Source organism: Falco rusticolus, chromosome 2 (genome assembly GCF_015220075.1).
Source record: "Falco rusticolus isolate bFalRus1 chromosome 2, bFalRus1.pri, whole genome shotgun sequence".
Classification (NCBI taxonomy): Eukaryota; Metazoa; Chordata; class Aves; order Falconiformes; family Falconidae; genus Falco; species Falco rusticolus.
The window spans coordinates 45,559,056-45,620,003 of record NC_051188.1 but is presented as its reverse complement, the minus strand read 5'-3'; the positions used below and the strand labels follow the sequence as shown (position 1 = coordinate 45,620,003).

The 60,948-nt window shown below is 44.5% G+C and overlaps 4 protein-coding genes across 7 annotated transcripts; 2 read left to right on the top strand and 2 right to left on the bottom strand.

Moving 5' to 3' along the window:
- The first annotated feature begins 467 nt into the window (after nt 1-467).
- Nucleotides 468-21,494, top strand: FBXL3 (F-box and leucine rich repeat protein 3). Of its 3 annotated transcripts, XM_037378399.1 has the most exons (6): nt 468-678; nt 899-1,126; nt 4,876-5,239; nt 7,616-7,738; nt 11,048-11,219; nt 19,077-21,494. In XM_037378399.1, exons 3-6 carry the CDS (start codon nt 4,877-4,879, stop codon nt 19,718-19,720), a joined length of 1,302 nt encoding a protein of 433 aa, XP_037234296.1. In that variant the 5' UTR covers nt 468-678; nt 899-1,126; nt 4,876; the 3' UTR covers nt 19,721-21,494. The 3 variants fall into 3 exon arrangements, with proteins under 3 accessions (XP_037234296.1, XP_037234295.1, XP_037234297.1); XM_037378398.1 differs by lacking the exon at nt 899-1,126 and having other exon boundaries at nt 469-678; XM_037378400.1 differs by lacking the exons at nt 468-678; nt 899-1,126 and adding an exon at nt 1,156-1,365.
- A 3,382-nt stretch (nt 21,495-24,876) lies between these two features.
- On the bottom strand, nt 24,877-34,566 carry CLN5 (CLN5 intracellular trafficking protein). Its single transcript, XM_037378401.1, has 4 exons — nt 34,415-34,566; nt 32,307-32,472; nt 30,949-31,174; nt 24,877-28,383 (listed from the first exon to the last, which is right to left on the bottom strand). Exons 1-4 carry the CDS (start codon nt 34,516-34,518, stop codon nt 27,872-27,874), a joined length of 1,008 nt encoding a protein of 335 aa, XP_037234298.1. The 5' UTR covers nt 34,519-34,566; the 3' UTR covers nt 24,877-27,871.
- Nucleotides 34,567-37,594: 3,028 nt separating this feature from the next.
- Nucleotides 37,595-46,333, top strand: LOC119143784 (glutamine amidotransferase-like class 1 domain-containing protein 3A, mitochondrial). 2 transcript variants are annotated; one of them, XM_037378402.1, is made up of 6 exons: nt 37,595-37,650; nt 38,940-38,951; nt 39,558-39,681; nt 42,438-42,609; nt 44,521-44,725; nt 46,039-46,333. In XM_037378402.1, exons 1-6 carry the CDS (start codon nt 37,595-37,597, stop codon nt 46,229-46,231), a joined length of 762 nt encoding a protein of 253 aa, XP_037234299.1. In that variant the 3' UTR covers nt 46,232-46,333. The 2 variants fall into 2 exon arrangements, with proteins under 2 accessions (XP_037234299.1, XP_037234300.1); XM_037378403.1 differs by lacking the exons at nt 37,595-37,650; nt 38,940-38,951; nt 39,558-39,681 and adding an exon at nt 40,931-41,120.
- Nucleotides 46,334-46,440: 107 nt separating this feature from the next.
- Nucleotides 46,441-54,880, bottom strand: ACOD1 (aconitate decarboxylase 1). The gene is made up of 5 exons (XM_037378397.1): nt 54,810-54,880; nt 53,032-53,193; nt 51,861-51,950; nt 49,806-50,011; nt 46,441-48,968 (listed from the first exon to the last, which is right to left on the bottom strand). Exons 1-5 carry the CDS (start codon nt 54,819-54,821, stop codon nt 48,014-48,016), a joined length of 1,425 nt encoding a protein of 474 aa, XP_037234294.1. The 5' UTR covers nt 54,822-54,880; the 3' UTR covers nt 46,441-48,013.
- Between the last annotated feature and the right edge of the window lie 6,068 nt (nt 54,881-60,948).

The following is a 60,948-nucleotide window of genomic DNA, read 5'->3' as shown; positions in this document are numbered from 1 at the left end:
CTAGCAATATCCCAAGCACTTCGTTCCCAGTGCCTGCTGGGCCCACCAAGCATTGATTGTCTGCCTTCTCCATTACATTCACTCCTCAGGCTAGCCTGGCACAGGGCTTTCAAACTACTGAGGAAACCGGCTCTGTCAGCGATGAGGACCCAGCTCCTCTGTGCCAGTATCACCCCGGTGTCTCGTCGAGACCCCACTCCTCCACTTCCCGGCCGCCCCGCACCTGAGGGGGAGGCCTGCCCGCAGCCCGGGCCCTGCCGCCCCGCCGCGCAGCAGCCAGCCGCCGCGGCGGCCCGGTGAGGCGCCGCAAATCGAGCCAGGAGGCAGCGGGGAGGCGGGACGAGGGCGGCAGGGCGAGCCAGCTGTCCCCGCGGCCGCTGCTCCCGGCGGGACCGGGCGGCACAGGCGGCGGCAGGGCGGCCATGACGGCGGGCAGCTCCGCGCGCGCGGGGGGGCGAGGGGGGGGGACGCACCACCCCGCATCCCGCCCGCCGCCATTTTGCCTGGTGTGCGTCGCTTCCGCTGCTGGGAAGTAAACAGGGAGGGAGGGAGCGACGCGGGCTGGACGGGACGGAAGCGCTGGGGTCGGCTTCGGTGGAGGGAGCTGATGTGGCCAGAGCGGAGGCGCCAGTGCGGCCCGAGTCCCGGTTAATGCGGAGCGCAGCAGGGAGCCGCCAGGTGAAGGGCTGGAAGGGGGGGGCGGCGGCGCAGCAGGACCTTCCCCAGGCCCGCGGCCGCGCTGCCGTGCGGGGCGGAGAGCGGGGTCCGAGCAGTGGGGGCGGCGGGGCTCGGGGCCCTGCCCGGCAGCGGGGCGCCGCGCTGAGCTGGAGGAGCCGACCCTGAGGTGAAGCTTCTCCGGGAGCAGCGGGACTTAAAACCTGTCCCTCCGTGTTTATAGGGTGTCGCTGCGTCGCAGCCGCCTGGTACAAACGGTAGTAAATGGGAAACCCCTCGTCGTTCTCGGCAGAACTCGCGGTTCGGGGCGATTAGGGGTTCGGTTCATGTCTGGGCGCCCCCCATTAGCGCGTTCCTTTCTGGAAGAGCCTTACTGGAGGTGTCAGACAGCGAGCGCCCTGAGGCTTCTCCATGGGAAAGCGTTATCAGCAGCCGCGAACGGTTGTTAGGGGTTTGTTTGTTTGGGTTTGGTCTTTTTTTTTTTTTTTTTTTTTTTTAAACTGCCATTGTGTTCTGTCTGCAACCTTACTCGGCAACAAAAACAACGCTGAGCATGTGCTTTGCTTCTCCTCCCACTTTGTGACTGAACTGTGTGATTTATGGTTGAACATGACCATACTGCCTGCGAGGTAGCGTGGGCTGCGCCCAGCTGCGGAGTTCAGAACACAGATTCAGAAAGAAGTTGTTATAGTAGGTTGAGTAGTTTACTTGGAAAATCTTTAGGAGTCAGGCATCCTGATTTCACGCGTCTTTCTGTCCTGGTAGACCTGGGTATTTTCCTTGGGGGTTTGTGGTTTTTTTTTTGTTTGCTGGGGTTTTTTCTCCCCTTCCTGTCACGATCTTAGATTTTAAAGGAAAGTTGGTTATAGCAGCAATTTGGAAAACCGACCAGTGATAAGTGTGTCCTGAGTATGTCAGGGAGAGTTAAAAGCAAGATTAATGGTTCAGGCATTGTAAGAAGTGATAAGCAATCGTTGTTTGAAAAATAGGCTGTGCCTATGCAGTAATATGCTAGAATAGAATTTTGCATCGTCTTCCTCATTGAGAAGTTATTTCTGTTGGCCTTGGATTTAAAATGGTTAGATCTTCAGACTATCAGATACATAAAACAAAGTGAACTGCCTTAATTGCATTTGCCTGTTTCTGTGTGAAATTTGCAGAAAGATTTACTCTCCTCAGTGGCTTTTTTTTTTTATAAATAATTTGTACATGACTTTGCAAACTTTTGTAGGCAAATCTGCATTCTTTCAATTTGTGGAGTTTTTTTATTGTTAAGCATGTTAAGGGGTTGAAATCAGTTATGTTTTTAAAAAGGTATTCCAGTACTTCAGATTCTGAAAGAGATGAAAAAAACCAAATGAACAAATTACTTAGAAATTAGATTACAAATAGTCATTGAAATCTTAAAAAACATTATTTAGTCTTGAGCTTAGACTTACCACCCCCCCACCCCCCCCCCCAGCTCTTTGGAAGAAGTTCCACAAGGAGATATTTTTGAAAACTTATGTTTACTCTCTCCTTTCCATTACAGGAGCATTTGAGATGTCAGTAAACAAAAAGCTGTCTGGAAATGTCTTTTCCCATCCCCTACTTTTCAAGCCATGGCACTTAAAACACATAACATCTTACTTTCAAGAAAGACTGTCAGCTGAAATTCATCCTCAGTATAGTTTTAGTGATGGCCGTATTGTCTTTTTTTCATTGGCTCTAAATGGCTATAAAAACTTGGGATAGTACCACACAACTTCAAGAGTGGCTTTTGATCCGTAACCAGCACATATTAACTACTCAGAACTCACCAAAGTTAGCTCACAGGTGCATCTTTTAAGTTGGCTGTTGATGACCTGGGCCGCTTTTGTCAGCCGTATCTCAGAGATTCTTCCAGCTGAAGAATTCATACAGTTTTGACAGTGGCAGCTCACTTCTTTTCTTAAAAAAAGTAAAAACGTGTTTGATCTAGTGCCTGTGTCTATGAAAAGAGCGGTTGTAGTAAGTGTGCTGTATATATGTGCATCAGCTCTACTGTCCATGCACAGTAGCCCCTATAATGCAATGAGAAAATCCAGAACTTGACTCCCTAATACCATGATAAAAGTAGCCTACCTAACTAGAAATTCATGCACATATATTATCTTATTAACAAAAGATGAGGCAGGATCTCTGTAAAGGAAGGCTTGAAGAGTCAAGTCTAACAGTTACCTTATGTAGTTTTTTACAGCTTAACAAGAGATGGCTTTGGAAAGACTTAAAGACATCAAACTCGCTATCCCAAATTTGGCAAGTGAACAGCTTGCGTATGCTGGTTGCTCACTATAACCTCATTGTTTGGAATATCTGTTTGGCCTAAAGTTTAAAGGAATGTTTCATTTCAGACTAGCTTATTAGAAGTAATATTCTTGGACTATGCTTTTTATCTCAAACACAAACATGACCGGTTTACAGTGGATTTGAAAACTAATCCTTTATTAGTTTTAAATTTAATTATTCAGTTTTCATGGTTGCAAAATCCAGTTCCTTCATCTTTTTGTTAGTTGCAGATGGTTCTAAGTCATTATTCAGTTTTCTTGCTTCTCTTCTGTACCAGTGAAGTTAGTGGCTCAGCCACAGAACTCTCTCTTGAATAGAAAGCTCGTTTCAGCACAGGAGTCATGTTTTGCATAGTCTCATAATCATGAGCTGTGAGTCACAGTAAGTAGTTCTCACCAAGCAAGTAGCGATTTTTACCCAGTAGCGTTTTGCTTTCAACGCGTGATAGCTTGCTTTTGTCATGTGAATAGGCAGGATTAAAGCCTTTTAAAGATAGTTAAGGACATGCTGGCTTTGAGAAAATAATCTGTGACGCATTGAATGATAAACAGTATAATTTTTCACTTGTATATCTAGTGTATTACACTTTTTTTAAAAACCAAGACTTGTACTTAGTTGCAGTACATAGCAGAGTAAGTTCATTGTCCTGGTCCCAGGTGAACGGGGTATATGATAATCTTACATGTGTAATTGTACTTGAATGTTAAACCAGAATGATTTCACTGTGTATGAAGTCCATGTTTATCTTCTAGAAATCAGGGGGGCTGGGGGGGTGCTTATACCACCCCTGGATTCTCTTAGCTTTTTACAGATTAGAATTCAGTGTATTGTACTCCAGTGTGAGATCTCGTTCAGAACCCTTTAGGACATGGTGTGCATGCCATTGAGGCTTTTAGAAATAAATGATTGGTTGCTAAATTCAGTTGTAAGCTGGCATGTACAAAAGACCACGCTTTGATCAAAATCCAGTACTAGATTTATTTCAGATGTATGTAGTGGTGGAGTTTTTTTCCTCTTTAATAATGTGATACAAGATAGAACTTGTGTAAGTGAGACCGCTATGGAAGAAGTATATGCTACTGAGAATGAGATAACCTTTTGCCTCATCTCTGCTGAATTTAGTATGATTTTGAAGAAAGTTTGCTGACTCTTCTGTAAACTTTTTTTGTGGCTTGAAACTTCCAGACTCACTGGAAACCTTTCATAATCCCTATTTACTAGTTAGTTGGAGGAACAAAAGCACACCAGTGCTTTTAATGAAATATGTTTTTAAGAATAGTGATTTAAAATAGATGCATTTTGAAGTAACCTTTTTTTAAAAAATACATACATTTAGAAAAATACAGGTTCTTCCTGTCTGGGTATAAAAATTAATTGGACAGATAGAACATCTGCGAGATGCAATGCCTGCAAACATACATACCTCATTGTTTAGTTTCTTGCTTGACTTTTGCCTTCCACAGTTTCAAGTGTTGTTTTTGGTAAATAGGACTGGGACAGCAATATGCTGTCAGTGGTCACAGAATTGTTTAGAAGAGCATCTTCCCATTAGTAGGAAAGTAGATTGTTACTCAACAAAATAGTAAAACAAATTAGGTTCAAAGTGTTTTCAAACACCAAATTGAAATGCTGAAAGGGGAGTGACTGTTATGAATGAATCAGCACTGTTAATTGTTAAGTAATATTAAAGATATCTCTTTAGAGGGTAATGGTATTTTTAGACTACCGCTTCAAATTCATTGGGCTTTTTCTTTCCCTGAAAAAAACCCTCTGTAAAAGTGTGACTACAGAAAACATGCTTTTTTACCTCCATAGTTTCCTATTAATACTGTTCTTCTCAGCTCTGTTATATTTACACAATATATGGAAAACATTTTTGTATTGTTTTTATAGAATGAAACGAGGAAGGAAAACTAATGAGGCAAACAACAGTTCATCTGAAGAGACAACTGAGAAAGAATCCAAGAGACACAAGGTTATCGATGAGAAGACCATAGTTGTGCAGAGTCCTGACTGGGCGAACCTGCTTCAAGACATTATCCTGCAGGTGTTTCAGTACTTGCCCCTTCTGGATCGTGCTCATGCGTCCCAGGTCTGCCGAAGCTGGAACCAAGTGTTTCATATGCCTGATCTCTGGAGGTGTTTTGAGTTTGAACTGAATCAGCCAGCTACATCTTACTTGAGGGCTACACATCCTGAACTAATCAAGCAAATAATAAAGAGGCATTCCAATCACCTGCAGTATGTAAGCTTCAAGGTAGTGTATTTTATAGGCTTTTAAAAGTATTTTTATAAAAATAAAAGCAGTTGTTAAACTTGGTTATTTTTTCTTTACTGCATTTTATTTGGAATATTTTAAGGAAATAGCTCTGGTACTCTTGAGACAGTTTTGATGGTTCATCTATATAAATATAAAAGCATGAAAAGTATGATTTAATTAAAGTTGGTAATAGAAATACTGATGATAAGTGGTAATTGACAACTATGATCAAAACATTTTAGCATGCTGAAAATTAAAGAGTATTACTAAGTGTTAGGAGAGGCTTATGATGATATATTTGTGATTAGGATTGTCAGTTATTTAAAAAGAAATCCGGCAGCTCTCAGTGTCGTAGGCCTTGTTTTCAGGCCTAGTTTACTGAAGAAATGGGTTCTCTAAATGGGTATATAGATATGGAGGTTACCTCCCATTGCATTTGTTTTTGTGAATATGTTTTCAGGACAAGAACTTGGAATAACAGTCCTGAACATACCGTTTCATTGCCTTAATTCCATTAGGTGGAGATTTTTTTGTTTGGTGTAGGTTTTTGGTTTTTTCTCTTTTCTTGTAGCATTTTAGCTGTCTAAAATTAAGCCTCAGTGAACTGGCAGAACGACTTCAGCTCTGATACTACTGTATGTGTGGGTACCTGCTTCAGAATTAAGTTTGATCAGGATGCATACATTGAGTGTTTCTCCAGTTCACATCCTGTACGGACTTGGATCTAATATTCATCGTTAGAAAACATGTAGTGCACAGAGAGTGACTTCAGTACTACTATTAAGCAGCTATCAATTTTAGTACTAAATTGTATGGGATTGTCTGTGTAATGGCATCTACTCAGCACAGCTGCATTTCAGTCAGCTGAAAAAGTATGTGGGTTTTGCAAAGGATGGTATATCTACTGATTGTGCTTGGCTAAGAAATACCATCTGGTGAGAACTGGCTTTGTTAACATCATGGAATTACTTTCAGCAGATGAAAACCTTTAACATTGGTTTACGTATCACTGTGTTTTAGAAGAGTGCTGTGAAACAGTCACAGCTGCATATGCATCAGCTATGTTACCAGTTTGGAAAGAAAATTACTCCTACAGCAAGGTGGACACGCTAGTTGTTTGTTTCTGAGATCTGGCAGTTTTAATGTAGGGAATCATCAGCATGTGGGTAGCTGCAGACCTCTGCCTGATCACATGTATTGCTACAGCTTGGTGCAGTATCAGATACAAACTGTTACCACAAGGTCTGCAGGGTTTATCAGTGTCCAAATAAAGGAAATTTATAGCAGTATTGAGATGGCCTTCCACTGTCTGTCTCCCCTCTACATTGCTTTGCATCAAGTCATTTTGAAGGATTTCAGATGCTCTTCGCTGGTGGGGTGATACCCACATTGTTCCTTGAACTGTCCCTTTGGTGTTGCAGCATGAAGAATAGATTGCAGGAAATAGTAAGGAGCAAGGATAATCACAAGGAAGTGGCTGTAACATTGACTGTTGCTCTGTCAAGGCTGAAAACTTGGGGTTTTTCTTTTGTAGGCAAAGAAAGATTGGATTGTCGGAAATAAGGTTTTTCAGCTTGTGTTCAAGCAGAAAATGAAGATTTGTTGGACTTGGATCAGTTGGTGGGAAGGTTGCATATCTTATGGTAGACTTAAAATTGGTCTTCTGATCAAGCTTTTTGCTGTTCTGTAGATTTGCAAAGCTGTCATGCCTACTGTAATAGATAGAGAATAATAACAGAACAATAAGAAATCATTCAGAAAACACATCTGACCGTTGAAGGAAATCCACTGAAGGCACATTAAGTGATTTGGTTGTGTAACAAGCAGGCTAATTAAGATATTTTTTTGTTCCCAGTGTATCTGTTGCATATCTGTTGTGGTATTAATGATGAAGGCCTAGTTATTTAGGTTCGTATCACAATGGACTTAACCATCCAGCAGCTCTGTGTTATGAGCTGAGTCACTGTAGGAGGAAGCAGCTTTCTCAGACAGTAAAATGTTTATAGAATTCATGCGTTTTTATAAGGAGGAATGTAAAGAGGAAGTGGGGTAGGCTCCAGACCCAAATGAACCTCTGCTTCCTAGTATTTGATGTGGATTGAGTATCTGGGAACAAACTGTTTAGGTGACCCCTCACTGTGCTAGATTTTATCAAAGTGTTTAGGAGAATGGTAAATTTCTAGTAAATTGTCTCGGATTTTTGGCATGTACTTTTTTTGGGGGAAAAAAGAATTACATTGATGGATTCCCAGTGAGGAATTTCAGAAGGTAAAGTGAAAAAAATGTTAAAAGTACATCTACTCTGCTTCGCTCTTTTGTAAAGACTATGTGTGATGCAGTGTATTTTGGACAATAAATCTGTTTTGTTTTAAGGTGGACAGTAGCAAGGAATCTGCAGAAGCAGCTTGTGATATTTTATCACAGCTGGTGAATTGCTCTCTGAAAACACTTGGGCTAATTTCAACTGCCCGGCCAAGCTTCATGGATTTACCAAAGGTATTTAAATATGTATATTTTTCTATAGCAAAGTATTGCAGTGTTTCATAGTGTATTTCTGTTAACTTTATGAAAAGTTTTGTTGGAAGAATATGGATCTTTGGTAAAGATAACTGTTTTTGCTGGGCTCTATTAAAGGGAGGAACTGAGATGATGTACTAAAATGGTTAACTTATTCTCTGCACCATGTGAGAAGTTAGTCCTGACCTTGTTCTTCCAAGTCCTCCTGTCTACTGACCTCAATGTGGTACTGAGCAGCATGATGCAAGTCAGGAGGCTAGATAATTCCTGTCTGTGTCATTGTACCGTGGGTGATGTTTAGGGGGCTATTACAATTGAATGAGTGGGAGGGTTTAATCCATGTGAACTTGCTGTAGGGGTTGTATTATCAATGAGCACTCTTCAGAAAGCAATATGATCGTGATTTTCAATAATTCATGCCACACAGTCAAGTGTCAGATTCTTAGGCAGCGTGCACTGTATTTCTGAAACTTTGTCAGATTTTTACATTGCATGCTTACCAAAATTTACATTTTGTTAGAAGGCATCTGATCTGGAAGACAGTAGATCTCTTATGTGTGCTTCTAAACAGGAATTCCTGCTAGTGAGGTAGAAGTGTATTATTGCTGAGGAGCAAGAGAGTTTTGGGGTAACTTGGACTGTTTTATGGCAGTGACATCTCGAATGTCTCACAGCCTCAATTCTTGTATCTGGTCCTTCACATACATGTGGACTGGATTCAACTAGACTATTAGCTGGATCTCAGTGATGTCATTGCTGATGATGGCAACAAGGACACAGAAGAAATAGGGACAGCCCGAGGAGAGGAAGCAGGCTATAGGTTTAAGCAAGGTTAGCTACAGAAGGATTATCAATTACTATCCTTAGCAGTGATCACAGATGCATCATGTAGTTCTCTTGAATATGTATTTTTAATCCTTAATATTCAAAGAGGCTTTCCAGATCTTTAACTAGTTTCTGCATGTTTTTTCCTTTTTTGATGTGCTTTGAGATGTGACTATAAGAAAATCTGAATGTAGTTAAAACAATCCACAGACTCAGTGTGTTAGAAATACTTTGTCCTTTCAGCTCTTGTATATTATTTCTTAGTGAGAAAGCTAAAACAGCACTCGGGACTAGTTTTCACTGGAGGGGTATGTTATGGTCCTGTTCAGCTTCCTGAGTAGTTATTTGCATGGCCTTACTCAGCTTCAAGGCTTCTAAAATCCAGGCTTTCTCTTTTTTTTTTTTTTTTTTTTTTTTTTTTTTGTTCCCAATAGGTTCACATGTGGCCTTTAAAAATATATATTCTAAATGAGCCAAAATCAACTCTAGGCATAATTTGCCTTTTGATGTTTACCACTCCATTAATACTGTCACTGGCATATAGGACCGGCAATGTTTTTCAAATTTTCTTGGACCACTAATGAAACTAAAGAATTGAATTGGACAATGAATAAGCTCTTGTGGGAAGCCATTAGTAACAGGGCCATTGATGAGAAGCAGGCAAAGATAAATGGATCTGAAAAATGTTTAACACTACACTTTTTTTAATTATTTTTTTTATCATTCTGTATGGGAATTCTGAACTACTTTGTGCTATCTTCATCGGTGCCCTTCTGATTTCAACATGACAAATATTTGTAAATAGCACTTAGCTTTGTGTTGCCTAGTCTTTTGCTAAGCACATTCTACATAATCTTTTAAAGAGTCATACTGTAGGCTACATATGTGGCAATATGGAAAAGGCATTAAGTCACCAGCTTTTACATTTTGGGATGTTGCCTGTCTTTGGTAGCTCTTCAAACTGTGATTTCAAATTACGTGGTTTTGTAAACATGGTTAACTTTCTTTGCCTTTCTATTTAACAGCCTTCTTAGCAAAGGGAATTACATTCTAAATATAGAGAATAAAAACACAGTACTAACTTTTAGAATGCAGAATGGAAATATTAAAGCACCTTTTCTTCTGTACATAACATATATAATCAGCATGTTGTCAGTATAGTTGGGAGTGGTCCCTAAAGCCAAAATGCCTAATGATTCTGATTTGAACTTTTTGTTCCCATTTGCGTGAGCTGACTTTAATATTTTCACATCAACATAAACTGTCAATTCCTCTTCTAAATCTAATTGTGAGTGAGTTTTAGCGAAAACCACAAACAGTACATAAGAATGAGCAAATATCTGTATTCAGGATTCTACATGTGAATGTGGCTCAGAGTGGAACAGTATTGAAATCAAAGTAGCAGGTAGTTTTGTGGGGTATGTAATGTAGTGCATGGAGGAAGTACTTTTTTTAAAGTCTTCTATTCAGTCAGTCTTGGAAGAAATTATTACTCACTTCCTTCATACCACTGGTGATTTCTACAAGCAGTGCTGTATCTGCTCCCCAGTCTGCATTTCTCAAGTTAACATCTTGGGCTCTATCTTTGGTGTAAGTTTCAGTGGTTACATAAAAATGCTGAGGAGCAACCTTGAGCACTGGACCTGCATTATCTATGCTGCTTAATCAGTAACTAATTGATCACCTGCTCCTTGGCTCTGTTTGGACTGCTCCAGTTAGTTATCAGAGATAAATGCACTCAAACCCTAAATACTCTTTGTGGATGGTAGGCAGGCAGTGGTATCACTTGGCTTTGGGCACATTTTAACAGGATGGAGTTGCCACTCTTGGTTGTGTTTGCATCTCACCGATACAGCACAACTCACTATGTGGGAATTCCTGTTCAAGAAGATGCTTCTTTTAGAGCAGGGGTCCTCAAACTACGGCCTGCGGGCCGGATACAGCCCCCCAGGGTCCTCAATCCGGCCCCCGGTATTTACAGAACGACCCTGCCCCACCCCCACCCCACCCCCGGTGGGGGGGGGCGGGGGGGGGGGGAAACCAAGCAGCCACAGATGACTGCCACTTAATCCACGTGCCGGCCCCCTGTTTAAAAAGTTTGAGGACCCCTGTTTTAGAGTGTGACTTGCAAATAATCCTCAAAATTAGGGCTTCTAGGCTTTCTCTTTGCTTGCGGTCTTCCTACAGATTTAAGTTGGGATTGTCTCGGGTCAGGTTCTTGATTTATGTTTAATGTTAGACATTCTGATTTGCCAAATGCATAAATTGATAGCAAAAAATGATTATACTTCCTCTACTCAAAAATATGCCAATTTTTAGTATTTTTAATTATGCAGTATTAAAAGTATCAAAAGATTGCTCTTTCAGCAAATGCTGTCAATAAGTGAAAGAATACTAGGACTGTTGTAGAAGCATTGAGATTTTTATTTCAGATACTATTGTTTCTCTTTTTTTTTTTTCCAGTCTCACTTTATTTCTGCACTGACAGTGGTTTTTGTAAACTCCAAATCACTCTCTTCACTTAAGATTGATGATACACCAGTAGATGATCCATCTCTTAAAGTGCTAGTGGCTAACAACAGCGACACGCTCAAACTGTTGAAAATGAGCAGTTGTCCTCATGTTTCTCCAGCAGGTAAGCTCATGTGTTTTGGGGGTTTTGTTTTGTGGTTTTGTTGTGTTTTCAGTGTATACATTTGTCATGGTTTAACCCCAGCTGGCAACTAAGTACCACACAGCCGCTCACTCACATTCTCCCCCTCTGCCCCCAGCAGGATGGAGAGGAGAATCAGGGGGGAAAAAGGTAAAACGCATGGGTTGAGATAAAGACAATTTAATAGAACAAAAGCCACCACATGCAAGCAGAGCAAAACAAAGAATTCGTTCATCACTTCCCATCAGCAGGCAGGTGTTCAGCCATCTCCAGGAAAGCAGGGCTCCAGCATGTATAACTGGGAACGTGCCCCCCTTCTTTCACCAGCTTTATATACTGATCATGGTGTTCATGATATATGAAATATCCCTTTGGCTAGTTCAGGCCAGCTGTCCTGGTTATGCTCCCTCCCAGCTTCCTGTGCACTTGCTCACTGGGGGAGCTTAAAGTCCTTGAGTTAGAGTAAGCACTACTTAGCAGCAACTAAAACATCAGTGTGGTATCAACGTTATTCTCATACCAAATCCAAAACACAGCATTGTACCAGCTAGTGAGGAGAAAATTAACTCTACCCCAGCCAGAACTGGGACAGCATTAAATTCTGTCTGAAACCAGTAAAGACCTGAAAAAACAGGGGTGGGGTGAGAGCGACAATGAATGTATCTACAGCAGCTGTCACTGAATAAAATACTAACTCAACTGGTTGCCAATCCATCCATCCTACTACTGGCAGAGTGACTGCTGAGCTAATAATAGAATAGTGCATGTCTGTTCAGGACAAATATCCAACCTCTTCTAGAACTTTATCAAACTTCATAGCGCACTACTTCTAAAATGACTATTTAAGTATTCCAGTATAATTAGACTTTTTGGAACATGAGTTTCTTTTCTGATGTTCATTATGTATAGGTTTTGAGTGTTGCAAAGTCATGGATTATGAAAGTAGTTCTGAAAGAAAGCAGTTTTATCTTTTGCTGGAGAATAAATGTAGACAGCGTCAGCAAAGGGGAGATGAGACTGAGCTGTGCAGGACTTCCAGCATTACCAAATGGTGGAACTTCATTACCAACTTCATTAACACTAAGCGTGTTTGTAGCAAGAATGAAAACAGCTTGTATCAGAATGAAATCACTGAAGATTGTTGGAGTTCATAGGATTAATGTTTGTGGAAGAATTATACACAAGAAGTTTAAGATTGATTCACAGCCCATCAACACTTACGGTTTTTCACTGAGAAATGGAAGATGAATTGTAAATGAGATGCTGGCAACATAGTTCAGTTCTTCTGAGGATGAGTAGAAACTACTGTAGTTTTTTCATGCAATTATATCGCAAGTGTAAATATTGGGTATATTATATGTAAAATTCACCAGCAGGACTTTGGTATGTGGGGAAAATCGTACTGTGGCAGAGAGCGTGTTACTGTAGTGATAAAAAACAAAACACAAACTTAATACCTTTTGCAGTCGCAGCTCTCAGACAAAACCTTGTGTTTGGTTTTATATAAGGAAGTCCTGCAAGTGCAGGTTTGTTTTGTAGCAGATTTGTCTAGCAAAGTGTTCAGCATGTGAACTGGAATGTTACTTCCTTCAAAGCTTTGTAAGCCCTTTGTAAAGGGGGTTGCTTAAATGGGCTTGAGTGACTGGTTTTCCTGACTTAAAATCTTGTTTGAGAATCGTTGTGTCTGAGTACAGGAGCCATAATGTGTCTGTTGAGAGGAAGAGGCTCCAGCAGGAGTGTAGCTGGGCAGAGAGAGTAATTTCCTTGGACTTGGATCCAAGTGTAAACTGTCAGCTCTAGCAGACTTTGCTGGCTTGTGGCTAGTCCTTGCCAGAAGGTTTTATGGAACATCATACACTTGATAATTTGGGAGGGGGCATCAGTTTACAAAGTTCTTTGACTGGTGTATACTGGTTGATGTATCTTGTACAATGTTTTTAATCGAAGGAACAATGGGTAGGAAATGGTAACACCTGTTTAAGGAACAAGAAGCCCAACTGCTATCGTCCTTCATGGAGTGGAGGTGAATAGAATGGGAGCAGATGCATTAGTGAAAAAAACAGAAGAGTGCTAAGTAAATGGCAAGAGAATTTGATTGCTTAATTTGGGTAGGAATGTACCCTGAGACAGAGAAAAAAGTGGATGTATTGGGTTTGTGTGACAAAGGTTTGGTAGTCGGGCCAGGGCTACAGAGGTCGCTTCTGTGAGAATCTGCTAGAAGCTTCTCCTGTGTCTGATGGAGCCAATGTCAGCTGGCTCCAAGACGGACCTGCTGCTGGGCAATGCCAAGCCCATCAGCAATCGTGGTAGTGCCCCTGGGATAATTTATTGAAGAAGGAGGGGAAAAATCCTGTGCAACAGCAGCTGGACAGAGGAGTGAGACTATGAGAGGCACAGCCCTGCAGACGCCAGGGTCAGTGAAGGAGGGGCAGAAGACGCTCCAGGTTCTGGAGCAGAGATTCCCCTGCAGCCCATGGTGAAGCCCGCGGTGAGCCAGGCTGTGCCCTGCAGCCCGTGGAGGTCAGTGGTGGAGCAGACCCCCACCTGCAGCCCGTGGAGGTCAGTGGTGGAGCAGACCCCCACCTGCAGCCCGTGGAGGTCAGTGGTGGAGCAGATCCCCCACCTGCAGCCCGTGGAGGTCAGTGGTGGAGCAGACCCCCACCTGCAGCCCGTGGAGGTCAGTGGTGGAGCAGACCCCCACCTGCAGCCCGTGGAGGTCAGTGGTGGAGCAGATCCCCCACCTGCAGCCCGTGGAGGTCAGTGGTGGAGCAGATCCCCCACCTGCAGCCCGTGGAGGTCAGTGGTGGAGCAGATCCCCCACCTGCAGCCCGTGGAGGTCAGTGGTGGAGCAGATCCCCCACCTGCAGCCCGTGGAGGTCAGTGGCTGGAGCAGATCCCCCACCTGCAGCCCGTGGAGGTCAGTGGTGGAGCAGATCCCCCACCTGCAGCCCGTGGAGGTCAGTGGTGGAGCAGATCCCCCACCTGCAGCCCGTGGAGGTCAGTGGTGGAGCAGATCCCCCACCTGCAGCCCGTGGAGGTCAGTGGTGGAGCAGATCCCCCACCTGCAGCCCGTGGAGGTCAGTGGTGGAGCAGATCCCCCACCTGCAGCCCGTGGAGGTCAGTGGTGGAGCAGATCCCCCACCTGCAGCCCGTGGAGGTCAGTGGTGGAGCAGATCCCCCACCTGCAGCCCGTGGAGGTCAGTGGCGGAGCAGATCCCCCACCTGCAGCCCGTGGAGGTCAGTGGCGGAGCAGATCCCCCACCTGCAGCCCGTGGAGGTCAGTGGCGGAGCAGATCCCCCACCTGCAGCCCGTGGAGGTCAGTGGCGGAGCAGATCCCCCACCTGCAGCCCGTGGAGGTCAGTGGCGGAGCAGATCCCCCACCTGCAGCCCGTGGAGGTCAGTGGCGGAGCAGATCCCCCACCTGCAGCCCGTGGAGGTCAGTGGCGGAGCAGATCCCCCACCTGCAGCCCGTGGAGGTCAGTGGCGGAGCAGATCCCCCACCTGCAGCCCGTGGAGGTCAGTGGCGGAGCAGATCCCCCACCTGCAGCCCGTGGAGGTCAGTGGCGGAGCAGATCCCCCACCTGCAGCCCGTGGAGGTCAGTGGCGGAGCAGATCCCCCACCTGCAGCCCGTGGAGGTCAGTGGCGGAGCAGATCCCCCACCTGCAGCCCGTGGAGGTCAGTGGCGGAGCAGATCCCCCACCTGCAGCCCGTGGAGGTCAGTGGCGGAGCAGATCCCCCACCTGCAGCCCGTGGAGGTCAGTGGCGGAGCAGATCCCCCACCTGCAGCCCGTGGAGGTCAGTGGCGGAGCAGATCCCCCACCTGCAGCCCGTGGAGGTCAGTGGCGGAGCAGATCCCCCACCTGCAGCCCGTGGAGGTCAGTGGCGGAGCAGATCCCCCACCTGCAGCCCGTGGAGGTCAGTGGCGGAGCAGATCCCCCACCTGCAGCCCGTGGAGGTCAGTGGCGGAGCAGATCCCCCACCTGCAGCCCGTGGAGGTCAGTGGCGGAGCAGATCCCCCACCTGCAGCCCGTGGAGGTCAGTGGCGGAGCAGATCCCCCACCTGCAGCCCGTGGAGGTCAGTGGCGGAGCAGATCCCCCACCTGCAGCCCGTGGAGGTCAGTGGCGGAGCAGATCCCCCACCTGCAGCCCGTGGAGGTCAGTGGCGGAGCAGATCCCCCACCTGCAGCCCGTGGAGGTCAGTGGCGGAGCAGATCCCCCACCTGCAGCCCGTGGAGGTCAGTGGCGGAGCAGATCCCCCACCTGCAGCCCGTGGAGGTCAGTGGCGGAGCAGATCCCCCACCTGCAGCCCGTGGAGGACCCCACACCACAGCAGGTGGATGCACCCAAAGGGGGCTGTGACCAGTGGGCAGCCCGCGCTGGAGCAGGCTCCTGGCAGGACCCGTGGCTCCCTGGAGAGAGGAGCCCAGGCTGGAGCAGGTTTGCTGGCCGGGCTTGTGACCCCGCGGGGGACCCACGCTGGAGCAGCCTGTGCCTGAAGGGCTGCACCCCGGGGAAGGGACCCACGCTGGGGCAGGGTGGGAAGGACTGCAGCCCCTGGGAAGGGCTCGTGTGGGAGAAGTTCATGGAGGGCTGTCTGCCGGGGGGGACCCCAGGCTGGAGCCGGAGCAGAGTGTGAGGAGCCTCCTGCTGAGGGGGGGGAGCGGCAGAGACAGCGTGTGAGGGACTGACCGCAGCCCCTGGTCCCTGTCCCCCTGTGCCACTCGGGTAGAGAAGGTAGAGAATTTGGGAGTGAAGCTGAGCCTGGGAAGAGGGGAAGGGTGGGGGGAAGGTGTTTTAAAATTTAGTTTTATTTCTCATTATCGTACTCTGATTTGATTGGTAATTAATTAAAATAATTTCCCCAAGTTGAGTCTGTTTTGCCCATGATGGTAATTGGTGAGTGATCTCCCTGCCGTTATCTCAACCCTTCGGTTACAGTTTCTCTCCCCTGCCTGGCTGAGGAGGGGAGTGATGGAGTGGCTTTGGTGGGCACCTGGCCGCCAGCCAGGGTCAACGCACAGCAGTGGAACGAAAGAAATTCACCAATATGTGGATAGTTGGCTTCAAGAGCAGGCAGGCTGCCAAAATAAAGACTCTTGAAGGAGAATGAGATCTTTTTGAGCACTGAGACTTCCCTGCATTTTTTTTTTCTGATGGGAATATTGTAATGAGTAGGCTGCTATAAAAGTGGAAGAACTTTAATTGAACCAAAAGGGCCATGAGTTATGCAAAACTAACTACTTATACCTGCATTTAAAATGGTATAACATGCCTTCAAATTGCAGGAGGTGGGTGTGGGGAGGTAGGGTAGTGCTCATTACCAGATTAGTTCTCAGGAAATGTGTTATTGAAGGACAGAGAAGAGTAATGCAAGTAGTGGAAGAGACAGAGTCCACCACTGCAGGGATAAAGGGAAAAGATTGATGTCAAACTGTGAATTGCTTCCAAAGGATGCTCTGAATAATTCCTAATTTACCGTACAAAGGTAGGAGAGGCATGTTTGAGTTTGGGCTGGACAAACAAAGGCAGCGATGTATTTCTGATCTTGGTGAGCATGTGTGAAGTTTCTTCTGATTGCTCTTTCCCCTCTGAACTTTAACTTGCATTAGAACTGCAGCAGTACCTTGTAAAACAAAATAACGGTTATTTTAAAATCCACATTGATGTGCTGCTGTTTATTACCTGAACTATTAGCTATTGGAACAGAGGGAACTGAAAGCACTTCCATAAAGGCTGTGTTTCTGCTGTGCTTTAGGGGTGGGAGGGTTGCTCCTCTTGGAATGGGGGGTGGGGGAGAAGGGCGGGTGTAGGATGAGTCTGCATCAGCAGTTTAGCAGAGGGGTAATTTTGATGCGGTGCTGTATGATATCAGAACGATGTACTTTTCGGTGACACAAAGGTTTGGGCAGTGCTGAGGGATGTTGTGAACAGCACGGGCTCCAGGCAGCCCCTCCGGTAACGATCTGCACTGCATTCATTGTCAGTTGCTATATGCAGGTTATGTAATTTCATTGACAGTGTGTGATGAGGATGCCCAGGCCCCTAAAAAATTGCAGCCAGCTGAACCCCAGTTCTTCCCTTTTCGCCTCGCACCAGTCAATAATGTACCTTTATAAAGTTAACAAAGACTTCTTGAAGGATGGCAGTTTGGACAACAAGCTGGTTTGGATGCTAAATTTGTAGTGAGTTGTTTTTGGAAACTGGTGATGAGACAGGTGCATGAATCTGAAATATTTCCTGTGTCAACAGACCCAGGTGTTGCGAAGCAGCGTGCCTAAGGCTGCTTAAAGGGAGTGGTCCTAGTAGCCCTTATGGGAGTGTTGCTGTAAGAATAACTGTGCTATGATTTAAGGGCAGGAAATTGTCTCTGGCACGTGTAGAAGGTACACAGAAGTTTGCAGTTGTTCTAATTTTGTACTCCTATCTTAAACCCCAATAAATCTGTATGTTCCCTTCACCTTGGATTCCATCCCTTTGTCCCCCAATGAAATAATGAGTATGCTTACATATATACACTGGTTTTACAGGAAATAGTTACAGTAAGAGTTGGGTTAAAATTATGTTAACGTATATTCTGGGTTTTTTTAATTTTAATCTGTAACTTCTTTATTTAAAATTACAATATTTGATACTGTTAGAAAAGCTGCTGATGCATGTGTCCTTGCAGGTCCTCGGGTGAAAAATACATCTTTTCTTGGTGTAAATATTCATGCAGTATTTTTACAGTAATTTGTTTTCAAGTGTTTTTAGGCTCAGTATAGGCTCCTCTTCTGAGTTTAATAACTGCATCTTAAAACAGCTTATGTCTTTCTGTATTTCTTCCCATTGCTTTAAAGCTATAGTGGACTGAGCTCAGGTTTTTCAGTTCCATATTAAACACTGTTCTCATCTCCTGTGTTAATGGAAGACCATATCCCAAATTTTACGCAGTTTTCTCAGTCACATGAAATGTGGAAGACTCTATTCTTTTTTTTTTTTAATGTTTTTTTTTTTATTGTTTTGTTGGGTTTTTTTAGTACTGTTACCAGTGTGGTACCATTGCTTGTATCTGCAGGTAGGATGAGTGGAAACCTTAAAGACAGAACTGAATTCTTTTTGTTAATGTCTTTGTCTTCCATGAGCAGCAAGTTAAATTGACTCATTAAAAGGAGAGTCTGAAAATCATTGCTATAGCAATTGCTGCTATGAATTTTTAGTGGTTTCCCTCTTTTTTCATTTGCTGTTTCTTTTCCAAATTTAAGTATTTATACTTTGCTAGAAAGAACAAATGCTGACAGCAACAACTTCTGTATTTAATTAAAATCCAGCATTCAATTTACCTTTGCTTTCTGTAGGTGATGAATTTAGTTCATGGTTGCTTTGTTAGCCACAGAGGGAGAGTGCAGTTTTTTCAGAGCAGGCTAGGGACAAACTCATATTGTTATGAGTAAGCTCCTTTTACAAGGATGAAGTTGAGTATATGTTGGTCTTACAACAAGGCAGAATGGTCAGAGTATGCTATTTATATACTGATCACATGAGAATCAACTCCCACAGGGAAGTATACAATGCAACATGTTAACTTCTTTAAGTTTCCCTAGCAAAATAGCGATATAGTCACACAGTGTATGTGTATCTTACTGTGTGGGTACAAGGAAGTCACAAGATCATCCTAATATGGAAGAGATTCGTGCTCTGGTTGTCCAGTATGATTTTGTTTCGATGTTAGGTCTTGGTTGCATGTTGAAATACCTGGTCTTTGCACGCTCTTGACATGCATCAACAAATTCACACTTAGGTTTCTCGTTATTAGTGTATTTATCTGTGTAACCCCTTTCATAATGTTCTCTTTTCCCAGGTATCCTCTGTGTGGCTGACCAGTGTCACGGCTTACGCGAGCTGGCGCTGAACTACCACCTGCTGAGCGATGAGCTTCTGCTTGCTTTGTCTTCTGAAAAACATGTCAGGTTAGAACACTTGCGCATTGATGTTGTCAGTGAAAATCCAGGACAGACTCAGTTCCACACGATTCAAAAGAGCAGCTGGGACGCTTTCATCAAGCATTCTCCTAAAGTAAATTTAGTCATGTACTTTTTCTTGTACGAAGAAGAGTTTGACCCGTTCTTTCGTTACGAAATACCCGTCACTCACCTTTACTTTGGAAGATCGGTAAGCAAAGACGTACTTGGCCGCGTTGGGATGACGTGTCCTCGGTTAGTTGAACTGGTTGTGTGCGCCAATGGATTACGGCCACTGGATGAGGAGCTGATCCGTATTGCAGAACGTTGCAAGTATCTGTCCGCCGTTGGCCTAGGAGAATGTGAAGTCTCTTGCAGTGCCTTTGTTGAGTTTGTGAAGATGTGTGGTGGTCGTCTCTCCCAGCTTTCTATTATGGAGGAAGTTTTGATTCCTGATCAGAAATACAGCTTAGAGCAGATTCATTGGGAAGTTTCAAAGCATCTCGGTAGAGTCTGGTTCCCGGACATGATGCCTACATGGTAAAGTCCTTAAAAGACTTCAAGACGGATGGAATAGCACCTTAAACCCAAGCTTACCATATTGCAATTTACTATATAAGCTTATTTAATACTATAGTTTTTACTGTAAGTTACTTCATTGTTTGATTAGAAAATTAATTTTTAATTCAAAAATTATTTGAAACCCAGATTCAAAAATAGAAATCATGGATAGCTCTAAAACCCATTTTCATCCAAACAAAAATCTGGTTTAGATTTGTTCTTTTTCATCAACAGTGACCTCAGACTTCTATGGAAATAAAAAGATGTATTTAATATAACTGAAATGTACCTCCAAAATACCAGTTTAATATGCTGTCCTTCTCTGATTCAGATACTAGTATTGAACATGATCAATTTGATCTTAGGAAACAAACGAAACCCCACGGAGATTGCATGCTTCTGTTGCAGACTATAGCATTTCTAAATCCAGTCATTTAGCTGAGTATCTAGTAGGCTGTTAAATGTACATGTTCTTTTTATAAAAGTCATAAAAGGCAAGAGCAATACACAATAATATAGTTTGGACAATTAAAATATTGTTTGCTACCTTATTCAACAGATTATTAGATCCATCTCTAAAATGTATTTAGCATGCAGACAGACAGTAGTGTGAGCTACCAGAAGTGGTGTGTTTTTTTCCCCCCTCTATGCATTTTAATATAGTTTGCTTATGGGGTCTCAGATCTGTGTCTAAACCTGTTTTAAGGTATTTTGTCTAGCTCAGGAAGCGAAAGCATTCTGGGGAAAAAATGTAGATACATTGTATTTAAAAATATTGGAGTTAATGAGCTTTTCTAGCACATTAACTGGTTTTGCAGCATACGGTTAGATGGAATAATGTATAGTTTATAAAATAAACCCTGCAGTGTTAAATGTGATGACATGGATGCCAACGGTGTGAGACAAGGAAGTCAAAATTTGAATGGTGACCAAGAACCTTTTAACAAAACCTTAGACCTTTTGGCTGCTTTCAGTTTGAGAGAAATGACATTGTAACAGTTGCTTAAGCTGTATAAACTAATTGTATACTGTAAATCTGTTTCAGAAACGTTTATGTATAAAGTGAATGTTTGATAGATGATCATTTTGTATACCTTTAATTCAGCTAGTTTGATCATTTCATAGTATTTAAAAACCTAAAGCAGTAGACTTGTGTGAAGTAGAGCAATAGGCAAAAACTTGTTTTGAGTATTTGGTAAATCAGTTTTATTAAAGAAAGTTTTTAGTCTGTAAGTGGCGTAGGCAGCGTGTTGCCTGTGATCTGGATGTGGCTTGTGACTTCATTTCTGACCGCCAACAGTTACGTTCTTTTTTACTTTATTGATTGGTAACACTAAAGTATTGCGTGGCTGCTGAATGCATTTGAAAGGTGATGGTGAGCCATCAGCAAGGCAAAGCTGTGCCAGCGGTGGGCTGTGCTGCACGCAGGGGTGGTGGTTTCTCATTCGAGCTGTACAGCTAGTGCTGGCAATAGATCGTCTTAATTTCTGATTTCAGTGATGTTTATCCAAATGTATAGTTCAAGTGTAATACACTTATGAGCATATTTAAGTTCATAATTATATTTTGAGCAAACAGTGTTCAGAGGACTGGACATCTTTATAGGGGAATTGTATGTTTCTGTAGAGCTTTGATTTAAAGATTGCATTTTATTAAATACATGGGTTTTGTATTAGAATTTATTAAACTAATGTAACACTAATTTGCTTTTATTTGCATAAAAGGTGTCAATATATTTAGTCTGTAAAAGTAAAAAAGCTCAGTGTTTTTTATATTCTGACTCTCAGAATTGCCTGCACGGTAAAGGTTGAGTAACGCTAGTAATCTGGGGAAGAGAACGTTTTCACTAAATGTGTGAAGTAATCTCACTAGTTGGACCTTGACTGCTGGTGTCCTGATGTTGGCAGTGTGTGTTGGTCTCCTGCTTACCGCTGTGGTAGCGGGAGTAACTGAAAGGCAAGATGCAACCTAAATACCAGAGTCCCCTCACTTCCGGAATTGACATCCGTGAAACCCTGTGTTCTGCTTTTCACAGACAAACCTCTGTCAGACCCTGAGGTGGGGGACATGTCGGCAGCTGAAGGCTTTATGCTTAGTTGTAATGAAACTGCTTCCCCAGCCAGGTACGTGGCCAGCCTTTTCTGAGGCAGTCTCTCTGTTTTGTTGTTTAGACTTCAAAAAGGCCTTCATAAATGCAACACAGTATTGTAATGGCTATCAAAATGTTCAGTGATAAGAAAACTGCTTGGAAGCAGTTGTCTCCCCCACTGGAGGTCAGCAGTCTTTATCCATTGAACCAATTACAGCATCCTTTGCTCAAATAATCCAGCTATAGAACAAACTTCCCAAGCAACCCTGGATTCTAAGTAGCCTCAGTAAAAACTACAATGCTCCTTTTTGGCAAGTCTTGTGCAATTCTTATTTTGCCTTTACACGTTTGGAACAAATTACTTCTTTATTATTAATCTGTGACACAAGTGGTAAAAAGTTCACTAGAAACATGAACATGAGTGTTTTATAGCTGTATAAGATAATTTTCCCTGGGTTCACCTTTACTTCTTGCTGTTGTCAGAAGAAAACCCAGCGTTGGCTTGGTTGTCCAGTTTTGGGTAGGAGTTGTTAATGTGTGCAGTCACAAGTCTTACTTCTGAAAACAAGTGCTACATCATTTCGGGTTTTTGATACAAAATTAATCTTGAAAGCTGTTGATGCTAAACAGCTGGGATAATCCTAACCAGTTACACTAGTTTACCATGAGATAATATATCAGAAGTGAAAAGGTGTGTGAATTAAGAGTAGCTGTTTACATTAACTTTGTAGTTTCATGCAATTTACCCGAAGCTAAAAACTTGTGAATTTAAGTGGGATTTCTTAGTCAGAAGCTTTCACTAACACTATGCAAAGATCTAACCGTGTAAGTAAAAATTGCTATACTTATTCCAATTGTTAAAATTTTCATGTGTGCCAAATTACCTTCCTGTGAATTTAAAGCAGGGTTCAGCTGGGCCTCTTTATATTTGGAGTTGGCCTGACTACAGCCTGAACTTTGTTACGTTACTTCAGAGAGATCTGTCTTCATCTCTGGCCAGTCTAGCTGGCTGCACATGCAATGGTAAAAGTGCTGCTGCTGTATCTAAAACTGGAGCACTGATTTAATGAGGAAACTTGTGAAATCTTAAAGGCACTCGGAATTTCAGCATCTGTGTTTAGACGACAAACTGAATTCATTTTCCTAAAATACAGGTGCTGTAGAAACAAGTTCCTTGGAGACACGATCGAAGTCTACTAGTATTAACGCTGGGACAGTGAAACCACAATTAACCTTAGGTGTTCTGTATGTTCATTTTTTGTTAGGTTTTTCTTGTAGAATCACATCCACTGCTGGCTGGTGTCATTCATATGCTTTGAAACAGGCTGCGGGCATGTTTTCTGCTCTGTCTTCCACCTGTGCTTTTGTAAGATAGTGTTTCCTTGCAAAATGCTGAGGAACCGGGACAGCTCTGGACCTTTTAGAGGAATGTATCTGTTCCTTCCAGTCCTGCAGCATGACAGAAAACTCCTAGTTTCCTATTTTAGGATGATCCTGCATGAAGATCAGCTGTCATGGTTACAAGAGTAAGGAGAAAGGCTTGTGATTCTTTGTACTTTGTTGTGTGGATGTAAGATGAAGAACCGTGTAATCCAGATTGAAGTCGAACTGGCAGCCAGGCAGCCTGGATCTCAAAACCTGGTTTAAACATTAGTAAGACAAGAACTTTGGTGCACGCAGCATTATACCAGTTTTGCTGCTTTATCCTCAAAAGGCAAGATTTAAGAGACAGTACCACCCTCAACCATCCCCCAAACAAATGCTTTAGTGTTGGGGGGTGAGGGAAAGGAGGAAAAGGGGTGATTTCCTAATTCTGTAGCAGAAGTCTCTTGACAGTAAGCAAGTAGGTGGCCTGGAAGTCCTGTGGACCTGATGGCTGGATCCTTTCTTTGTTCCCTTGGAGGCTTAGGCACCCAAAAGCTGTTCTCTGCACATGCAACAGCCTTAATGCAGCAGGAAAGAGGCAGGCTTTAGAACAATCGCTTCTCCCATGGACTACAGCATCAAGCACTTCCAAGGGATGCTGACTCAATGGTGGTATGAACCCTCCAAGATAAATTGTTTCAGGAGGCCATGCTTTGCTCTAACTGTTCAAGGCATGGTATCAGCTGAAAAATTCCTTGCAGGCATCTGCTTCGTAACAGTTTTTAATCGCAGAACCCCACAGACTGAGTCTACCATTAATACTGAATTTTAAGTGTGATGTGACATGGGAGAGGATTCTTCTCATTCTGTTAGTTTTCCCTAGACTGAAAATACAATGTTCCCTAGGTGGCTGGTAAGGCCACTATCTAATTTTATGATTTGCAACCAGCAGCTGATGGCAGGGGGGCTGTGGGAAGTCTAAAGCATAGCTCCACCAGTTACGACTCCGTTGTAAGTGGAAGAGCAGAAGCCCACTCTGCTTTTCAAATTATTTCCTAGTTTTGGTGACTTCCAAACCAGAGGAACCTCAAAATTGGTGACACCATCCCAAGTTACAATCCTGAAGGCAGCAGCTCTCCTTTTCCAGAACATTTGTGAGGGGGAAGGCAGAAAGCAGTCATACCAGCTGTGCTGCACAGCCCTTTGGGGAACAGCAGCCACACGCTGTATTGGACCTTCGCGTGTGACAAGCCAGGAACTGCGTCGCTTGAGAACCCTCCTGGAGCGCAGTGCGGGTTAGCCCTCAGCAGCGCAGTGGTATAAAAGTTAAGCAGTTTTGTGCAAGACCCCTGTGCAGACTTGGAAATGTTTGTATTACAGAATGATTGTGTATTATTACCCTTAACGGCAATGTGTAAAAGCAGGCAGTGGAACCAAGCACAGTCTGAAGTGACCGGTAATTCCTCTATTCAAAGCATGAGTAACAGCTCGGTGACACGTTCAGTGGAGCCAGGTAAAAGAGAAAGTCAGAGCGTGTCCTTGAGCCCAGCAGTTAGGACTGTCCCCTGGTTCCTACCACCAGGCAAGTCCTAACACCAGCTGGCTGTGAGTGAAATGCTAGGTGTGATCCTATTATGCCTGGCCCCCAATGTAACTTCTGGCAGGAAGACATCCACCTCAAATGCTTGAGCTAAGTAAAACGATAAATTTTGTTTTCAGACACAAAAAACTACAGATTATCAGGCATACACAAGCTGTTAGATGTCACAAACATTCACTATTTAAGTGACAAAAGTGTAATCCTTATGGTTCTGTTCTGGGCTTGTCTAACAAAAGGAGCCTGCTCATCACCTCGGTATTATTTTGAATCTAAGTCTATATGCCTAACTCAAGGATTCTGGATTCTGCCTACAGGACAGCACTACACTCGATAACTTCCGTCTAAATCCTAGTGAAACTACTTCCAGTGCAATAATGAGTCCACTTCAACAACAGCACCTAACCAGTAGCTTTAAACTGAGGATAGAGTTCAAAACATGAAACAGACTTGCATATACACACATGGCTGCATGAAGGAATGGTCAAACGGTCACCAGTGTGACCTACTACTGAATACTCTCGCAGATTCTGTCTCCAACAGCTGCTTCCTTCTGCTTCTGCCTGGAAGGGATGCAGGATCCTTGGCAAATAACTGTCCAGTTGTCTTTGTCTTTTCTTGTTGCCAGAAATTTACTGTCTTCTGACTTGCAACTAATACATGCTAGGATGTATCTGCTTCTCCTTGAAGCAACCCCCTGTACCATCCAGAGTATTAGGGTTAGAGTAAAACATGCTAAATTAAGCAGATTGTACAGATGATACAGGGAAAGTGAGAAGGGCTGTTAGTTAGGTACAAAAAGCCCAGGATATTATAAACTTGTACTGATGACAGAACCAGGCAGTTACGTTTGACCACAGACATGAAAACCAATTACTACTTTCATACAGACATCCGCTATTTTTGATCGGGTTCTTTAAGGTGTTACCTCTGCAACCAGTCACCCGTGTCAGTTGTTGCATGTCTCTAGATACTACCGGTCCACAAATACCCACCTTTTTGATCGTTACAAGCTGCACAAGGCAGCTTTGACATGTGGGATTCAGCTACTGCGCGTTACAGAATACTTCCAACTATTCGGGGAAGAGTGACTGTGGTGCGTAGGCTCCCTGTGTTCCACATGAAGATGACAAAATACTGTTACAGTGCATGAACAGCCCATCAGGCTGAGCAGAGACCTACCCCACCACTGCATCTGCTTCAGGCTCTGAAAGGTCTCCAGCTGTATCAGTATTACTAGCTTTTCAGCAAATGAGACAGAAGAAGCCTTTGGGGCTTCTACTGGCTTGGTTCCACGATCCTATTTCCCTTTCAGAGCTCTGGACGCTGGTTTTGAGGTTGAGGCTTTTTCCTCAGAAGGTAACGTAGGTTCAACAATGCTGAGGGTTTCGAAGTCATAAAAACACGCATCAACAAGAATGTACCTTCTGTGGACAGGCTTGCTGCACCCCTTTATTTTCTCTGGTGCCTCCTGGATTACCTTCTTGGTGGGTACTCTGAAGAATCCAAAGCTCAGCTGGCTAAAGCAAGGGCTCATAAATTTGGCTGCAAAGATTAAAGGTCTTTCAAGTTGAGGCAGAAGATGAAGTTTCACATCACAGTAGAACTAAGTAGCAGCTCTCATCACCTCATTCCCCTCGCACTAGCTTTCATGCTCATCCCATTACATGAGAATGCAATTCAACTGATCCATTTTAGTGACTTTTAAAAAGGTTAATTTTCTGCCATTCTTATGATTTCAATCAAATCACAGTGCCCTCTCCTCTTTGGCTGCAGCAGGCTATTAACTTGGCTCAAGCCAAATGACACTGCAGTGTGGGGTTCCTGTGTTACTGCTTAGCCATGGTGCAGTGATAACCTCAGGAGCGCAACTCATTCTGCAACTAGTTTAAAAAAAACCAAGCACAACAACAACAAAGTGAGCCGCATACATTTGGAGACGATTATGCTGCTGCAGGTGTATTTTTTGCATATAGGCACCTTGCTGGTCTCCAGAATGCTGGTGTTCCCTTGGCTTTCGTCAGTTGGGTTTAAAAAGAACAGTGTCCAAGCTGCTCTAGGCATAGCCTGTAACAGGACTTGAGCGCATGGCTGCTGGCACAGCACCGTTACTGGAAGCACCACTGCCAGTAAGGGGCTGCAATCACTTTTTACAGCAAATCTGTGACAAAGCGTGAATTTTTAACTGTGACTTTGATATACCCCACAAACTGTCATTGCTTTTTTCATGTTAAGGGTTCTATGCTTTTTAAAAAAACTTAAAATTATATAAACATGACTTCTATGAAACTGACCTAACTAAAGCCTCAAGCAGACTTTAAGGCAGGAGACCACTAGAACACAATTATGCATTCAAGTTGACATCAAAACAGGCTGTTTGCCTTCTATCTGTGCTAGAAAACACACACAAGCCTTAGGAAGAGCCATCTGTATTGTGTTTACAGTGCAGGTGAAGGCTGCAAAGTGGTGAAAAGATACCACCCGTGCTATCTTCTAGTAGATTGACTGCCCCTTCCCACTGTCATGAACCAGAGTACACTTCATAGGTCCCGGTTGTACAGACCAAAGAAATACAAAACCACCAACCTAAGGCACACGTTGAGGGAACTGGGCACATCTAGGCACCCAGGTTTGTTACCTCCAACACACAGATTGGCTGAGCTGGTCAGACCAGAAGGTCCTTGTAATGCTTGTCCCAACCCTGCCGGTGGCCAGGTGCTATCTGCCACCACATGGCCGTGTATGCAGGGAGCACCCGAAACCAGAGCAGGGGGGCTGCCTCCCAGTCACCCTCTGGCACTGTAGAGTTCAGCCAAGCGGCACCACACCAGCCTACTTTCAGGCAGCAGCTACCCATGGTTACACAGAAGCTGGCCAAGCCAGAGATGCTGAAGCATTCATGAATGTGTTACACAGGTAATAAGAAAAAAAGGCATAGTCTTTCATGTGGTCTAGCAAAGCCTTCCCACCACAACACTTTTACAGTCAGCAATGAAACATACACTATAATACCATCACAGTAGCAGTCCAAAATCCTTCAGGATATTCTGACATAAGGGCAAGTTCGGCTCTTCAGTAAGCAACTACACACCAAAGGATGTTTTGCTTCCAACAGGTAAAGGGACCTCTTCATAAATTATTTTGAGATAAGGGAACTTCATAGGTAAAAACCAGTATTCCAAGTTGTAGAAGAGGTAAAACTGATGATTCAAGATGACACGATCGATTATTTTTAAAAGATCCACAAAAAACTCTCCTACTGTCCGATGAGGTTTGAACGGATAGTAGAAGTCTCTTATAGCTGTTGCCAATGTCTCGTTTCCTAGTGGTCCAAAAATAGATGTTTCATTTCCCAAATAAACAGGTTCTCCACTGAATAAAATTATGCTTGTATAGTTTGTTTGTACCTTCTTAAATACAGCTCCTAAGTCAGCTAGCTTCTGGTACGTTCTCAGTATAAATTTTGAGCATTCATAAGATTCAAACCAAACTACTGATTGTTTGTCAGGACTTGCTTGAACTGTCCAGGTCTCATAGTAAATGCCAGTCTCATTGTCGTATTTTACCCATTTTGCCATTTCATTAAACATGGTTCCTGTAAGAAATGAAAGTATTACAGAAACAAGGTAAGAAATACATGACTCAAAATATTTTCCATCTACTTCCAGGTTCTGCAAAAGTTTACCTACAACATTACCTAACCATACTAAGACACAAGGCTTAGGCTGGAGGGAGAAATGATACACTACTGAATAAACATTTATAACTAAGTTACTTAAACTGCAATTCCTTCTCCTGTTGCATTTCCTGCTACTATGCCAGAACATCCAAACATCAAAGAACCACGATGTTCCCCTTTTGTTTTATCCATGTAGACAAACAGGGCAGGTAGTACAACCTACCAGATAGGCTGACAAAGCACTCACTAGTGCAACAGGCATTTCCGCACTTTCTCAAGTTTTAACTAAATTCAGCAAATCAGGGCAGAAGCTGTCATGTCTCTCCACAAAACAAACTTTAGACTGAGACACCCTGCTGTTTTAGCAGCCCCTCAGCCAGCAAAGTTGAACTGAGCCAAATAATATGAGTGGGATGTAAAGACCAGTAAACTTCAAGACCTTGAGGAATACTTTTTTATTTAGAATATGTGTTTGGAGTATTCTGGTGATGGTGATTTCACAATTGGAATGAGGAAGACATCTCTAACTCAGCCCATATCTCTAGTAGCTCCCTATGGGTGATGCATCTGCCTCCCCAAAACAGAGCTAAAGCACAGGGCTAATTTTCTTTCTTTTGTTTTTCCCACAATCCTAGTTAGCATTGCACCTCAGTCTAGCTCCTCCCATCTTTCTTTCCTCAGTCATGGCACAGGGTACAACCATCTGTGACTCAGATCCACCTAGGACCTCACATTCACAGCATGACCAAATTTTGCAGATTCTTCTTGTGTGATATGTCAAAGGGCACAGGCAGACAACAGCTTGCAATTGTGACAGTGTTCTAAGCCATGACCTTCATGACCCCTTCATCTTCTCCAACTCCTACCCAATTATCTTCCTAGTGTGTATTCTGTAAGGCATGTTACTGAAAAGGGTTTATCTCTCCTCACAAGACTGAGATGGACTTAATATAAGTTCTGGACTTAACATCTTAAATTAAACATAGATATTACAGGTTAATGCATGGTTTCACGATAATCTGCCTAGACAATCAAAAATCAGACTTTGGATACTCCTGCCCTAGTTCCACAGAAGCAACACACCCCTTAGTAACATTAACCTGGCCGATGGGCTCTAGAAAAGAGGTTGCTTCACTGTGGTCTCTGACACTGCTGACAAACAGCTTTATAGGATCTCACAAGGGCAAAGTGGGTCCAGCTGTTTCCTATGTTAAAACCTTCTCCTACAAGATGGGATACTTTTTGCCTGCTCTCTGAAAGAACCAAGTTCAGCTCATGATGCTGTCCATCTGTTTGCATCCATTCATCCTATTCCACAGTGACTTTCAGATTCCTAGTCAAATTCAGACAATTCAAAACCCTCAGAGATGCCACCTTCCTTCAAGTTTCATGGAAACAGGAAGCAAGAGAGGCAAGGAAGACTGTAACAACACCTCCACAAAGCTCCTCACCTTTCTTAGGCATCAAATAATCCACACAGGCAGGAAGCATTAAAATTTCCACAACTCCATGAAAATATTGAACTTGGTATTTGTACAAAAGAATCCAATCATATCAGGCATCAAAGACTTCAGTCATAAACAGGAAAGCAGCTCTGCTATTTCATTGCTTAAAGAACAGCCTAGAATTTCATAGCAGCCCTGCACAGATTGTCTAGAGACTGAGTCCAGCAAAGCTGCTAAAGGTAGAAGTGGGCAAACATAAAGCACCACACCACACCAGCTGCAATCTGACTCTCCATTGTGCCTTTTACATTATGCCAGCTTCCAAGAGTAAGGGGGTTTGGTCACACAAAATGCAACTCTCCAAGTCCTCAGCAGACTGTTCATAAGTCATTCACTGTATTTAAATGACCTCTTTATTTTAGCATTTCAGTGTTCAGTGTACACCAGGAAGCTATTCTGGTGATCACCCATGTATTTAGCGGTGTAAATCCTGGTTTTGTTCTACAACATACGAGACAGACCTATTACTGGGGACATCTGCACAGTTTTTATGACACAGCGGGGGAGACGGAAATAGAGATTATTATTTTTATATTTGAGACTATTTCTAAATACGCCTTGTTTGCTCAGCAATTTACACATTTTCGGCAGTTTTTCTATCTCAGCAGTCATCTGCCACTTCACAATAGAAGGTTTTGTTTTGGTGAAGCCATGTCAAAAGAGTGCATAATGGTTCTGTATAAGCTGTTTTGCTATTTTTACACTCAAGAGACTCAAGTGGTTTTGTACAGCAACACCAAATGACTCTCATTTAACAACTCTCCAGTGTGTGTTGATCAAAAGCCAGCAGCCTCATATCACTTTCTGTATTAAAGAGTGTGCAGGGATAGAATTTCAGTTTGAAAGAAATCAGCATCTGCGACTAACATTGCGAATAACCTACAAAACATAAATTAAAAGATTCTGCTTTACATGAAGACAAGGCTGACTCTATATTTCAATGTATTTAGCACTATCCAAAGCATCTGAAATCTACCTGATATTGTGGTCACAAGAACTAACGTTCCGTTTTCCTTCCAGTGTGCATCATCTATTCCCTCATAAAAGCAGGCAGCTCCCTGGTTACACCAGAACGGTGCATCCATGTCAGGCCGGAGATGTGGAAATGTGCAGTTCCCAAGCTGGAAGAGCTCATACCACTCCATTGTGTAGTTTTTGCCCGTTAGAGAGCTCTTGAAACCCACAGCATCATGCATAATTTTCTGGAAAAGAAAAAATAAAAACACCACAAAAAACCTTTACCATAAAAATTACTTCAGTTTGACTTGTACAGAAGATAAGACACTTGGGAGCTGTTGTGTAACAGGGCGAGAAAAAAGGAAGAGGTTTCTGTAACATCTTGGATTCAGCAGCATTGATGGACAACATACTAGATTGTATCACACTTTTATCAGAGTCACACTGTCTCAGTGATTGTCTATCCACCCATTGTAAATTCATTTATTTGGAGACAGGTACTCAGTGGGAGCTCATCACCAAAACTCAAGCTTGCTTAACCTCACAGGGGCATCAAAGAAATAAAGAGCAGAACTGAATTACTGAAAACAGATCTTAGTAATGAAATCCACAAAAGGAATGGAAGTATTTCTTTGGAAAAACTGCATAGCAAATACATAAATTCAACCTTAGTTTAACAACAGAAACAATGATATTTGAAGCTATTTCTAGTTTTCAGTCTATGTGCTTGGTTTTGATGTTCCTATTTCATGTACATTAGTATTTCTTTATTCATTAGGGATCATGCTTTGAAGCTTAATTATGCTGCTACAGTTATAAATATTACTAAAGCTGACAGTCTTTCATGTTTGCATGACTCCATGAATGGAGGCTTATCACAACATTCAAGAAAGCAACCAACTCCCCATCACCCACAGTTCTGACCAGCTAGCTATCCACTCCTGACAGATAACCACGTTCATGAAAATTTATGTGTTTGACAACAGCAGAGTTAATACACTAAGCAAGCATTTCATCTGATAGTAGGAGACAAATAAATATATGTCCTTGATGCAGTCTTAGTGCAGAAAAAAAAGACACCCAAAACATAGTGGTATGTGTGTACAAAACACTCCAATACGCAGCTTCATAAGGGAACACATTCAAACCCACTGACAGTGCTGGTTATGTTCTTTTCTTTAGCTGAGCTAAATTCTGTTACTTTTGTTTGAAACTTACTGCTCTTTGGATATCTTTCCTATAGATAGCCTAGCTTGTGTGCTCCAATACTCCTCCATACAGGCATATCCCAACCTTACAGCACCCATTCTTGACAACTGCTGTTGAATTCAGCTGAATTTGCCAGTATAACTTTGTTAAACAAAAGCATCACCTCACCAAATGTCCTAGCAGGTCCCCGTATTTGAATTCCCATACTGGAGCCTGTAACCGATACACTTCAATGACATCCTCTTCTTTCATAACTGGAATGGCAGCGCCAGTGGGACAGAAGGTGTAACGAGCTTGGCAGTAAGGATCAGTTTTTGGACGGTAATCAAAGCGCCTGCGTTGAGAAAGAGAAGCACTGAGAATTTTAAGTACAGCTTCATGGCTGGAGTAACTGTCTCATGGCTTCCTAAGGGCCTGAGTGGGAGAACTCAAGTGTCCAGCCACCACCAAAGACAGATTGTGTGATCCAGACACTGCAACACTCAGTGTATGTAAGTTCGTAAGGCTGCCAAGGTGCACATTTGTAGAAACAGGACTTAATGACACAAAAATGCAAGTCGTGTTGTACACAGTACTGGGTAGTGAAGGTGCAGAAATGATGCATATTACAAAGGGTCACTTACAGTCACAACATGAGAGACACATAGATGGTGGGTAGAGGACAGTTTGAGATCTGCCTCAAAAACATTCTCCTAGTGGTTTCTCTACACAAGGATTGACTGGTTTGCTCTGGGAAACTATTCCACAGTACAAGCTCCCCAGATGGAGCTATTTTTACTCTAGAACACTGCCAACATCAGGGAAAAAATATGCTGTTCCTCTATGCTACTTTAGATAAAGAGGTCTAAGAACCTAGCTAGGATCACTGTTTCCATTCATCACTCCTATTAAACCTCAAAAACTGATCAGCTTACATATCATACTATATACAAACAGCAAAAGACCTTTCTGACAAGTCTTCCTTTCCCAACTTCCTTCAGACTGACTCACTGTATGTCACTTAAAACAAGGTTCTTATGTTCCTGTTACCAAGACAGCTTGGCTTACACAGCTTGCCCAGAGCACAGCCTCAGAGTCTAACACACTCACTCGTGCAGGGCTACTCAATGGCAAATGTACTCAAGCCATGAGATGACTCAAGGACACATGATTCCCTGAGCCATAGTGAGGCCAGTAGCCCTGATGAGATTTATTTTGCCTGTGGACTTCTCCAGGCTTGCTGGTACTTCAGTATATCTGCCTTTATTTTGCCTGGGGTGGTGTGAAAGAAAAAAAAAAAAACCTAGTATGGCTGGAAAAAGGACACACAGTTATAGAAAACAAAGACTTATGCCAGCCACACATTTAAGTCCAGTTTCTTAATTGCACACCTTTCATTTTCAATTTCCCCTCCCACTGCACCTTGCCTGTGACAAGAAAATAACAAGCACATTAAGAAGCATTAAAATGCCACATTTCCGAGTGTTTCACACTAACAGGCTCCAATTTTGACGAACCTGAGACCCAGCCTTGCAACTACTGAATTTGCTGGAAAATCCAGACGATTCCGGACTGCAAGATCAGCTCCTTCAGGCACCCCCAGATAAAAATCTAACTGCTGGGAATTATGCAACAGGCTCTCTAAACTTCAGGCTTGCACTCGATAGCAGTTAAACACTGCTAACACCTCCCTTGGCAAACAGCAAGCCTGCACAAAATACACGCACAAGCCTAGCCCTTCTCCTGAGGGGGCCCTTCTCCCCAGCACTGCCAAAGCCTGAGCGATTCGCCTCAGGAAAACGTGGCAGCGTCCCCTCCTGCGCCTTCCCCAGCGCCACCAGGCCCTTGGGGCTGAGGCAGCTCCGGAGCAGCAAACGGGATTTATACCAGTTCGTATCACGAACAGAAGTATGAAATTTAGATTTAATAAACTAAAATAAATCCTAGCCCAACTTCCTGATCGCAGCTTTCTGCTAGAACGGGAATTAAAGGCGCACCTTCCAAGCGAGGGCCGTCACTCCCGGGGGCTGCAATCCCACCGCCGGCAGCGCGGGCGCTGCCCTAGGCCCGGCACGCCCGTTCCCCCACACCTGCGAGCGAAGTACACCAAACACCCTACAGCGACAAATACCCCCGTGATGAAAAAGAGAAAACTATGCACAGCCTTTTTAGTCTAAACATTAAACAAACAAAACAAAGGGAAAGGTGGCGGCCCTTGGAAGAGGCGGGCGGTTAGGCGCGGGCGGCCGGGGGGACGTGCCTCCCCCGCCGGCCGGGCCCCCTCCCCGGCCACTCACCTGTAAGGCACCGGCCACCGCCGCTGAGGGGCGCGGAGCCCCTCCGGGAAGCAGGGCCCGCAAGCCGCCGCCAGCAGCAGCAGGAGGAGCGGCCGGCAGCCCATGGCGGCGCGGCCTGCGGGGCTGCGGGAGGCTGGGCGGGAAGGGGCCGCCCCCGCGCCCGCCCACGGGGCCAGGCGAGCTCGGCCGTGGCGCGGCCAGCCCGGGCGGGAGGGCGGCGCTGCGCGGCGGGGCCTGGCCCGGCGCGGGGTGTCTTCCTCCTCCCGAGGAAAAGCGAGCGTGGGGTGACTCATCCCTGAAAAACATCACTGCACTGAACTACGAATTCAGTTTTCTGGCGACCCGGACAGCTGCGCGTTCTTTTAATTTAGCTGAAGCGTTTGTTAGCAGCCCAGTACGTTGTTATGAGCATTGCCTTAGAGCCACCGTAAAACACACAGCAAATGTCTGCCCTTACAACCAGAACCCGCCGAGAGGGATGGCCTGGGTCCCGGGACGGAGAGGTGCGGCCTCGCCCGTGGCAGAAAGGCTTTTGCTGCCATAAACCCCGTAGTCCTGAGCCCCTTTGGGCCGCCCAGAAGTCTTGTCTGAAGCTTTTCAGGGCTTCCAAGCCAAGCTTGTATACCTGCCACCTATTTCAGAATTGAAATTCAGTCTGTAAAAACTTAACGTTATGGGGATTATATAGCAGTTTGTTCTCTTGGTTTTATGGCAACAGCGAGAACTATCTTGCAGATGAACTCTGGCTAAGGGAAACGGTGAGGACCAGTTTGCCAGCATCATCCCTGGAATAAGCACAGCTTTTTCCAGCTCTGCAGAGTTCAAAACCAGCTACACTGGCATCAGAGTCCAGGAGGCTAAGTTTGGTGGTTGGGATCTGCAGTGAAAGCACTGCCGTTTGCTCTTCACTGGGTAAATAATAACTGTGCTGTGGACTTTTGGCTATCAGGAGCCAGAGAAATATCCCTACTCATTGCATACGAGCCCCTAAAGAACAATCAGTTCTCTAGTCAGCACTACATGCTAGGCTGTATTCAAACAAAATTGGAGGTGGAGAACCCTGCATCCTACATAAAAATGCAGGATAGGCTGCTGAATATCAGTTTTGGTAATGGTGGAGGTACTAAAGGTGTTCAGAAAACCATAAGATGGCACAGCTATTAAAATCCTTCATTTCAGCAATATTTCTGTATCTCACTTCATTCCTGCCTGATTCTATACTGCTTATATTTAAAATCCATGCCATTCAGCATTATATATTAATGCATGTATGCATGATCTACGCATACCTATATTCCCATATTTCAATTCAATCTCATCCAGGTTATTTCTGTCTGTTTTAAAGTAAAGCTCTGGTTTTGTTCTTTATAAAACAGCATGTGCTATTACTCATGTGTGTTTCCTAGCTTGAGCGTAGCACAAGATGCCAGCTCTTTCATCTGTTCAAAAAGGTATGTGTTTCTGTGGAATATATCCGTAACTCCTAGTTTCAGAGATTTTGATGTGTAACTCTAGAAGTGCTTTATGAAATAATGGAAGCATAATTTATCCCTGCTATGAAACCAAGATGTAGGGAAGTGAAATGACATAATGAAGGTACTGTAACTGCTCAGTAGCCAAACTGGAAATACACTATGAACTGGTTCTTAGTCCTGGCTCAGTTTACAATTTGGACTATTAAGTCTCATGCAGGCACTGCTGTGGTTGCTGAAGGTGTCAGGTCAAATAACTAAGATGGTAAAGCTATTGATTTTATTTTTTCTTTTTTCATTTTAGTAGCATTTTTATATCTCACTTCATTGCATCCCATACAAAATTTTTGCAGCACAGTACTGGTTTTTTTTTCTTCTCGTAGAATCTAGGTTTTGTTGTGAACCATATTTTAACATGGAAAATTAACAACTAATAGATTTGTGAATAAATGTACTTCAGCTAAAAAGCTCACATCAGCAATTTCTGAGTCAGCGGCTGTCTCGTTTATTATCCAGAAACATGTCAAAGTGCCCTTTATAAACTCACAGAGATGATCTGCGTCTCTGTCCACTAGCAGGCTTAGAGGAAAGATTGAGACTGGCTACAAAGATCAACGTCTGGATTTGACAAGATTCCTGATTTTTTTCTTATTTCCCGGAGTATTTCCTTTTGATTAGTGAAAACCAAATATCTTCCTGAAACAATGAAGAAGACTCTTGGAGATTTCCCATTATAAAACAGTACCTTCTCCACCTCTGCCCTTGAAAGCGACAGGATGGAAGGAACAGAGGGAAAGGGGAAAACCAACCCTGCTGCTGCAGCCCAAAGTTGTATTTTTGAACAGCTACTTTGGGTTTGAACATCTACGTGAGTCATCACACTGTAATAGTCACAGCAAAGATGCTGGCGAACCTGAAGTAACAGCTCCTATCTCACAAAAATGGGCTCCTCTGGATGGTGTTTACATGCTCAGCTGCACATCTGCCAGCCTATATTCTAGCAATATGCCATTCAGTCAGAAAATTACAGTTATATATACGGATCACAGCAAACAAAACTACGCAGCTGGCAGTTTTACTGCTTGCAGCTTGGTGGGGTTTTTTTAATATATATTCACAATGGTGTATGTTAGCAATTGAGTCAGCTGGATGCACACTGAGAAATACAAACGTCACCTGAAGTCATATTGAAGCCAGTCTGAAAGACAGGAGTTCATCAGTCTGAGGTCCACCCTCTCGCCTTTGAGGAGTATGAAAGAAATCTTGAAAAAAGGAGCTATTCACAGGACTCCTCTGCACCTATGCTCTGCTATATAGCCTGAGATGCAACCTGAACTGTGAGTTGGGGTGAAAGCCGTGTCTTTCTCTACAGAAAAGGAGAACGGCTGGGCTTTGTGACTATGTAAGGTAGGGCTAAGGGTTCCCCTCATGTCCTCCTTAACCCTGAGAGCTAGGATGAGGACTGTGCTTCAGGAGAGGTGTGCAGCTCAGTGAGCATTTGGAACTGCAGGGCAGCTTCTGCTTTGTCTAGCAGCTTAGGGGACAAATGAGGGAAATTATTTATTTCCAAGCTGGAATTCCAGAGGGCTCTGCTGAAGCCTGAGAGATAGAATGAGGGCTGGAATAAGGATGCAAATGAAGTTCATCATGAGTTTTGTGCTAGGAGGGACTCTCTGGTATCTGCTGCAGGGTAGAGATCAGTAAATTTATGAGTCAACCAGATGCAGTCTGTGAAATACAAAGAACTATTCAAGTCAAATTTAAGCCAATATGAGAATATGTTGTTAGGCAACTAAGGCCCTTCAGAGCAGGATTTCCACTAGAGAAAATATCTTTCTCAAATCCTGAGCCGCAGGAAAAGGCTTGGGGTCCAGGACAGAGCTGTAATTCAACCCTTTGAAACCTGAAGGGAACAGTACATGCTTTCTCCCCTTCAGGGTGTGTAGCTGGTTGCTCAAAGTCTGACAAGAACTGTTGTGTGGACAGCCAGAAATTGCTTCTGCTCTGCTGAGACACCTCAGCAGGGTCTCCCTACTCCTTTCATGGGGAGCTGCTTTTAAGCTAAGGTTCTTGCCTCCCACCTGAGCTATGCTGCAGCCACGCCTGGGCCCAGACATGTACCCCCATGGGTGCAGACCCTGACTCATGCATCTGACATCCCAGCTTGGCCTTGGATCTGCCTCATCACTATGGACTTGCCTAGTGATTGGACTCTTGGTGGAACTTCATTGCCATCACCAGAGCTGCCCTGCTCACCTTGCTCAGGGAGGGTGGGACTGAGCCTCCACTTGTCCTTTTATCATGCTAGGCTCCCCATGGAGAGCAGCCAGCCCTCACCATGCCCTGGCACCCTAACTCTGATGCTGCCACATTGCATAGCAGTGGATCCTCTTCCCCACTCCCCAGATGTTTATCTGAAGTCAGGCAGCAACTTTTGTCATTTATGCTATCTCTGGGGGTGTCAGGGAGCAGCAGGAGTAGGGCTGCTTTGCAAGAGAGGACAACCCAGGAGCAGAGGTGACCATGGTGCAGGCAAGGGCAGTGACATCAATGACCACACTGCAGTCCTGCAGTTTCTCAATGGGAACAGGTATGTAGTAGTGGCTGGATCCAGCAACAGCCCCAGAAACAGCAAGGTAGAATCAAGCCCAGGGCTACCTATGATGTGTCCAAGTTCCATCCAGGAGGCAGAATACTACCTGTAGCACAGGTTCACGGTCTGTGCAGGAAGACCTGTGTGTCAGGACGACAAGAAACAGGACTGGACATGCACATCTACAGCATATCTCGTACCATCTCCAGACATCCAGGCCTAAGTTTACATGCAGCCCATGGGTTTGTGGCCAGAGGGTGTGCGGGTGGAGGCCACAGCTGAGGCTAGCCTGCGTAATCATAGGGCTACTAGTGCACTCTGGGCCTTCACAGCAGCTTCTTCTCCCATCAGGGTTTGTACTCTCACCTTGCAAAGATCTGGTTTCAGAGGTGTACTGCTTGTGAAATGCTCCTGTTGCTACTTGCTTTTGTGGGCCCAGGCCAGAGAAGAGTCATCACAGGGCTACTTCAGGGTGATGCAGAGCCAGGGCAAGGATGTGCCATGACCTGGGATGAAAATATGGACCTAAGGCAGATACAGAGGGCCATGATAAGATCACAAAGCCAGGAGATGGCATAAGCAAGCTGGAGCTAGACCATGGAACAGAGCCAGGTCAGTTATGGAGGTGTCACAGAGATGTGACATGGGGGAACCTGAAGTGGGATGGGAATTGGAATCCCAATCAAGTCCAAGGTCCATCCAGGAAAAAGGGCTACCTGTAATGTGAGTCTGAGGTCCACCCAAGGGACAGGACCAGAAGCAAGGCTAGAGATGAGGTTACTGACAATTCAGATCCACCCAGGAACAGTACTAGCCAGTAAGTCAGGACAGAAAGAAGCGGGGAATTCTAGCTCTGAAGGTGCTCAGTTCCCTAGCTCTAACATTAACCCTGGCTCTAACACACAGGGGAGTCTGGGACTCTGCTCGTATCTCCAAACATGCACTGAAATGAAGCTCCTTCCAGACAGCAGCATCCTCCTAGCATTCAAGCTTGAGGAGGACTCTAGTGGGATTCTGGAGACTCTCAGGTCCCTGATCCCCAACCCAGCCTTCCCACTCTCCTACATATGCGCCTAAGGAGTCCCATGCCAGTAAGAATGCTGAACTGCCACTCCACTCTCACCAAACATATTTTGTATTTCTCTGGGTTGAGATGGCTCCACTGGAATTTCCCTGGGGTCCTACTCAATCTGGAGAGTAAGGTGAAGATTTGGTGCTGTACAGAGCTCTAACTCAAGCATTTTGAGCACTTGTGGGCATTATGAACTGCAGCTGCACTGCAGTCCAGCTCTTAATCCTGAGAGACAGAGTGCGAGCTGTGGTGGAGTCCGAGCTGTAGCCCTACATTCATTTGGAGCAAAGATTGCCCAGCAGACAGCAGTCTGCCTTTAAGCAGGGAGTTTCCCTATCTTGGCCCTTTCCTGTCCAAGAGTCTCCCTATCCATTATCCCACACAGCCTCCTGACCTCTCAGTATATAGCTGAATGCATTTTGCTACAGAGACTTTGCTTTCATATGCCATTTTTGCGCTTCTCAGCTGATGCACTGTTGGGTCCCCTGCAGAACCCTCATGCTCCAGATTTTTTGAAGACACTCTCATTTTTCTACAAAATCTAGCTTTTCAGCCCTCTGGTCCCGTAAAAGTGTATGTTTTCATTATTAAGCCCAAGTTTCTTCTTGTAAGAGAAGCAGCCCACGAAAAATGAAGGACCGAGAGCTGAGAGGTCTTGCTAAAATTGACTAGAACTGGTCTCTGGCGTGGCATGTGTGTGTAAGAAGGGGACTACAGGTGAATGCTGCCTTGGGCCAAGGAAACTCTTGATTTCCTAGGCCAATGCCTTGATGACTAAGCTGGGAGCAGGTGAAAAGGCAGGCTGGTTTTCCAAAGAAACTGGTTTTCCTGGTAAAACGAAGCTGCTCCCCACAACGCAGTATGAGGTTAAGGGAGCCAAAAGATGTGTGTGGGTCTGTCGAGTAAGGTTATCATGGAAACAAACAGCATCAGGGCCCATCAGTACCGCTGGCCTCTACCCACACTCCACTTCACTTGGCTTTCAAAGTATATTCATTACACCATTATAGTCCTATGTGTAAAACAAAGAACCAGCTGCAGGGGTACACCACTGAGCCTCTGCAAGGCCCTGCTGGTGGCACAGCAGCCCTCAGACAAGCTGCAGGAACGCAATGGGTAGGTAACAGCACTTCGAGGGCCGGGCGAGAAACGAGACCAAAAAGACTCCTGAGCCTGCATCGTTTAAAACTAAAGGCAGGTCTCATGCTTTTTCCCCCCAGATTGCTGCGACGTTTAAAACTCATTCCCACCCACATTTTGTAAGCAGGAGGGAGAGCACCTCGTGAAAAACTGCCCGCGGACGGTGCGGCTGCGGCCCCGCCAGCCCGGGGGCAGGCCGCGGAGCCCGGGCCAGGGCCCAGCGGCGCAGGCGCAGCAGGAGGAAGGAGGAGGAGGGAGGGTGCTGCGGTGCCCGGGTTCGGTGGCGTGAGCAGGCTGCGGCCGGGCCCGGCAGCGGCCGCTATGGGCAAGCGGGTGGCCGTGGTTCTGGCCGGCTGCGGCGTCTTCGATGGCAGCGAGATTCACGAGGCCGCGGCGGCGCTGGTGCACCTCAGCCGCGGCGGCGCGGAGGTAGGGGGCGGCCAGGCGGGGCCCGGCTCCCGGCCCCCCCGCGGCGGCTGTGCGGAGCCGGGTGCGACAGGCTCCCCGGCGGGCGGCCGGGTTCGTCTCCCCATCTCTTTGCGTCCCTCCCCGCCGAGGCCCTGTGCCGAAGCCCGGCGCTGGCCACGGTTTGTGGGACCCGAGCTCCTCCCGCTTCTCACCACTGCACGCCACTAAGTCTGTTCAGCCGTACTCTCCCTCCTTATCTTACCCCCTCCCTTTTCTGTATTTATACCCCTCCCCGAGACGTGAGTGTCCCCGGGCAGGGGCGGCGGGCGGCAGCCGGCCGTGCGGAGCGGCAGGAGGCCCAGCCCGCTGCCCGCCCCCGCCCCAGGCTGCGCCGAGCCGGGGATGGGGCCCGGTTAACGTGCCGGCTCTGCTGTCCAGCCGGTTCTGCGGAAGGCCGGCGCTCGCCCTCGCTCGGGTTCACCTGCTTGTTTTGTGCCAGCTGTTTCTGGGCTTTTTCGGTAACGGGGAGTCCCTGGGAAGCCCGGACCAGGGTGTGGGGTGTGCCTGGGTCGTGCCCGTGGCTGCGGGTGTCTGGGTGTAGCGGCACAGGGGTGTCTGACGGTAACAACGGCACCTCCACATTTAGCACGAAACTGCCCTCTCTAAAGAGAACTAAAGTGGCGAGCGCTGAGAAGCCTGCCAGGCAAACTTTAAAACAGATACGTGAAGACAGCCTTTGCGGTACAGCTTTCACAGAGCTTGCTTGACATTTTAATGCAGCTTTCCCCTATTGTGCCTAATCAAAATATGTTATTCCATGTTTTGCTCTTCCTTCCTGCTACCAGTGTCTTAGGAAAGCGAGTAGCTCTAATGTCTGCACTGGAAATGGCTGTAAGGTTTGCATCTGTATCTTTTAAACTTTTTTTGTAAAACTTTTTTAGCACTCTGGTCCCATAATAGTTAAGAGTAGCCTTTCTTCAGACTCAGCTGTGTGTCCAGTCAGGCTGCTGGTACAAATTACGGTGCTCTGTTTGTCCTTGGGGTTACCTGCAGAGGGAATGCAGGCCATAGCAAAATCGGTAAGCTTAATGCTGGCCAAGAATGCAGTTCTGTCTAAAGGCTGTAGGAATAGGATGGGGAGGATGACTAGATTTACCTGTCCTAATATGCCACCTGTCACTTCAGATATTTAATGTGATAGATCCATCCTGTGGAATCCACTTCTCTTGGATAAGAGACTTCAGGAACAAAACCTGATTTCATTAAATGATCTTTCTTGTGACCAGGCTGCATGAGTTCTGTTTAAACTCACAAAATTGCTTCGTCTCTGTGTTCTAGGTGAAGATATTTGCCCCCAATATTGAGCAAAAGGATGTAGTCAATCACCTGAAAGGAAGTCCAACAGAAGAGAAGAGAAATGTGTTAGTTGAAAGTGCGAGATTGGCAAGAGGAAATATTCAGGATTTGGCTGAACTGAAAGCTAGTGAATTTGATGCAGTCATTTTCCCTGGTAGGTGCTTTTAAAAGAAAATTGTGGGGTTTTTTTCAATTGCAAATAACTGGTTTGCTTCTGCTATTTTTTTATTTTTAAATCGATTTGGAGAATAAATTACATCTTGAATTTGAGATGTATGTGGGTGTTTTCTTTTACTTTCTTTTGAGGATGAGAAGATGTTTTAGGAAGCTCTTATGGGCTGGCAGGTCATCTCAGTTTATTTATTAATTTATAGTTTATTAATTTAAAATGCCAGAGCGTTCTTGTGGTGTCAAATTATACATCACACTATTCCTTCTTTCTAAGGATTGTGAAAACTTCAGTGCCTCTTTGTGGACAAGAACACTGACCAGAGTACAAAAGTAGGGCCCAAACCTGATATGACATGGCAGTGTCTTAGTTTTAGGGCCTCTGAAATTGTTGGCAGTATAGCAGGCTGCCAAATAGATTATATTCGCTGTCAGATGTGAGTACATTTTGTTTTAATTATGTATCTGGTTTGCTGCTGATTAAGTTATACTAAACATGTTTATGGATAATTTTTTATTTATAGACCACAAAATTGCCTTTCAGACAGAGGTAATTGTAATCACTTTAGAAATGAAGAAGCCAAAGCGTTACGAGGCAACTGTGACGCTGAAGATCAGTTTCCAGAGTATTCATAGTACTGCTGAAGACGGCCTTCACGGCTGTGCCCGCTGTTAATTTTGTTACGCTGTCTTTTGTTGTAAGGCCAGCAGAGGGTGGCTGTATAACGTGGAGAAACACTTCCAGCACTAAAACGTGTGGGTGACATCAGAGCTGATCAGGGAGTAGAGCCTAGCAAATATTTTCCACGTTAATTTCATGCTGTTATAACCCAGGCTCAGGGGGGTTGCTGTAATAACTGTTAGAGGGAAATGAAACCTATTAAGTTTGAAAATTAAAATCTTACCTCAGAGATTCCAGATAACACTTGAAAGTGAGCAAAGAGTGAAAGGAAAAATATTAAAAATGCAAAGCTTCTTGATGTTGTTCATTGAAGTACTTGTGGAAATTTCTGTTTGTTTATTGTAGAAAAGTTGATGTTGTGCACATTCCGTAAGGAATCAAGTATAATGGATGGTTACACTAATAACCTTCTTAATTTGACTATTTTGATGGTTATAAATCCAGCAAATGCAGGTGCTGTAAAATATAATATGCTTGTACATTTAAATGAAGATTAAATGCAAGTAAAGGATTGTTATAACTAATTTCTAGGAAGACAAATCCAGCATTATTTTTAATAGGAAATTATGTTACCATTCACGAGTGGTATGTCTCAGAATATCGCATGTTATCATTGCCTTTTTATGTAATATCCATTTTGTTCTTATTGTGTTAAACTTTTGGGGCTTTTTTTTTAAGTCCATAAATCATTTGAGGGGAGGAAAAAAACTCTATTAATTGCTGAAGTATAGAACTAAAACTTGAGAATGAATTACTGTAGAGGGTCAAATCACTGTTTGCATTAGCCTCATGAATTACGCTCTTATACTTTTTGTTATCACTTTTAGTTATCATTGGTCTTTCTTCTTACCTCTCTCTTGCTTATTGAGGGGTGCATATCAGATGGTGCAGCTTTTCCAGTGACTAGCAAATGGATGTGAGGTTTTCTATTTGTCTGTTTGTTGGTTATTGAAGCAAGATTAAGCTTTCTGGCCTGTGTAGCATACGTGGTATAGAAAGTGTGCAGTTGAACTTTTAACGTCGTAAACTCATCATGTTTCACGTGCTGAAAACCGTCAGTATAGCAACTTAACATTCCTACGTCTGCCAAGATTATGTTGTAAAAAAAGGAGAACTTGTGTCTGATATTGAATGTGATGCGTTTTAGTGATGTCTTACATTTGAGCTTTTGGGGTTGTTCTGTTTTTGGTATGGGTTTTTGTTTTTTTTTTTTAGGTGGTTTTGGTGTAGCAAAGAACCTGTGTTCCTGGGCTACAGATGGCAAGAACTGTACTGTCAATGAACATGTAAACTCCACACTCCAAGCTTTCCACAGTGCTAAAAAGCCCATTGGTTTGTGCTGTATATCACCAGTTCTGGCAGCTAAAGTCTTTCCTGGTTGTGAAGTTACAGTCGGCCAAGATAAAAATGTAGATGGAAGGTAAGAAGAAAATGGATGAAGATAATTTATATGGGAATTAGGATTAGGAAATGGCCAGTCTTCTGTGCAAAAGTCTGAGGTCTCTGGTGCCAGTAAACCTTGGGTAACTTATTAGTGACATTTTTCACTTAACGTCAAGTTTTCACTTGCATAATAGTGGTAGGCACAGAGCTCTTAGGGCAGGCAGACAGAATCCATGAGGTCAGGTGACTTATGTGCTAGTACACAGGAACAGTTTATCCCTAAATTCAGAAATATATTGGTCTGTGATATGTTGTATAATACCAACAGACACAGACACAGTACAACTAATAGTCTGAAAATTTTAGATAGCCTTATCTCTTGCCTAAGCCATTGCTCTGAGCCACCAAAGGTGACATGGGTTCCTGCACTGGCTTTATTGTACAGTGTGTGTGCTAATGAGTCACTGGATGTGGCATCTGTCAGCCCTAAAAGTGACAGAACAAAGTGACTTTTACAGAATCACTGCTATGCAAATGCACCGGTGACCAAGGATATAAAGTTATTTTTTCACATTACATTCATGGTAATTAAGTGATAGATTTTAGCTTACACTAAGTGAGATACAGAATTTGCTTACCCAGTGCCTTCGAAGGCCATGGTTCATATTACAAACGTGCAAATGAAGAACAGGCATCTGTCCGGCTGGCATTCAAAAATTTGTGGTAATTTGAGTGGTTGTTTAGCTTGCATCTGTGGGCTTTTGTCAGCTCAGGGTGTTTTAATGAAGTTTTTCTGGTGGTAGTGGTTTGGGGCCAGTTTAGGGGAGGCAGGTGAGAAAAGGGCCTGGCAGAAGTCAGTGCTGCTTCAAGGATTGTACACTCCTGGTAACTCCTGAGTGGAATTTCATAGCAACAGCAGTAGTGAGGGATCGCATTTGTTCCTCCCTTATCCTCAGGAAAAAAAAATAAAAAAATCTCTGCAGAATCCCAGTGGAATTCTGGTGTTGGAAAAGGTCTAACATTTCTGCAAGTTCAGCTGACATATCTCAGACTTCTGAGGATCAGCTATGGCTGCACTTGGTATCATCTTGTAAACTTACTGAAAGGTTAAAACCAGAAATGTACTTTCTGATTTACCGTGGCTTTGCATTTCAGACCTTGTTTTCAAAGAGATCAGATCACTTGTGTCCGTAGGGGATGGGAGAACCTGACAGTGGCAGTCTGACTCCTTTGTCACCTTCAACTAAAGAGTCACTTAAATATTACTATAGTTCTCTCATTCAAGTTATGTTGGCAGAACTTTATGACCGTATCATCTCTTTATGTTAATTACAGTCTTTTTATTTACAGATTTCCTGATGCTGAAACGGCATCTGCTATAGCAGAGCTTGGATGTAAGCACATTTGCAAAAATGTAAATGAATCCCATGTGGATAAAGCCAATAAAATAGTTACTACCTGTGCTTTCATGTGCAAGGCTCCTCTGCATGAAATCTTTGATGGAATTGGAACAATGGTGCAAGAAGTCCTGAAACTTGCCTGACTGGAAGAGTACAGACTTCTATGAGGAAATCAAATTAACTAAGCGTAAGCTTTTAGCTTCCTTTGATTGTATTAATAAAATAATGCAACTGCTAAAATTCACGGTTCTTGGTGTGGTTTTCTGGTTTTGTTTTTTTTTTTTAATCTGTAGTACTTCAAATGGTTATTGCTAAGTTTATCCTATTTATTTCTCTTTTAAAATAGAAAGCATGTGTTGAAGGTTGCTGTGGTGGGCGTGTTCTGCTTTTTTTTTCTCATGAATCTGAATATATTCAGTCTTGATAAAATAGTGCAGCAACGCTCCTTGTCCAATGGGGTTTTATCACATCACTAATGGTTATCAGTAATTCACATTTGGTGTTACCTACCCAGCTATAATTACAGATGAAATAGCTGTAAATGAGTCTGTATACCTTCAGTATAGGTAATTAAATTCTACTTTCTAATCAGAAGGGAAAAAGAAAAGAATGTGGTTATTAGTTGGTTTGTTGTTTGGTTTTTTTTTTTCCTTCCCTTGCAAATCTTTAAGCAAGTGTAACTAATGGACTTCTGAAATTTTTGCAGAGCCCTCTAGGTAAACCAACTTTTTGTAAACCAGGAGTCAGAGGCTTAAGCACAAATGGATACCTTGTATGTGGAAAATACACAGGTTTGCTCTAATAAATAATGTGAGTTTTTAGTAAAATGAATTATCTTTATTTTGTGATCTTTTGCGTATGTAATTTGATGCCCTAAGGGAGGTATGTTTTATGTATGTTAGAACACGTGCTGTGATCTTCCAAATGTAAACAAAGGTTGTCAGCCTTTCTTAGAAGCGCAGTCTGGCACAGCTTTGTACTCCTGAAGGAACTAAAACTTCCCAGAATTCATTATCAAGGTACGCTGATTGTCACTTTGGACACTTAATTGTCTCCCCGTAAGAAGCATTCTGATGCTCACAGGTCTCTGTCATTCATCACGAGTGTACTGTAGCTCATGCTTTGCAGTGCCTGAAGTAATAATCTGAACGTGTCATTGCTCGTTAGTGCTAATCATGTCTTGCTGAGCGAGTGCCTTGTAACTGGAGCAGGAATACAGCAGGAACAAACCTGTACCACAGAGCAGTGAAAAGATGGAACTGTGACATAACTGCTTTTATGATGGGGAGTGTTGAGTTTTCCCTCTTGCTCAGCAGCTGGCATGATCAGGAAGGGCGCTAACCTTTACCTCATCAATGCCAGACCAATCCTTACAGCAAAATCTGACATGTTACAGAATATCAAGTGCTACGGCTCTGTGTGGCACATTTATTTTAGCACACATTTATTTTAGCACAAACTTCAAAGCTCAGACGTAGCGGGTGTCATCTTCAAGGAGGCTTCAGAGCTAAATCTACAGAGGTAAATATATAAAAACTTATATTTGGTGGCCTTCTCACAGTGATGGAGACAGCATTTCCATACTCCTCCAGAATTTGGATTTTCTTTGTGGAGTTAATTAGTGGAAGCAGGACATACAGATATTTTTGGCAGAAGAGCAGGGAAATTTTTGTGTTGCATGGAAGCAGTGCTCTGTTTCTAGAGGTATAAAGATAATCCAAGTCATCTGTGCCAGTATGGATCTTCTGTTCAGCCTGTGCTGTGCACATAATTGCTAAGGTATTTACTTAGTCAAAACCCACAATACTGGACTGAACATGGCTCTTGTGTTACAGTAGTCCAATTAAAAGTGCTTGAGTCGCTAAGTAAGAGTTTGTCCTGAGTTTGGTGTCTGCTTTGTGAACAGCATCCAGCTGTCGGAACATTCAAAGGAAGCACAGCTTCTGCGAAGGCTCTCTAGCTGACTGTCCTGATAAAAATCTACTTAATACAGAACAGTCCTCTACTTTCTCCAGATTGTACACAGTCTCTATAATGCCTTCTGTGGCTTCTGCAGGCAGGACAGTGGAGGCATTGGATTGAAACTTTTTCTCCAAGTCCTCCTTTTTCAGAGGTTTCCTCCAGTGTCCGTAGAATGTATTGCAGCGGTCACTGATCGTGGTGTTGTCCCGAAGCGTGACACTCACTTCGCAGTAAAGACTCTCAAAGCTAGGTGTGTTATCAGAAGGGTGCTCCAGCTGTGTTTTGCAGAGGAGCTCCTGCAAGGCTGGCCGGTGAATGTTCTCACTGGTGAAGGACTGGACCGACATGGTGCCATCTAGCAAAGCAGAGCATGCAACAAACTGGAAGGAGTGTCGAGCTTCATGCTCTGAAGTAGGGCTGGGTCTGTTCACATATTTGACTTCTGGGACTTTGAGAGTGACTTTCTCTATTTTATCAAGGGGGAGCAAGTTGTCACTGCTCTCCACAAGCTTCCTCCTAACAGAAGATGCTGCATCAGCCACCCAGTGCGTTCCAAGATGAGCAGGAAAGCGTTTGATGGCCACATCTTGCTGGCCCAACAGCCAGGGATAGGACTGCAAGGTTGGCAGAGTCTGTGGGTTGTAATCTGTATAAAAGGCCCCTATCCCTGACTCCATGTCCAAGATCTGTTTGTTTCCTTGAAGGCCCTGTGATGCCAAGCAAGCTGCTTCCAGTCCATGCTTGGCAGCATTGCCAACATGGAGGGGCTTCGTTTGGGTTGCTGCATTAGCCAGTGGGGCACCTGCATAGGAGGCAGCAATAGCCAAGGCGTTTTTACATTTCAGCTGGTCAAGAGCTAGCAGTTTGGCACAAGCTGCTGCACTCCCCATTGTACCAACCACAGTCGGTGGGTGGAACCTGAGGAAACAAAATATCTTCCTTACCATATTTCAAAAAGTCATCTGAATTCAGTATATACACAAGCTCACATTTCCTTCCACTGCTGTGGAAGACAGATTGGATCATAAAGAAACATACATCCCGAATTCATGTGTGGTCCTAACACAAAAAGATGTTGCTTTTCCCCAGGAGCAAGTTAAACTGCAATAGCGCTGCTTACCATAGTTCCTCCGCAGAAAGCAACTGAAATGTTAGAACTGCTCATAGTTCAAGGCATACTGAACAGAATAGTGGCAAAACCACCACAGTTCATAGTCGTCTGTAAATTATCTGTAAATAATCTACAGCCATCTATAAATTACACGTTAGGGGAGGCAAGTTTTCTAATTCTGAACTAGTTTTGCAAAACTGGTAGAAGGAATGCACAGAAAATAGCAAGAAGACATCTAGCCAATCCCACACTTCTAGGCTTTCCCCTAAGCACACCCCATCTTCTTGGGCTCTGCTCTGGGCCCAGCACCAGTGACGCCTGTCTGCCGAGAGCAAGCCAGTTTGCAAGTGACACATGATTGTATCTGCTGTTAAAACGTTGCCCTTTTGCTGCTGTTTTTAGTATTTTTAGTAAATAGGAAGGTAATCACCTCCTTCTTGTAAAATGATCAATGCTTTCACAAATTTATTAGCTAAGCCTTAAGCAGTCATGTAAATCTATATTTAAGATGAACCTAATTTTGCAGACAACAGAAAATATGATTAACTGTGCCATTTATATTTTAACTGGCACTTAATTAAGTGTACTAACACCAAGAAAAAAACCCTTCCACTCGGCTTTCTACTTGAAGCATTTCTATGTACCTTTTTGGAATATTCCTGGCTTCATTGGAGAAGTGCAGCAGCCTGCCTTGCACTTCGATTCCCACGTTGAAAGCTAAGAGCAGATCAAGACCTGAGATTTTTTTCTTCGGAGGGAAGGCCTCGGCGAGTGCAATCACGGCAGGGAGCACAGCCCCAGATGGGTGTGTGGCTGGGTGCCACGTGTCATCAAAATCCATTGAGTGTACCTAATGGAAAGAGAAGCCTTGACTTGTCATCAGAAATAAACTCTGACATGGCAAGATTGGCTCAGCCAAATGAAACTCCTGTAACTGGTATGAAAAAGGACTGAAGAACTAGATATTCCTTAGAAAACAAAACTTCAAAAGTTTTTCTTTTTAAGACCTTTACTGCTAACATGGCTCCGTGAGATGCAGCGATGGAATACAAATCTTGCCTCAAAGGAGTATCATTCTATTTCAAGTGAATTTTCACTTCACCCACAACAGTATATGTTTACTATGTGTAACAATGAAATCACTTCCCCAGCACTGCAACTGATGCTGCTGTTTGGGCTCCCACCATTAAAACTGTAGCAGTCGAATCCCTACTGCTAACTGAAAGCTGTATCATCAGAACTTCTCTAGTGCAACCATCCACTGGCAGTAGGCACCAGCCTGCCAATGTACACAAGGCTTTATCCTGAATTTTCAGCACATTGGAACAAGACCTATCATATGAGGAACTAGAGTCCCTGGGGTTGCTGGGAATAGGAGAAAACTACATTCTTAAAACTGGGACAAGCTGATTAGCCCTTGAGAGTATCCAGAGAGATGCTGCCTCCTTCCCATGCCCAGAGCCCAGGTGCTCAGGCAGATTTTGGGCATTCCCTGCATGGCATAGAGCTGCTGTTTTGATAGAGACTGCTCCCAGCAGTCCAGTGAGTGTCTGCAATGTACTGCTGGTCACACTGTGCCAATACCACCCTCCCCCCTGCCAAGTTTCGAGAACCCCCAAGAACTTGAGAACATCAGGGACAGACAGCATTTTTAATAATACAATAAAGCTTCAAAAGCTGAACTTTCATGCCTGTTCACCCATGTCTTACTTCAGAGCAAACTGGGAAGGTGGTCAGGCTCCCCAGTCCCTGCCTTGAAAAACTTTGATGCCAGCTGGGAAGCTGTTCTGCACTGCAGGATGACGAAAGTTGTGCCCAATACTGGGTAAGCTGCATTCCTGGTGTCATCAATAAGTGCTTAGAATTGATGTGTGACTGAGACATAAACTGAGATGATCATATACATGCTAACAGCCAGATTTGAATATTACATGGACTGCTAGGAGCTGAGAGGTACCAGATCTCATTTCCAAGGTAATTTTCTCTACATTGGAAATGAGGTGTCAAATTGGACCTCTGATCCTGTTGTCACACTAATTTAGATAGGCTTAATATTAGCATTTCCTTGGTTGGTCACCTTCCCTAGTTTTGCATAATTGCCAAATTTGTCTACCCCACCTCTTGTGCATCTTTCAATTTCAAATGGTTTCAGCTTTAATCTGAATTTAGACAAATGCCTGGGGAGTCAGCTATTGCTTTAATGACAAAGTATGTGTCCAAAATATATAATTGGCTTTTGAAAACTGTGTAACTGAAGATTAAATTGCCTTCTGATATTGTATGTGTGTATGTATATATATGTGCGTCTGTCTATATCTGTGTTTTTCTGTAACTATACTTCGCCAGCTGGCATGAAATTTGGATCCCAGTGAAATCAGTGAGAGCAAGAGTACCTCTTTGTAATGCAGCTGTAGCAAAGTTGTAACAAGCTGTAGAGTTCTGACCTTTGAAAACAGCCCCATGTCCCACATTTAAGGTAAGGGATGCTGTTGAGTTGGATCAGATATATATCATACCTTGAGCTTGGCCTCATTGGGAGAAAGTTGAAACACATTAAGAGAACAGTCTAGGAAAATTTTGTAGCAGGCTTCAGGCAGAAGAATAAAGCAAACTAAGATTTTAGGAGCATTCTGTTCTCTCTAGAGCAAGAATGGCATCAGTTAGTGTGATTTAAGAGCAAATGAAAGAGCATCCCTTACAGCCACTCCATTCACAAAGGCTGCATACAGAGGAGGCAGTCGGAAATCCAAGTGGCCCCAGATGGTACTGGATATATCTGAGCTGTAGATCTGAAACAAATTGACATCAATTAATTCAAAGTCCTGAACCCAAGAATAAATGTGCGCTGTATACCTGATGTAACTCAGATCAGACCATACCCTCTTGGGACCCAAATGTTACATTGTTCTTTCAGAAAGTATGAAAAGAAATTTGGTTTCCTGTTGGCTTATGTCCCTTTCTGCCCAAACAGACCTCAGGGGACAGACCAACACCATCCATCTGGCCATTCAATACCTTCACACAGCCTCTGGCCTTCTCACCACCCATCAGCAGTTCCCTCAGAACTGTCATCACCTTCTTGGGGAAGATCTCCAGTTAATGGTTCTGCTTTTCTACATTTTACTAAGACCATGATTAAATGATACATGGCCTCCTAGAACTGGTATCTCCACGCTCTAAAGGGTGCTGTTCCTTTCCTTTTGCTGAGCAGATCTTCTAGCCAATGAAGGGATCTTTAAGGAATTAAATAAAAGGGCATAAACTACCAGGGTTTGGGAAGGGGGGAATCTCTGTGCAGAGTCTTACTAGTGCACAGAGCTCTGGAGCCTGAGTGCAACTGGGCAGATCTGACCGATAAAACAGTGGGATGAACTCTTCATTGATGCACTGTGTTGGGAAGGCTTCTTCTCAGGGTCAAGTACTTCTCTAACTTAAAGAGAGCAAGAGTGGAGGGGAAATATGATCAATGTACATCAGAAAAAAATTATGTTTTATGGATTGGAAGTAACCCGCTACTAACTCTCCATCCTTTTAACAGTTCCTTAATTTTGAAAGTCTGGTGATATGGGATGTTTACTATGTGGATGTTTTTAATAAAATCTTATAGGTGAAAGAAAAGAAAGCATCCTTAATTAACTGTGTTTGCAGTGGGGGATCTTAGCATCCAGTCTCTTACACAGACTTCTGCCCATCCAGAGTGAAAAGTAACTCGAGCAATGAAGTTTCCCTGTCTCCAGTGGGAATAACACTGTCTCTCTCTTCCCATCTCCAAAAGAATTTCACCATGACAAAGTTTCCCCTTATAACCTAAGTTTTCCCTTGCTTTTCTGAAAGCTAAACCTTAGGGTAAGCTATGATTGTCACACTTACCTTGCTGTACTGTGTCACTTTGTGGCAGACCTCAGTGCTGGTACCCAGAAGCCCCACTCCAAGAGTATCCAGAATCATTCGCTTACTTCTCTGAATGACTTGGTCTGTCAAGTGGTTTGCATTCAAACCATAAATGACATTAGCAAAATTTCCCGTAATTGTCTGGGAGGGGGAAAAAAAACCAACAAAAGAGGAAGTAGATATTTCTCTTCATGTAAAGAAAACTCTTTTTTTCCCTTTTTTTTTTTTTTCTTTTTCTTTCACTTTTGGGCTACTGCTTAGCATGCTGGCCATTTCTGTTGCCCTGCCCCTGCTTACATGAATTGCATCAGCAAAACTAAGTTTTACATTCTTCCTCTTTTTATTCCCAGAAATACCACAGTTATTTATATTTTATTTATACTTTCATCAGTGTCCTTGCCTGTTCTGTATTTCTGCTGCTTCCTCCCTGACTTGAGTCCTTGAGGGTAAGCACTGCAGGTGATGTAACACCACAAGATATCTGTAACTGTATTTATAGCTATATCTCTACACACACACGCACACACATATATAAAAAAAAGAGAAGCAAAAAAATCTAGCTTTCCATGGCACCTATTTATTGCTATTGAAATCAGTGGGAAAGTGTCATTTCAATCCAGTGCAGCCACTACCACACAAGGAGGCAAGATTTAATTTCCCTGAGTAGCAGACTTACTACCCCAAATCTTGCTGAGCTTGGCAGCTCTACCTTGCACCCCTTGCTCCTATCTCCCAGCTCCCATAGAATTCATGCTCAGCTGGCGTTTGAGCTTTTCTCCAAGACGAGCTCTCACCTCTTTGAAAAGCAGTGGCTCCTTGTTCCTGGCTCCCACTGATCTGGGAATTATATTTCTAATTTTTTATTTTTGCTTTCCTGTTGAGCATTGACCCATTAGATTTAGATTTAGATTAGTTATTAGGAAGAAATCCTTCACTGTGAGGGTGGTGAAGCACTGGCACAGGCTGCCCAAAGAAGCTGTGGATGCCCCATCCCTGGCAGTGCTCAAGGCCAGGCTGGATGGGACTTTGAGCAACCTGGTCTGGTGGAAGGTGTCCCTGCCCGTGGCAGTGTATTGGAACTAGGTGATCTTTAAGGTCCTTTCCAACCCAAACCATTCTATGCTATGATTATTCAGATTCAGTCTGCTTCTTGGCTGCAGTTGTTAGCTGCTGTTAATATCTCTATTAGAAACTAATCTAGACCTTCCCTTCTCTGACCGTTAGAAACTTCCCCCTATAAAGTATATATTATTTTCAACCAGTCTATACACACACTTGCTTTTTTTTTTTTATACTGGCATTACTGAACATAGCTCTGAACGTCCCCCTCTCTTTGGAAATTCTCTCCTTCCATTTCCCCTTGTCCTTCCCCTTCCTCTACTCCCCTGCACATATCCACACAGAGTGATGATATTTACGCTTGGCCTTAATTTTGCTAAGTTAAACAAGCTGTGCTGCTCTCTCCTCCTTTATTATACAGGTTCACCCCCACTATGCCAGTAGCTTTTCATTGTGTTTTTCACATTGGATTACTCTTTTCTAACAATGGTGACCAGAATTGTACCCTTTATTTCAGAGAAGTTTCTCACTCAGCTTTGTACTAAAGCATTAGGACTATCTTGAGGAACACAAGTTGTTTAAAGCAGGTGAACCACACATCCCATGGTGTGATGTACACCTGCTGAAACATACAGAGTGATGATACAAAAGCTTAAGCAGAAAAGTGCATCTTACAGTGCAAAGAAACAAGACAGTACCTTTGCCCACATCTTGGAGGGATGGCTCGAGGTCCCAAGAGAGATGCAGCAGGCAAGTGACAGCCAGTGAGCAGGGGAAATCGCTCTTTATTTATGTGCATATGTCTGGGGCGGGGGAAGAAATATTAGGCCTTTTTTCTTGCTCAACATCTTACCCATTTCCTCCTCAGCCTGGAAATGTTCCTTTTTCTTCACTTTCAATTTTCCTCTGACTAACTGTACTACAAACTGCTGGGACACATGTGATAGGATTCCGTCAGTCAGGTTCACATGTCATGTAAATGGATATATGTGATATTTTATTACCAGATAGAAGCTGATCTATTAATTTAAGTGTCTCACATTTGGTAGCATGGAGAGAAGAGGTGATCAGGTGTGTCAGGCTGACCTTGGGGAATGGCAGTAGTCCCTGGATAACTCCACTGGCTGGAAGAGCTGTCAACCCAGTACAGGATGGCAAAGGCTGTTTTAACTTAAACAACCTCTTGTTTTGGTTTGGGTTTTTTTTCTTCTTTCACTGTATGTGTCCTCTATAATACATACAATTCAGACATAGGAAATGTGAATTTCAGACCATAAGTTGCATTAAGGCAGCTCTTGGCATTTAGTAGTGTTTTAACAGTGTGAATCACTATGTGAGGCCATGATTTCTACTAGCAGGTTTTCTGCATCTCAGGCAAGGATGCCTCCTCTGAGGAAGGGGGCACTGGTCCCACCACCAGTTTAGGGATTTTGCTTCTGTGGGAATCCCAGACTACTACAAGATAGTGAGGAAGACATCCCTGCCCATCCCATCAGGAAGGGAGCAGACCCCAGAGAAGCATGAGTAGAGACCACTGAACAATTTTGAAGTGAAAAAGTAATGTATATCTGAAGTTTGGGAACCTCCTGGATTAGGGAACAAAGTATCATCTTAGAATTGCAGTCTTGCACTTTGATGCTTAAAAGTTCTGCCTAAAACTTACTTTAGGAACACCAGCCCTTTATTCAGCCTATGCTCAAATAATTTCGTAAATCCTTAAGTCCTGAGTGCTTCCATGCAGACACCAGCACGGGTCTATAGATGAAGTTAAACGTTGATTTCAGTGGCTCTAACTACTACTGAAAGGTCCTGTTTCAGGCTGCATCCTCTCCCCTCCCCTGTCCCTGGACACATAGTCTTCCTCCTCCTCCTCCTCCTCCTTGCACCAGCGCTGATGCTGAACAGATCCCTTTCTGAGCTGATCCAGCCTGTCTCCAGAGCCAGCTTAGGGATTCTCAGCCATCAGGCAAAACTGAGTTCCACTGCCTCAGAAATGCAAAATTAAATCTAGCAGCACAAGCAGAGGGAGACAGAAGTAGCACCAGCAGTATTCTGGGAAATTTTGAGAGGGCACGAACAGGTAAAAAGACATGAGAGGGGATCAGCTGTTCCCCAGCAATCTCTAACCCAGATGTTTACCTATTTTGCCTGTGCCTTGAGTCAGCTCTGCTTATGGACATCGTCTTCGGGTGCCTAACTTGATGCTAGAAAATTGCACTGGGTAACAGAGTGCCTGAAATGATAGAAGCGGTGATGTGCCTGTTCATGGATGTAGCCAGAGAGCCTGAGGCCCAGGACTCCTCAAACCAGTCCTACAACACATACATACTTTTGTACAGGCTAACCTGTATTATATCCAGGCTCCATTTAAAACCTTGTCTTGACTTCCTCTTGAATATGAGCAGCTGTTCAGCATGGCTATAAACCAGTTCCCACACCCATTTCTCTATGAGTATACTACATCTTCCTCACTCCTGCATCTACAGTAAGCAACCCAGCAGCATCTCCTGCTTCCCAGGTCAGATGTGCGCTTTAGGCAAATCCTGACCCCATGGGGAACCGAACCAGAATGTCTCTCAATGCTTCTTCCTCGCTCCCTCATTTCCACACTAAGGAAAACCTCAGAGACAGCCTGGATGTACTAAAGAATTACCTCTCGTGCTGATAAAATCCAGCCCAGCTAATGAGATTGCTCATGTTGACAAGGTCGGCAATGGTTAGAAAGGTTAATAGAAGTTAATGCTATTAAACTGAAAAAGGGAAAGATTTTGTTAACTTTCACTTATTCACTTCTTGCAGCTCCTTCTTCCCTCCAGAAAAATGGAAGTAAATTTCTAAACCACTGAACTACAGAATCGCAGAGTGGCTGAACTTGGAAGGGATTTCCATAGATCATCTGGTCCAACCCACCTGCTCTAGCAGGACCACCCAGAGCAGGTTGCCCAGCACTGTGTCCAGTTGGGTTTTGAATATCTTAGAGGATGGAGACTCCACAGCCTCTCTGGGCAACTTGTGATAGTGTCTGACCACCAAAAAATTACATACTAAATAAAAGATATTCAAATCCTAAAGTCAGTCCTCTTTCAGTCATGTTTTTCCTTTACCTTTGGGATACCATTTATAGTCCCATTCTGCTTCTCCTTTCTTCCTTCTCCTCAGGTGAGACTGAAGTGAAATTTGAACATCTCCTTGACCCCTCTGTGCTTCTGGATGGCACAAAGGAAACACAGCAGCCCCACAGCCAGTTAAGGGGAATTTTCCTAACGTAAGAAGCAATATGGGACCCTTCTCATTTCCCCTGAGAAATCCAATGGATGGAACAGTGAATACAACTGAACAGCTGAAAAGTGTGGGGAAAGTACGCAGTAACTCAACTCCTGATAAACCTATTTTATTACTCTAATGACTGCTTTAATACAAGTGGCATTGTACTGGAAAGTCCACAATCACAATGCGACAAAAATGGCCCACAACCCTTTTTATCTCTAGAAGGCATAGCATAATGTCAGTTTGTAGGACTGCATCCTCACCCTGCATCATGACTCAAAACAAGGTCTATACAACAGATTACAGCTTACAATGTCTTATTTACCCCCAAACACCTTGCAACACCTACTACAGGAAAGAAATGCGGAGGTCCAGCTGCCTTTAACCCCATGCCAAAGACTCCAACGCGAATTCAGATGGGAGCCAGAACTTGTGTTGTGCCTTGCAATGTGATGTGCGGTCACACGCTGCTAGCTGATGAAAGGTATGCAGCCACTTCCTTCGGCAGCCGGGATTGTGGGATGGATTGCCCCATGCGTTGCAATGGTAACATCAGTGCTATTTAAGGACTGAACTGAGATATTATGAGAATGTGATGTTTTAAAAGAAGAATGGGGTGTAACTGTAAATGCACAAAATTAAATTGCTTGGGGGACCAATTTCCAAAATGTGGTCTGCAGACCTCAGAGTCAGGTATACACTGTAGACTGGGAGGGAAGAGGAAGCAGTATGATTATCACTGCAGGAGGAAGAGACATCTATACAAAGTCCTGTACCTCCACAGGAGAATTCATAGGGGTCTAAACAGCAGCAGGTTGAAAATCAGCGACTAAGAGTTTGGTACAGGCTGTCCACCCTGACAAAGAGAATCTGCTTTCCTCTTCTTTGACACAATACACATGGTTCAGCAATTTGGGCAGACAAGTTGTTAACTAGCGAGCATGATGGAAAGACAAAATGTGTTCATCCAAATGCCATTTGCAACGTCATGCACAGCTATGGTAATGAGCTGTGTTGATTACAGAATAAGGCTTTAGAAAACCAGTGCCCCACAGAGTCTATTTTCTCCTGCTGACATCACATTTTTAAGCTGCTTTTTTCTTTTTTTTGCCTCCAGTTATTTTAGGCTAAACTCTGCGCACACCTGCAAGCTGTATGTTTGCAATTGAAAGCAGTTTTTGCCTTAGCCTTACGCTCCTTTTGTTCTAAAGAAATACAAAAAATTGCAACAAACCACAGTCTTTTAAGATGTAACTTCCTTCAGGGGCTGTGCTAAGATGAGAAAACAGGATTGTAGTGTGTCGACCCTGGCTGGTGGCCAGGTGCCCACCAAAGCCACTCCATCACTCCCCTCCTCAGCCAGGCAGGGGAGAGAAACTGTAACCGAAGGTTCATGGGTTGAGATAACGGCAGGGAGATCACTCACCAATTACCATCACGGGCAAAACAGACTCAACTTGGGGAAATTATTTTAATTAATTACCAATCAAATCAGAGTAGGATAATGAGAAATAAACCCAAATCTTAAAACGCCTTCTGCCCACTTCTCCCTTCTTCGCAGGCTTAACTTTACTCCCAGTTATATCTGCCTCCTCCCCCTGAGCAGTGTGGGGTGTTGGTTTAACCTTGGCCGGTGACTAAGCCCCACGCAGCCGCTCACTCCCCGCCCCCCCCCAGTGGGATGGGGGACAGGACTGGAAGAGTAAAAGCGAGAAAACTCTGGGCTGAGATAAAGACGGTTCAATAGGTAAAGCAAAAGCCACACACACAAGCAAAGCAAATCAAGGAATTGATTCACCATTTCCCGTGGGCAGGCAGGTGTTCAGCCATCCCCAGGAGAGCAGGGCTCCATCATGCCTAATGGTTACTTGGGAAGACAAACATCATAATACCAAATGTCCCCACCTTCCTTCTGCCCCCAGGTTATACACTCAGCATGACATCGTATGGTATGGAATGTCCCTTTGGCTAGTTGGGGTCAGCTGTCCTGGCTGTGTCCCCTCCCAATGTCCCGTGCCTCTCCAGTCCTCTGGCTGGCAGGGCCCGAGAAACCAAAAAGTCCTTGATGTAGCATAAACATCACCCAGCAACAACCAAACCCATCCGTGTGCTGTCAGCATTGCTCTCACACCAAATCCAAACCACAGCCCCGCACCAGCTACTGAGAAGAAAATTGACTCTATCCCAGCTGAAACCAGCAGCACAGGGGGACAGGGACCAGGGGCTGCGGTCAGTCCCTCACACGCTGTCTCTGCTGCTCCCCCCCTCAGCAGGAGGCTCCTCACACTCTGCTCCGGCTCCAGCCTGGGGTCCCCCCCGGCAGACAGCCCTCCATGAACTTCTCCCACACGAGCCCTTCCCAGGGGCTGCAGTCCTTCCCACCCTGCCCCAGCGTGGGTCCCTTCCCCGGGGTGCAGCCCTTCAGGCACAGGCTGCTCCAGCGTGGGTCCCCCGCGGGGTCACAAGCCCGGCCAGCAAACCTGCTCCAGTGTGGGCTCCTCTCTCCAGGGAGCCACGGGTCCTGCCAGGAGCCTGCTCCAGCGCGGGCTGCCCACTGGTCACAGCCCCCTTTGGGCGCACCCACCTGCTGCGGTGTGGGGTCCTCCATGGGCTGCAGGTGGGGATCTGCTCCACCACTGACCTCCACGGGCTGCAGGTGGGGATCTGCTCCACCACTGACCTCCATGGGCTGCAGGTGGGGATCTGCTCCACCACTGACCTCCACGGGCTGCAGGTGGGGATCTGCTCCACCACTGACCTTCATGGGCTGCAGGTGGGGGTCTGCTCCGCCACTGACCTCCACGGGCTGCAGGTGGGGATCTGCTCCACCACTGACCTCCACGGGCTGCAGGTGGGGATCTGCTCCGCCACTGACCTCCACGGGCTGCAGGTGGGGGTCTGCTCCGCCACTGACCTCCACGGGCTGCAGGTGGGTGGGGATCTGCTCCACCACTGACCTCCACGGGCTGCAGGTGGGGGTCTGCTCCACCACTGACCTCCACGGGCTGCAGGTGGGTGGGGGTCTGCTCCACCACTGACCTCCACGGGCTGCAGGTGGGTGGGGGTCTGCTCCACCACTGACCTCCATGGGCTGCAGGTGGGTGGGGGTCTGCTCCACCACTGACCTCCATGGGCTGCAGGTGGGTGGGGATCTGCTCCACCACTGACCTCCATGGGCTGCAGGTGGGGGTCTGCTCCACCACTGACCTCCACGGGCTGCAGGTGGGGATCTGCTCCACCACTGACCTCCATGGGCTGCAGGTGGGTGTCTGCTCCACCACTGACCTCCATGGGCTGCAGGGCACAGCCTGGCTCACCGCGGGCTTCACCACGGGCTGCAGGGGAATCTCTGCTCCAGAACCTGGAGTGTCTTCTGCCCCTCCTTCACTGACCCTGGCGTCTGCAGGGCTGTGCCTCTCACATAGTCTCACACCTTTCTCCAGCTGCAATTTTTTGTGCAGATTCTTTTCTCCCTGTCTTAAATATGTTATCCCAGAGGTTCTACCACTGTCACTTAAGGGCTCAGCCTTGGACAACAGTGGGTCTGTCTTGGAGCTGGCTGACTTTGGC

Bases quoted from the DNA above. Each gene is read 5' to 3' on its own strand.
- FBXL3 (XM_037378399.1), top strand. From the start codon at position 4,877: ATGAAACGAGGAAGGAAAACTAATGAGGCAAACAACAGTTCATCTGAA. The intron at 5,240-7,615 runs GTAGTGTATTTT...TTTTGTTTTAAG, and splicing joins TGCAGTATGTAAGCTTCAAG to GTGGACAGTAGCAAGGAATC. The intron at 7,739-11,047 runs GTATTTAAATAT...TTTTTTTTCCAG, and splicing joins GCTTCATGGATTTACCAAAG to TCTCACTTTATTTCTGCACT.
- CLN5 (XM_037378401.1), bottom strand. From the start codon at position 34,518: ATGGGCTGCCGGCCGCTCCTCCTGCTGCTGCTGGCGGCGGCTTGCGGG. The intron at 32,473-34,414 runs GTGAGTGGCCGG...TTCTCAACGCAG, and splicing joins CGGTGGCCGGTGCCTTACAG to GCGCTTTGATTACCGTCCAA. The intron at 31,175-32,306 runs GTGAGGTGATGC...TTTCTTTTCCAG, and splicing joins GGGACCTGCTAGGACATTTG to AAAATTATGCATGATGCTGT.
- LOC119143784 (XM_037378402.1), top strand. From the start codon at position 37,595: ATGAGTCAACCAGATGCAGTCTGTGAAATACAAAGAACTATTCAAGTC. The intron at 42,610-44,520 runs GTAGGTGCTTTT...TTTTTTTTTTAG, and splicing joins TGATGCAGTCATTTTCCCTG to GTGGTTTTGGTGTAGCAAAG. The intron at 44,726-46,038 runs GTAAGAAGAAAA...TTTTATTTACAG, and splicing joins GATAAAAATGTAGATGGAAG to ATTTCCTGATGCTGAAACGG.
- ACOD1 (XM_037378397.1), bottom strand. The intron at 50,012-51,860 runs GTAAGGGATGCT...TCTTTCCATTAG, and splicing joins CCTTTGTGAATGGAGTGGCT to GTACACTCAATGGATTTTGA. The intron at 48,969-49,805 runs GTACATAGAAAT...TTGTTTCCTCAG, and splicing joins GCCAGGAATATTCCAAAAAG to GTTCCACCCACCGACTGTGG.